Here is a 72089-nt window from a genome sequence, read left to right as displayed (position 1 = left end):
TGTGGGTGTGTTTGGATTTGGGTGTTCTAGGGTTTGCGAACTTGAATGAGGTTGTGATTTGGTGAAATTGAAATTGATGTCAATTTTGAGCTTGAACTATTGATTCTATAGATGGGTTTTCCCATACTTTCTAATACGAACTTCTGAAATACGGCCATTAGGGTCTATGAGTGTAGCAGTTCTAGAAAGTTCGCATCTAAAGTTTTTCACAAAGTTTGTTGGAATCCTCTACAATTACACAAGCAAGGTTAGACTATAAACAGCCAACAAAATGCTTTCATCGTGATATTGCATATGATAAATTCAGTGAGCATACATGAATGACATAGAAACAAGAAGATGAGTCCAAGAACCAATAGAACAATGAAACTGAATTTAATGTCATCAATATAAAATATGTTATTAATAGAAACTAGAAAACAGGGGAACCAAGGATTTTTTATGATAATATTATGCAAATTAAAAGGGGTTGGTAGGGAAGTAAAGCCAAATAAAGCCATAAAAAATTCACACATTTCACTGTTATTTATACCCACATAATGAATCCCACTTCCTCCACTTTGAAAATTGAAGAAGACAATTTTTTGCCTCATAATTCGTGAGCTAAATTAATCTGAAAAGTCTAGCTATTACAATCAATCGTGTAGCAGTTCAAATAAAAAATATTTAAAAGAACGTGCATGGTGCAAGACTCTGTTCAACATATGAAACTTATGAATGAACCCACAAACAATGGAAGAAACATATGAAAACTGATTAAATTAACTAAAAATCTCTGCAGAGAAATTATAAGAATTAATTACCAGCTTCTTTTCTTCAATGGAATAGGGAAGTATAATCTTGAAGAAATGAGATGCATTGGGTTGAGGTCTCTTGTTAAAAGCCATTGATGTTATCAGTTTCAATAAGAAATGAATGCAAATGGTTTAGCTTTATTATTTCTTCCGAACTTTTAGTGTACCCCAATTTTTATCTATCATTGGGTGCATGATCACTCTGCTGCCCTCCTTGTCCAATCAAGTTTTTGTTTTAATATATAAATTTTTGTTCTAATTTTTTAAACAAGCATGTACAACTATCATTACAGCACTTTATTTGTTTTAATCTTTTGTTTTTCTAAATTGTCCGTCTTAAAAAGTTTCTGGCTGTAGCTCCAGGAAATTTTGGTAGTTCCAAGGAATGATAATGATACTTAAAGGTCCAAAGCATAATATTGGGCACCTCTCTGTTTCATTAAGTACTTGCACTTTGACAGATTGGGCAAGATGACCATGAATGTGGGATTTTTCAGCTTCAATAATCTGGCAATTCTTATTGCTCTCTTCTTTCCTTCGGCTGAAATTCGACATCTTTTAGAAACATATATTCCCATTTCTCCAAGTGAATCACACAAATCAAATTCATCTGATTCATTTTTCTCTGCCAACTATTCCTATAATTTTTCAGCTTATTGAATAATTATTTCTTAGTCTTGACTTCCTTTCCCTATTTTTTGTTCCTTTTTATTCTCAAGAAAATATACACATTATCGTAGATTCCTCTGCCATGTACAGACTAAGACAGCCCAACACGAGGTTAAAGAGTTAACTTGTGATTTTTATTTATGAATATAGTGATATTTTTGGTAAAAAGGTATTAAGATTAATGATATAAGACCTTTGTTTGTAAAGTCTAGGTTTGTGAATTCAAAGGGGGTGGAACTATATGAATTAAAGATTGCCTTAGAAAGATAGAGAATATGCAGAGCTTTAAGAGGTACAACTCTTAATTGCCTTGAACTCTATATTTATTGTGAATATTCTGGATTAGTAGCTCCATCAATATAATGGCTGAAATGTTTTATTATTCTAGTAGAATAATTTGGAATGAGTTGACACTAATTGCATTATACAGAAAGTGTGTAATTATCAAGAGTTAAATGCTTTACTCTCACACTTAGGCTTGATGGCTAAAAGACATAATTGCAAGCCTTTTTTTGAAAAAATATACTATGTTGTATTAGATATTAAATTTTATTATGAATTTTTTTAGTTGGAAATTCATTGTTTTTTATATAATGAGAAATAAACACACTTTCTTGAAACTAGATGTTATACTGAAAACTTGAATGCTATAATTTGCTCTCTCACTCTCTCTTATTCATATATATAAGAGAATGAATTCATCATCACCTTTTTTTTTTTTTAATTTATATCTATAGTTAAATATATTCTACCTTATTTCTAATCAAATGAGCTACAACATTCTTGTTCTCTAATTTTCGTTTAAGATAATTGAGTTGATCTATTCATAACTTATGAATATTTTTACTTTCGAGCAAAATATGTTTATTTCTATTAACTTTTGTCTATGTATTGCTTGTTAATTTATTTTGCAACTGTTGGAATTTGGCAACCAATTTCTTTTCCTTTTTCTTTTATTTGTTTGCAGATTTGATTAATATGTTTAAAGTGTTTCTTCTTCAACTTATATCCCTAACCCATCAAATTCATCGAATGAAGAAGCTGTCCGTGAATGAAGAAGTTGTCTGTGATAATGCATGATCGCAGTACTTATGTTCATGGAGTGAAAAATAATAATCCTTCTAAATTTAGCTTTTAGATTTGGTAAATTTAGCCCTTAAATTTAGCTACGAGTAGAAGGAATTTGATTGGATAATAGCAGTTAAGATTATTCAATTATAAGAATAAGATGTCTTGTAATAAGACGTCTTTGTGTATTGAAGTATTTGGATTGTGTAATATATATTGATAATATTTAAATGTTATGAAAGGTTTTGATATATAAATTGATTTTTGTTCTTATTTCTCACAGCCTTTTAATTCTATCAACAAATCAATGGGCAACATGTCATTTTATATAATTATTTAAAAAAATAAAAATAAAGCAGTGATACTATAGTAACAGTAATCACAAATACTAATATAGTATTGTAATATTTTGATACCATAGTGTTATTATTTTAGTGATACTATAGTAATAGTAATCACTGACACCACTTACAAGTGTCACTATTTTTCTGACTCCCAGATTACTGACACAATTAACAAGTGTCAGTAAAAGTAATTTCTGACACTATTCTAAAGTCAGTAAAGACCATTTTTCTAGTAGTGCACAAAAGATATTATTTACATTAATAGAAATCGTTTTCCTAACAAATTGCCTCCAAAAGTGTATCTTGCATTGAACAAACCTAAAGGGTTGGTGCCATTGAGAATGCTTCCTTTTGTCTTCTTAAGCTTATTTTTAAATTTTTGGCTTTTGGTTTCAGAATTTATGTATGGAATCAATATAATCATCTAATGACAGTTACATCTACTCAGTTGGCGAAAAGGAGGTTGGGTTAGTGATGAGTCTATTTGATTATTATTTGAAGAGTTGGGTATACGCAATTTACAGCTTTTGATTCTACTTTTAAGTTACCATCCATTTATGATAAATAGAGGGAAAGAAATAGAACTTTTGTTTAGATGAAAGTGAGTTTAAATCACTGGTGATCTCATATTTATATTGTACTCCATTGTTATATTTTTAACTTTCATTTCATATATTGTGTGTTTATAGGATAAAAGAAATCTAGGCTGCCCAGACCGCGATTATTTACTGTTGGTTGCCTTGATGTTGCCACAACTGGGCTAATTATAGCAACCAACAAATGTATACATTTTACCATCCATCAATGCTGCATATTTGGTGTGTGAAATCATCTTAAATTGGATGGATTTACCTTATCTAAAGAAATGATTTTTCTTTCCGGGAGATTTTGCTTAGATAATATCACATCCTTCATCTAAGTTGCACAAAGAGTAAGCTTTCACATATTTTATTCTTTATTAGTAAAGATGGGCTATTATGTTTTGGTTCAAAGGAAAAGTGTATTTCATGTATATTTCCTTTTTTTTCTTTTATTATTTATAAACTCCCAAGAAGTTAGTGGAAAATAGGTTTTGGTTGTATATCCTTGGAAGTTGGAACTTAATTGGTTTTATGTTCCTAGAAGTGAATTATGAATGCTAGTGGGAGATATTTTGGGTCATGACTGTGAACTTTTGATGTTATTTTCATATAACACCAATGGTTTGATTGTGTAGTTAAGCCTTTCGCTATTACAATGAAAGAGATCATAGTTACACGTCCCTGGGGCTACCTAATCAAGATAGTATATCTTGCAAGTTTCTTTAATATCAAGGTGTAGCCTTGTAGGCTCTTATAGTTTTCCTAAGTATAAGTTTAGAACTTGGTGAACTCGTGAGAGAGATTGGGGAACTTATGCAATTCATAAATTATTTAACTTGTTCTTTCATTGATGGTTTCGGTACCATTAATTTCTTTTTGGTAATTAATTAATTAACTCTGACATAACATTTACAAAATAATTAATTAAATTAGTCTTATTTCTAATTTTTAATTACCCAATAAACTAAAGTGTAAATTAATCTAGTTTCTCTATAATTTTCCTTTGAAATAACTAAGTTTATTTGTAAATAGCTTATGAATATTTTTTCTTTGGAACAAAATAGGTTTATTTCTGTTAACCGTTGTCTTTCTATTGTTTGTTAGTTAGTGTTACAATGGATTTGGCAGCCAATTTGTTTTTCAATTTTGCATGTATTCATATGCAGATTTGGTCATTGTATTTGCAATGTTTGAAGTGTTTCTTCCTCAACTTCATTTGTATCCTAACCTATCCAGAGGAGCTACTAGTGAGATCACGCAATTGTAATACTTATGTTCAAAGAGTGAAAGACAATCATTGTTTTTAATTTAACTTCTAGATTTGTTAAATTTAGTTGCAATTATTAGGCATTTGATTGGATGGTAGAAATTTTGTTATATTTAATTGAGATTATTCAGTTATGAGAGTGGGATCTCATATATTGTTTATTGAAGTATTTGGAATTTGTAATATATACTAATAATATTTAAATATGAAATGAAAGATTTTGTAATACAAATCGAATTTTTTTGGGTTATTTTGTGATGCCTTTTAATTTTACCAATAAATCAATAGGTAATGAGCCAATTCAAATTTTTATTTTTTTCAAATAAATTAAACAATGATACCATGGTAACAATAATCATAGACACTAATACAATATCAACAAATACTAATACTATGGTATTATAATATTGGTGATACTATAGTAATAGTAATAATTGATACTATATCCGTGACACCACAAATAAGTGTCACTGTTTTTCTGACTGCCAGATTACTGACACAATTAACAAGTGTCACTAAAAGTAATTATTGACATTATTTTAATGTCAGTAAAGACCATTTTTCTAGTAGTGTGTTGTTCTTGTTGACATTTAATAATAATAATAATGATCACAACTATTATAATAACTAATAACAATAATCAACTTAGGTTAGTTAGTAACTTGCAATAATCCATTCCAATTTCAAGACATAGCAAACACATCAATGACAGTAAATCTCATTTCTATTCTGATTCCTACAGTTAAAGTAAATACTTTATTATGATTCTCATTTCCTATTCTAATTCCAGCCCATTCTAATTAGTAGTGGGTAAATACACCATTATATTGTGGTGAATGCTTGTTTAGTCTTTATATTTCGATTTAAATGTTCGTTTGATCTTTATGTTTTGAAAAAAAAAAAGTGAGGCTATTTGAACCTACAAATTTACTCTCTAAACCCATCATTCAATAAAATTTTAATTATTGATTTATCCTTAAAGAAAATTACATCTAAGGACAAGAGAATTTATACAAAAAAATAAGAATTATAATTTTACACCCATTTTATGATGAAACATATAAAATGTTTATTTCTTTCATATATTCATTACTTAATCTCGTCTCTCTTATAATCCTACAATTTTCCAATTGTCAATATTTAAATGTCCTAAGAAAAGAACTTCAAAGATTGAAAATGAAATTTGAAAAAAAAAAAAAAGAATGTAACGTGAGTTTGTTTAGGTCCCTAAACAAAGAAAAGTAATTAGTACTAATGTTGCTTTTTTTGCTTCTTCTTCTTCTTTACAATAATTTACATAAACTTCAAATCTCTGTAATCAATAAATAGGACAAAAAAGAAAGGCCTAACTATCTTCGAGTTGTTTTAAGGTAGAACACGAATCATAATCGCATACGTGAAGTGATAAATACTAGTTAAAAAAACACGTTATAACTTTGATTGTATGATTATGAAAGAGTACTCTATCGTAAAGTGATTTCAACATAGCTGACTTAAGAAGAAATATTACACCAATGGGTTCTCATACGTCATGTAATTCAATCAATCCAATATGATACATTCCGGCCGGTGAAATATTAGTATCCATGCTGTTTATATTTAAAAACCTTGTCTAACGTTATAGTATTTTGAAGCAAAAGAACAAGAGGCAGATCCCGGCTTGGGTTTTAATATAACTCTTTTATTTCTGTTGAAAACAAATTGGGATATGTATGAAGCTAGAGAAAGGATTACTTTTTCTTTTTTAAAATACATAACACTATTTTTGTTGAGGTTATTTTTTGAGATTTTAAAGAATGTACAGAGTAAAAATTCAGTATTTGAATTTAAGTTGTGGGTTTATTAAGAAAATGAATTTAATGAGTAAATTTATGAGTTCAAATAACCTCACTCTTTAAAAATTTATAGTAAGATATCATACTGTTAATTATATTACAAGCATGCACCTTACTTTCTCCTGATTTAAAAATAAAAATTCATAACATAGATTACAAAACTTGTGATAAATAAACTGTAAATTAAAAAAAAAAAGAATATTCATACCAGAGAACAAACTGTAAATTTCTTAAAGCCTTTTTTACGTACTAGATAATTATAAGCCCCTTTATAGATGATTCTTGAACAACTAGTCATGCACTTATATTTACAATGTTCTATCCCCCTTACATTCTACCCATACTTTTATTTGCATTTCATTTTTGCATAGAAAATCCTAGTAGGAGGGAGCAAAGTAAAAGACATACATAATTTTTTTTTTTATAGATATGGTGTTGGATGTGCTTAAGGGTTTGTTTCATAGTGAGGTAGTGCTATAGCTTTAATGTTATAGTTGCTACGGAATAAAATGTTGTAGCTGTAAAGGAAAAGTTCAAGAGTGTTATAAACCGTTACGTGAGGCTTAGTTTTTAAATTTTTGTTTAGAAACGTATATAGATGAGATTAGAAATAAACAAGTTAAATAATAAAAATTAGCCACGTACCACTATCCAGCTATTCATATTTGCCAAACAACCGCACAATATCAAACTGTGGCAGCATCAGAAACAAATGCAACCAAATATGACTAGTAAAAGACAATGGGATAAAAATTTGCACGAACAATAGTAAAATACACAATTACAAGGAAAAACAAGTACATGCTTGCATTTTCTTTTTATTTTTTCCTATTACAATAATTATACATCCATCATTCCTAGCAAAAACAAGACAAACTGACAGGCACTCAGAAAATAAAAACTAATTGACAAGCCAGAAAGTAAAAGCTGAAAGGCAGCCCAAAGGCAGAGGCAGGTATTAAAACCACCTATGTACAGACGCTGCCTAACAAAACAAAACTTCCGAACCCACTGACTAAAAACATAACAAGCAAAGGTTAGATCCTCTCTCTGTCTCTTATCATTGATTCATAGTACTCTAAATTTAGTGAAAAAAAAAAAGAAATATTGATTTGACTATGAATAGTGTGAAATAAGTTGATTTAATTATTATCATCAAAATCCGTAACTGCTTGTTTCTTTAGAAGAAACTTAAACAAAAAAAAAAAAAGGAAAAAATATCCTTCTCCAACAAGCAAACTCCATGAAAACCTGCAATAATTACAACCCATCTAAATCTGGAGTTCTCTACACACCCTTATCCATTATCCATTTATGGAATTAATTTTTCTCCCTTAAACACAACTGACAGTGATACAGACCATATTATTAAAACCCTAAAACCCAAAACACACGTACAAGGACAAGGCCCCAGAAGCTCACAAGCTCCGTGGAGCTTGAAGCCCATCCCAGTCCAAGTCATTTCCACCCATCATCAAATCACTCAATGAAACCCCAGAATCATTCACATCCAAGAAATCATTTGCCTCCAAAGACTCTGGCCAATACAGATTGTCTTCTCCACTAATCCAACTTGTAAAATGTCCAGGCACTGAGCTTTCTCCAAAACGAGATGAATTGCCGACAGACTCATTACTCGACTCTATCTGTTGTTGTTGTTGGATTGGAACAATATGATCTGTCGTGAATACTTGGCTAGCGGTGATATGATTATTATTATTAATATTATTACTACTAGGTCTGTTATGTTGTTGCACTTGTGGCAAGTTAAGCTTTGCGTAATCACCGTAGAGTTTGCGTGCGGCTTCATCATAAGCAAGAGCTGCATCAAGAGAAGTGTTGAAACTGCCAAGCCAAAGCCTTGCACCACGATTTGGTTCTCGAATCTCAGCCACCCATTTGCCCCACGTTCTTTGCCTTACTCCTTTGTAGGTGCACAAGACATTTTCAGGGCCTCCTTTACCTTTCATGCATCCTTTTCTTGATCTCCCCATGTTTGGTTTCTTTGTTCCTTTCTGTGATAGACTAGCTGCTTCTGATACTTTCTCCATATTGTTATAACTTAAGTTTCTCCACCAAATATGGAGCTTCTGCTTATCTTGTTGTACTACTAAACGGATATGTACAAGTTTGTAAAGTGACACAAGTATTGCCTCTTAAATGCATGCCAAATATGGTAATTTTGACTAACAATTTTCTCCTGGAGTATGTTGGCGATGGACATGTGTTTGTGTCATGTCACAGCTTGGGTGAATACTTGGATACTTGTCGATTGCATAAAATGGCTAATGACAGGTGGCGATAGAAAACCAGAAACACCTGCCTTGAATGTTGTGAAATTGCTTCAGCCAGAAGGAATTGATGACGATCTAACTTTTATTTGTTTTTCATGCCTCTTTTTTTATTTTTCTTCTCAATAGTCGTGTGATTCGAAATTGGCTTTCGAAGCTAGATTTGGGTTGGACATTTCTATGCGCGTAAGGTGCGTTCTTGAATCGGATAAGGAACAATTAATAGAGGAAATTCTACAGGATTTCTATGTAGCACAGCATTCAATATACTTATTTTAACTGACTAATTTTCTTACTTATACATTTATTTTTAAATTTGTCAACTATGTGTAGATATGGCTGAAACTAGTGTTATGTTTACACGTAACCCATTTGTATTATATTAATTCGATGTATTTTAAAAAACTATAGTATAATTATATTGTGAAAATAGATGTATATATGTCTATGTACTTGTGTGTAAAAGCAAATTCATTTTTATCACCTTACTTTTGAGGAATTGAATTCAGGTGTTACCTAAAAAAGTTATTTGAAAATCGGTTGACCAATAGGGATTATATTAAGTATCTGTAAATGTATTATTGAATGTGATAAGTATTTATTGAGTGAATAATGTTTTTATAAATTTTTTAATTCATATAACTTTATCCTTATAATACTCTAAACTAAAATATGTTAGGGAATTTAGGACATCTCGTAGCAGTTACAGTCAATTTGCTTGTTTTGCATTAAGCATATCTCTTAAACTTTCAATTTGACATCATATTCGTTAGATAAGCTCACATTTGATCGTCATAATATTGCTATTACAGTACATCCCATATAAATTTAGGATTATTTGAAAATTTCAAACTACTTATATATGCGGTTTAATAGAGTCAGATTCTAATGTTATTAGACTACACAATTTTATAGTGTATTGAAAAATAATTCTACTAAACTATACAACTTGACAAAATATCCACATTAAAAAAAAAAAATTGATCAAGTCTAAGGTATAAGAACTTTCTCGAATTTTTATTTGGTCCTCACCTTACATTTGATAATTATATCTATATCTATATACAAGATCCAGCTATGTTGCAACAGTTACAACATACCACACTTTTTGTCCTTATCCAATGTAACCATTGAATGATTTAGTGCTTAATCTAATGGCTTAAACTATTTTCTGAATATTTAAAGTAACAACTTACAACCGTTGGAGCCGGTTGCATATTAATTTAATATCATTTGGGGGAGCGTACAGTTGGGAAGTTTCTTAGTATGCCAACAATGGAATTGATTTCATCTCAAATCGATCTGCAGGCAGCAATTGGGAAATTACACTCATGGTCTTCCTCTTCTTCACTTCCTCTCTACTCTTCACTTTTTACTCTCACTCTCGCGATGTTTACAGCTCGATAAGTACAATTACAAACCAGGAAATGCCATTAACAATTTTCATTTGTCTTATTCGTTTTGTTTTTTAGTAGAAAGCCAAAAAAAAGGTGGGAGGTTGGGGCGCCGTGATGAAATGGTTTTGAGTTTTTGACGGAATGTTTGTTTTTGTGATTCATTTAGGGTTTGAATTCAGGCTCGTACAGACTCTGGATCTATTCGAGATCCGTATTGGCGCTGAAATCAGATCCTTTGAAGCCTTGGTTTGAATTCAACCTTGAGAACTCGAAGCTTGTTAGAATTTTCATTGATCTCTCCAGAAATTACACGGATCTTATCACTAAACCCTACATATCGGGCATCAATTGAGTCTGATTCTCTCACAATTGATGAATCAATATTGAGACAGTTCGAAAAAGAAGTAAAAAAGAGAATCAACTTGACTCGCTACATAATTGCGGAGGCCAAAGAGTCTTTTGATAATAAATGGAAGATTCAGACGTTAAAAGACACTATTGTTATTATGAACGAACAATTGACTAAGGCGAAAAAGCAAGGAGCTTTTTTGAGTTTGATTGCTGTGAAATCGTTGCCTTAGAGTTTGCATTGTTTGGTTATGAGGTTGATGAAAGAGCGAATTGTTCATTCGGAGAACTATAATGAAGAAGGGAAGCCCACACCTGCAGAATTCGAGGATCCCAAACTTTATCATAATGCTTTTTTTTCTGGGTAATATGCTTGCAGCTTCGGTGGTGGTGAATTTAGCTGTTAAGAACTCGAAGGAGCCTTGGAAACATGTGTTTCATGTTGTGATGGATCAAATGAATCTCGGGGCAATACAAGTTATGTTTAAATTGAGGATCTCTCTATCTTACATGCATGTAAGATACATCTCCCTCACATGAAGAGTGTGTGGGTCCCACACATGCACTGTTCATGTGAGGGGAATGTATTTTACATGCATGTAAGATAGAGATTGCCTTAAATTGAAGGATTATAATGGAGCACATATAGACACGAAGGCTGTTGAGGATTATAAATTTTTGAATTCTCGCATGTCCCTGTGTTGAGGCAGCTGGAGTTTGCTAATTTGCAGAGGTTTTACTTCAGGAAGTAGCTTGAGAATGCTACGAAAGATGCTACTGACATGAAGTTTAGGAATCCCAATTACTTGTTGATACTGTATCGTTTGAGGTTTTGGATAAAATTTCAATGATGGCCGCTTAAAACAAATAAAAAAAAGAATTTGAATTGTATTTCGATCTTTATTTATTTGATATAGTTTTCTTCAATCTCTCTATGCAACCGGTTACTTTAATTATCCACAAACTTATCTCAACCGTTGGATGGACTCACTTTATATCCAATGGCAGTTTTAAATAAAGATAAAAAGTGTGGTATGTTATAACTGTTGCAACATAGGCGAGTCCATATATACATATATCTTTGGCAGTAGAGGTGGCAAAAATACATGCCCAGTCTGGACCCAGACCGTACCCGAGCGTTGTGGGCCAGGTATTACCCGGCCCGGATATGAAGTCGGGTCGGTCTTGGGCATCACTTGATAAACCCGGAACTCGGATTTTATTAAAAAAATATTATAAACATATATTATTTTAAATATTTATATTTTTTGACTCATTTATTATACATATATAAAGTTTTAAACACTTAAAGTTTATATTTTTATGTCAAATTTTATTGAAATAAATTTAAAACTTATAAAATTACCAAAAAAAATATATACACATATAATATTAAAAAATATAAAATTTGGGTACCTGAATTAAAACCCGGCCCGAACCCAAACCTAAACCGGTTGCATCCGGACAAGATCCGGTCATTGTAATACCCGGACCCGACCCCAACCCCAACCCAGGGTTTTGCCATCCCTATTTGGCAGCAGAGAGAAGTTTGCTTTTAGATTATTTGCTCAAGAGAGCCATGTGTTGTCTTATTTGCATGATACCGGGAGCAGCAACATCACATGAAAGATAGCCCCTTCTTTTTAGGAGACAACCGGCGGCTGTTTAATGACCCCGGTTCGTTTTGTGTATATTATATTATTCATCACAGACTTTGTTTCCGGTCATTCTCGGTTAGCCCGACCATCATATGCTCAAAGTTCAAAAAGTGGCTCAGACAGTAAGTGACCGACTAGACATTATTTCCAGCAACAGCATAGTGTACAAAATATAAGGATTTTTGTGGTAAATTTTAAATTAAATTTTGTTAATAAAGTTTAAAAAATTACTTAAAAACCAATCGATTAGATCTTAGTAAAATATAAAGATTTAATAGATTATATAAATTTAACATTAATTCATATAGTGTATATTTGACATATCTTATAACACTATGTCAAAGTCCTGTATTGTACTAAAATATTACAATCCTATGCTTGTCTTTTAAAATGCATTGCATAAGCAAAATATTCAACGCGGAAAACCCTGCATGAACTAAACCCTTGGGGCAGTTGAGTTTGTGCAGGTATACATTACAACCAAAAAAAAAAATATTCTGAAAAAAACTCTTCTTTCTTTTATTTGCAACAAATTTATATAATTGTTTATTGATTATAATTTATTTAGGGTTCTTTTGTTCGTAGCTATAAATCTTTATTCTTTAGGGAAGGTTTAAAATTTAATTCTGTAATTATCCAATATATATATGAAATCAGCCACTAACAGCATATGGATTTATGTTTATCAGAGCTTTGGATGTATTTATCAAGGCTTTCAACATTATATATATATACATAGAGTTGAACATAGTAAAATAAGAAATTGAAAGATTTCGTTGAAATTGTTCGTTTGGAAATTTCTCCGAAAAGTTAATCATAGTTTCTTCTCTCCAGCGGAACAATAAGGTCGTTATACTCATTACTAAACTTGTTGAAGAGATTAAATATAACCAAGGTATATCTTTTTTATTAGAGGTTGAATTGATCATCAAAAGAAGCACCACAAGAAAATAGAGTATTGGCTACAAATTCTATTGCAACAAAACTTACTTTATTGCTAAAATTCATATCTTGCAACAAAAATTAGTCTTTATCGCTATAGCTAAACATATTTTATTCTTCTTAATGATGTGGAATAGGCAAGAAAATTAGAATATATGGCAACAAAATATTTTCTTGCCCTACGCTATGTTTGGCAACAAAAGTGTTCTTGTTGCCTAACAAGCTTAATGAAGGAAAAATATGTTTCGTTGCTCAAGTTTTTCCACAACAAACACTTGAATCAGTTGCAACAAATGAAATATTGCAAAAGGTTGTGATTAGCGAGAAAATTTGTTTTGTACTCTCAGAGTTTTTTACAACGAGATTAATTTTGTTGCGCAAAGGTTAACAAAAATATTAAATTAATAAATGAAAATATAAAGATAATATAAAAGCAAACATGACTTTGTGGGAGGTTTTTAATTTTTTATTTCCGCGCCCTTTATTTAATAAACCGCGTGCTAACCGAAGTAAAGTTTCCATCTCCAATTTTTTCTTAATTAAAATATTGCTTCTAGAATATTTCCACTTTACTCTTTGCTTGTTTCTTTTGCCCTGCCTTGGAGTCATTCTCTCTGCCCAAGCTTTAAGCCATTGAAGAGTTGTACTTGGAAGGCACCACTCAAGACAACGATTTCTTCAAGTAAATTTAGTTTTATTTTATATATTGGCCTGTTGAGTTTGATTTTGTTTAGTGGGTTTTGCTTTAATTATTTATTAAGTGGGTCTTTGTTTCAATTTTTAATTTGTTAAATTAAAGTTAATGGATTTTTCATGGGTTTTTCATGGTGAAGAACCTGAGTTTGTGGACAATAGTCAAATGAATGTAGGATCTATGCCCAGTAATAGGATCTTTCATGTTATAATTTCTTTGACAAAATTATAGTTATCTTGATTTATTTTTATGTTGATTATTAATAAACTCTAATGTATATTTTTAATAATTACTAGATGGGTCCTGGACATAGAGTTACCAAACGTGTAAGAGCAGAAATTGTTGTCGCATCTACAATTCCCCAATCTCAGCCTGTTATGCCCAGCCAAGAGTTTGTGCAAGGTGTTGTTACAACTCTAGAATTTGGTATTTAAAGAGTTTAATTGGTAGGTTTTGTTTGATCGACTATTAGTAAGTACTTATGATTATTAATATTCTTCATCTGTCATTTTTTTTAATTATAAACTGAGATATCTTTTTTTTCCTAAATTCAGTCAAAGTTTGAGATTGATTTGAACGTACCACATGTTCGTCGATGTGTGAATAACATTATGGGTGGGAGATATCATGATATGAGACATTGGATGTATGATCATTACTTGGATTATCCATCCTTTGAAGAGGCACTTAAGCATTCATATCCAGGCATATGTCCAGATGATTGGGCTTGGCTTTGTCATAACATTTACAATTCCGCAAGTTTCTAGGTCCAATGATATTCATATTATGAACTTTAAATTGTCCAACTAGTTGTCAATATGCTTGTATATGTATCTTATTTTCCACTGTTATATTTTTTTAATGTAGACTCAATCTACCAAAAACAAAGCTATCATATGTCCATTGTGGGGGATCAAGACCTTCTGTTAATTATCTTGAGGATGACATGGTTGATGGTGAAATAGAATTATTTCGCGTCAATCATTTCAGCAAGACAAAAGGTTGGGTGAATGAGGTGGCACACTTAAACCATGTAAGATGCTTTGTTGGAAACAAAATTTTTAATTTTATTACCTACATACTATTGATGAAAGTTTACTCATTGAGTTTTTTTTTTCTTAATTTTTCTTTCATGCTCTAATTAACTTTATTATTTGAAATATCAAATAATTAGATTTATAAGTATAACAGCAAGTTTCTTTTTTTTTTCTTCAATTTATGCCTTAATACAAATTAATTCCATGACCAATGGATTAAATTTCAACTATTTAATTAATAAAATTCTTTTTTTTCTTCCTTCATTTACTAACAAAGCTTTATGTATAGGACCAAATGGTAGAGATACAACAACAGTAACAAATAGATCCTCAAGAAGCAAAACCACTAACTCAAAAGGAAATATGCATTGAAGTACTTGGAAAGAAAACATGCTATTTTCGAGGACTTGGCAACGGACCACGCCCAACTTCAAACCATGGTGTTGATACTTCTGAGGCTGACAGATTGCATGGTATTATATCTTCACAACAAAGTAGATTGGATTCACAAGATGTTGAGCTTCAAGAACAAAAGAAGACTATTGATCAATTGGAGTCCAGATTGTCCCAATTTGAGGGTATGATGCAACAATTTTTTTCTTCTCAAGGATCCGCTTTTCGCTTTACAGATTTAGCTACTCAATGATTACTCATTTCAATGATGTCCTTAGAGTATCTCGAACTTGTTAGTATTTTGAATTGGTCATCACTTGATCTTTTTGGTTACTGCTGGTGCATGTCATATCTTTAAGTATTTGGAGTTTGGAGTAGTTGTAATTAGAGATCGTTTATAATTTTTGCTCATTACATTTTTGGGATAGATGACAATCCACTTTTGTATTTGACTATCATATGTGATTCTTAAAGTCAGTTTTGTATATATATATATATAGCTTGGATACTGAATGAGCCTTTAACTTTTAAATTAGTTCAATGACATTAATGATTTTTTTGTTAGATTTCTCAACATATATTTCTAGTTTATTATTGTCATGGTGGGGGAAAAAATTGGTATCTTTCCCAACGAACTTGGTTTGCTTCCTTTTATACCATGATATTATTAAAAAAAATAGTACCAACGAACTTGGTTTGCTTCCTTTTATACCATGATATTATTAAAAAAAATAGTACTATTTTTTAATGACAAAATTGATTTGTTTCTAAAAATATTTAAATATTTATTACAAATTTGTAAAATTTTCAACATAAAAAAACAAAGTAGTTTTGTTGCCTAAAATGATCTTAGCTAACAAACACCTTTGTTGGTACACGTTTTTTTTTATAAAATGTACTTTATTTCTTAGCAACAAATTAGTTTTGTAGTAAATAACTATATAGAAACAAAATTATTTTGTTGTGTAAAACTGTTTAGAGCAACAAAAATGTTTGTTGCCAAATTATTCTCTAAACAAGTTGAAGACTCCTTCACAACGAATCTGTTTTGTTGCGAAAGGAAGTTTGAGGCGAGAAATGTTTTGATATGTTGTTAAACATAGAGGGCGACAGTGCTAGGCCGACGACCGGGCCGACAAGCTTGTTTTTGTAGCAATAACCTATGGCAACAAAATTGGCACTTTAGGCAACAAAATCTTTTTGTTGCAAAAAGCCATTTCTGTTGTGGTGAAGAATTAGGCCAAAAATTATGTATCAACGTTCAAACAAAAATACTTATATGCATCAAAAACCCTAGGTTGGGCGGGGTAAATGCATTAAAAAGGGCCAAGTATATTTCTTTTTTTTAACATTTTAATCGGGATTTATTTTGTTTATTGTAGGCTACCTATTATATATCTTGATTTTTGTAAACAGGTTTTCTTGAAGGATCAAAATTTCTGTTAGCAAAAGTGCACGGTATGAAAGTATGTTAGTATAAAAGTTCAGAATATTGATGGAGAATATTAACTAACTTTGAGTTCTGAAAATTTATCAGGGTTGAAGGTAATAAAAGGAATCGTTGCCCGTCTTGGTTGAACGAAGTAAATTTCAATTGGCAAAGACAATTATTCCAAAGGTAAGTTTATAATTTTGAATGGTTTGATTTACAAGTTGATTAATGTTATGTGTACATAAGAAAAATACTGATACTTAGGAATTCAATCTCACAGTAGAAAACTTATAATGAAACTTCAAGATTTTCATATGAATGATAGAAGCAATCTATGTAACTGTTCTTGTTAAATTCAACCATGTTTTATAAATATTATATGTTAATTACATAAGTAATGGGCAAATGAATTACATGATATGTATTTGTTTTTTTAGAATCATTAAATTATATGTTTCATGTGAAGAATGATTTAGAAGACCGTATATGCTGTTTTATTAAGATTACAAGCCTGTAAAATTTAGAATAAGATTGAACTTTTGCAAGTTTGTCAATAGATTGTCTATTTTATTCTAGGTTGTTTATCATAAGAAGCTTTCAATTTTTTTTCTCTCTAGAATTTATACTTTTTTTTTCTTTAGGGATTTATTAGAGCTACGAAGAAAAATAATTGCTGGAGGCAAAGGAATATATAACATCTTGGAGTGAAAATAAATACTTTAATTTACTTTTTGTACAGGAAAGCTTTTTTCTACTTTCATGTGATATGTCACTTTAATTGAACTTAACAGATTTGCTGAATGTGTACCAATAATTTTTTCTAATATAATTCTTGTTTTTAATATGTGTACTTATTAACTCAGTGGATGTGACAGCAAGTCATATGTATAAAGGCAACAATACATTAAATTTATTTAAATAAAATAAAGAATACATTGAGATTCTTTTAAAAAATTAAATTGAGTGTAGCAATGCTATTTCTCTTACGTTATCACGACAAGTTTATGTATATCGTTATAAAATAATCACAATTTATCATTTTAGTTATAACAGCAAAGTAAGTTTAGTCATTAAAGTCACCATTCATGACTTATACCTATGCCATAAAAACTAGATGACTTTTCACGGCTCGTGGATTCATACCATGTCAAACGATACTATTATAACCTTTTGATAGCATTTTTTTTTTTAATGGAAAGTAAGCCTTTCATTCCACAAGAACAACACGATTAATTACATTCTGCACTTCTGCTGGAATTGTTTCAAACCAGATAGTAGCTGAAGAATTCCTTAAAGCAAATTTTGCTAAGGCATGGGCATGCACATTACAGATTCTAGGAACAAAAGAAAATTGGATGTGTTGAAACTCTCTTTTTTCACTTTGGATATATGATAATATACAATGAATCTCTGTTCTGCTACCCTTGATGTTGTTTAAAAGATCAACCACTTCTTTACAATCAGTTTCTACCATTAAACTAGAAATGGCTGCTTGTTTGGCCACTTGCAGGCCCCATTGGATTGCTTCTACTTCTGCAAAGCTAACACTCTCCCTTAATTGAGCTTGCTTGATTCCTACAACTAGAACCTTTCCATCTGCACCTCTGGTAATTGCTCCCACACCTATCTTCTAGTCTTTACTGTTCATAGCTGCATCTACATTAAGTTTCAGCAAGTTTTCAGGGGGAGGCTTCCATCTCTGTTGAAATTCTCCTTTGATCTTGCTTGCAAGAATTGTTCCAGGATTCCTCACCCTTTGATAGGCCTTTAAAACTGATTCTACTTTTGTTGCTGAGATCCTTGGATCAAATTTCTTCCCTTCGAAAATGAACTTATTTCTTGCAGACCATATCATCCAACAGTAAACAACCATCGGTTCTACTTCTGCTTTCGAAAATCTGGAATGCATTTCTTGGATGGCATTGAAGAAATCTTGATTGTGCTCATTTGAGAGCTGTAGTGTTAATGGAGCTAGGTCCCAAATCTTTCTTGCTGTTTTGCATTTCATCAGGGCATGGCTTACTATTTCTACTTTCTGCTTACATCTCTAACAGATCGGATCTTGCAAGCTCTTCCTCTTGTAAAGGTTTTCTGCAGTCGGAAGGATGTTTTTTAGAGCTTTCTACATGAATATTTTAACCTTCTCGGGTAATTTTAGCATCCAGGGGATTTTCCATTGCCTAGAGCTATTGGCTGAGCTACCAGGCTCGTTGGGGAAGTTTAAGTGAAAAGCTAGCTGATAACCACTTTTTACCGAGTATTCACCTTTCTTATCAAAATGCCATAGCACTTCATCTTCTTCTTGGCTTCTTGGAAGAGGGATTTTAATAATAGCTTCAATATCTTCTTTCATAAAATGTTGCTCCAACTTTTTTTTTTTTTTTTTGTCTTATCCACGAGGTATCCTGGGGAGGGCCCCAACTGTGGGAAACACCTTTAAGCCCGTACCACAACCCAGACTAGAAGTCCCCGCTCAAACCGGGAGGCACAGGTTCTCCCAACAAAGACGACTTCCCTGCGACTCGAACTGGGGAGCAAACCCAGTCAAGCCACTTAAGGGGACTCCATTGCCAGTAGAGCCAACACTTTGTTGGTGTTGCTCCAACTTATTAACTCTCCACTTATTATCAGAATCAATCAATTCAGCCGCAGCAGTCTCAGGAGGAAGGTTTTTTTGGAGATATTGACTTGAACGTGACTGGTCTTGGGATCCAATTGTCTTTGTAAATTTGAACCTTCTTTCCATCCCTTATCCTCCATCTCGCCCCTTTCTTAACCACTTGACTTCCCCATAAGATGCTTCTCCAAATGAAAGAGAGGTTAGAGCCTGCCTTTGCATTTCAAAATGTAGAGTTCATGTAGTATCTGGCCTATTACCCTTGCCATTAAAGAATTAGGAAACCGAATTAATCGCCATCATTGCTTAGCCACCAAAGCTTGGTTGAAGCTAGTGAGGTCCCGGAAACCCAATCCTCCTCTGCTTTTTGCTTTGCTCAGGCTGTCCTATCGCGACCAGTGAATCCCGTGCTTGTTCTTTTTGGATCCCCACCAGAACCTTGCAATTTCTTTTTGGATGTCTTCACATAAACTTTTGGGGAGCTTGAACACACTCATGGCGTAAGCTAGAACTGCTTGAGCTACTGCTTTGATGAGGATTTCTTTCCTGCCACTTGAAAATAGCTTGTGATGCCAACTTGAGATCTTGCTGGACACCTTAAGCTTAACCTCGTTGAAAAAATTCATTTTTTTCCTGCCTAGCATAGATGGTAAACCTAAATGCTTCTCATATTTGGACACCACCTTCAGCTGGAAGATACTTATTATTGTTGAAATTTGCTCGCTTATAGTCTTGCCGCTAAAGAACATGGAGGATTTTTCGAAGTTGAAAATCTGCCCGAATGCCTTCGTATAGCAGTAAAAAATCCTCTTCAAATGCTTGCAATTTGCTACAGAGGCCCTGTTGAAGACTAGATTGTCATCAGCAAATAGAAGGTAGGATATGTTAAGTGTTAGAAAATGCATATTTATAAAGGAGAAAACCGTCATTTTACATTTCAAGTCTTACTAACAACCCTTACTTTTATGTATTTAACCTTCTTGTGATGTAATTACGTGTGTGTTATTTTAATTAAGTATTTTAAGTATTTTAGGGGCAGTATAGTCATTTCACAATAAAGGAGAGATCAGACGGCAAAACGGACATCACTTTTGAACTCAGGATGGTCGAAAACCTTAGGAGGAGCATAAAAGGAAAAATGGCACTATTCACATATACGGTACTATTCACGTATACGGTACTGTCTACGTTACTGTTCATGACACTGTTCACATAGACGGATCGATGACGTGGCATTGACCGATGATGTGGCATTGACTGATGAGGTGTCACGATCCTGTTGGACTAAAATTCTTATGTACTGTTGATGGTGACGTGGCAGCATATCAGTGGACGAAAAATCTCGCGTACGGTGCATGCATCACACAGGATTATTTTCAACCAAACCGCATTACTGTTCATCCGGGTCAAACCATGTTACTGTTCATCCACGTGGTCAAACCGTGGACTGTTGACTGATGACGTGGCGCAATCCTGAGCGTCCAAACTGTTTTTAATCCGATGGCCATGATTTACTCCATGTATCTATAAAAAGGGGGCCTCCCCCCCCTAATTGGATATCTCTGAATCCATTTTTGGGATCCATTTTCTGTAATTTCTTCTCCATCTTGTATTTTCTTTATATTTTAATAAATTCCCATTTTGCCCTTAGTTCAATTATGAGTGGCTAATTTTCTTTCAAGCTTGGGTTGAAGGTGAAGTCTCAACATGTGTCATGGGCTTTATTTGGTAAATTTATTTTCTTTTCCCCTCTAGTTTTTGTGGATGATTTGACTTATCGTCGACAAATAATACTGATCTTGTCTAGATACCGCCTCGGTTACACCGGCTCTCTAGTACAAGGTTATTATTATTTGGCACGATAAGCCCTTAGCACCATATTGATTAGAGCGTGGTTCATGAGGTGTGAATTCCCCCCTCATGATTTAATTGGCATTAATACGGATTATTTAGCCCATGATGCATGTTGATACGGATCCAGATACCCAAGTACGTCATTTCAATAGAATTCTCTTCAATTTATTCTCGCCATTGCAATTCCAATTTTAGAATTTATTATCGCAATTTCAATTACAATTTTAGGATAATTTAAATCACTTCCACCACAATTCCAACCACCCATTTTGCAAAATTAATTCTATACACAATTAAAATCCTCCTCCTCGTGGGATCGACACTCGTCACCATTGATCTACACTACAATAGATTCGTGCGCTTGCGAGTACATTAAAATTTGCACAACAGGATATCGTGATGTCTTTTACGAACCTCAGCCCTATGATTTTCTGCTCCCTTTCAGCTTGATGCAGCAAGTTTGAGAATGCTTCTGCACACAAGATAAAAAGATATGGGGATAGGGGGCATCCTTGTCTAAGACCCATTTCCGGTTTAATTAGACCCACTAGATCTCCATTGATAATAATTGAGAAAGAAGCCGTGGTAATGCAGCTCATAATTAATCTTATCCATTTTACTGAGAAGCCCAAGATAAACATGGTTTGTTCAAGAAAATTTCATTCAACTCTATCATAAGCTTTGCTTATGTCAAGTTTTAAAGCCACCAAGCCATTCATATGACCCTTACTGTGCCTTATCTTATGGAGGCATTCATAGCCAATAATAATATTGTCCGCAATGAGCCTATTGAGTATGAATGCGCTCTGGTTTGGGGAAATAATGTGATTCAAAATCGACTTTAGCCTATTCGCTATTGCTTTAGCTACAATTCGATACACCACATTATAAAGACTAATGGGTCTAAATTCCATTACTTTCCTAGGCTTCTCAACTTTGGGAATAAATGCAATGAAAGTATGATTTAGGGAGTCTAGGGTACCTTGCTCATTCAAGATATACATACAGGTTTTTGTCACTCATTCACCAACTATTTGCCAATGCTTCTGAAAGAAAGCAGCAGGTAGTCCATCTGGCCCCGGCGCTTTTGTCAGACTTATTTCGGATAGAGCTCTTGTGATATCTTCCGGGGTGAAAGGCTCCTCTAACTAAGCATTCATCTCTTGGGTGACTTTTGGCCGCAACCCTTTGAGAGCTTATGATATATGATTTTGACTTGGGCTGGATGACGTGAAGAGTTGTTGAAAATACTCATAGAATTCCCCTTCAATACCTTCTGGATCATCAACCCAATTCCCTCGATAATCTTCAACTCCCTAGATTTTGTTCTTCCTTCTCCTGGCGGATGCTTTAAAGTGAAAATACTTTATATTTTTGTCCCCTTCTCTTAGCCAATCTACTCATGATCTCTGCTTTCAGTACACTTTTTTGTCAATCAGCATGTTGCTTATTTGGTTCTCAAGCTTTTTGATTTCTTCCTCATCTATTGCTTGAGTTTGTCTTTGCTTTGTCGTTTTCAATTTCTCCATCAACTCATTCTGCTTCCTTTTTCTGCCTCTGAATTCCTCTTTGCTCCAGATCTTGATATGAGCTAAGGATCTTTTTGCGACCCTCTGAAACTGATGCACTGGACTCCTCCCCTTCTTCCACTAAAATTTTCCCATTTACCCTTCACAATGTTGCTACAAGCTTCGTACGAACTCCACATGTCTTTGTAGTAGTCTCGGGGGCAGAATTTTTCTTGTAATTTAGCTTCTTACAACTTTCTTTTACTTCCAAAATGATTGGGCAGTGGTTCGATACCCAGTTCACTAGGTTTGTTGCCGGGAGGTTTTGGAAAAAGCTACTTCAATCTTTGCTACAAAAGAACCTATCAAGACGTTCCTCTATATAGTTAACTCCATATCTCCTATTTGACCATGTGTACTTGTACCCTTTGTAGCCCATATCTATCAAGTTGCAAGCTCGGATAGCCTCTCTAAAATCATACGTCATGTTAATGCTATGGTCATTTCCCCCCAATTTCTCATGAGAGTATAGAATTTCATTATAATCGCCAAAGCAACACTATGGGTATGAGTAGAGCTCTGTTAACTTTTTCAGCAATACCCATGTGTGATGTTTTTTACTTGCTTCAGCATAACTGAAAATCCCAGTACATCTCCATATCTTGCCATTTTGGTTTTGCACAATAGCATTAATGTGGTGAGAGCTATAGGATTTTATAGTGACTTCAACATCCGTACTCCAAAATAAAACTAGCCCGCCTCCTAACCCATTTATATAAACTACAAATCGATTCTCAAAATTAAACTTACCATACGTTTTAGCAACCTGCTGAGCCGTCATCTTTGTTTCACAGCAAAAGAAAAGTTGGGGCCGATGCAGGTGAAAGACTTTCTTTATTGCTATGCGCGTTCGAGGCGTCCCTATACCTCAAACGTTCTAGCTTAGGACCCTCATGGCTGTTGGCGGGGCTGGCTACCAGCTCCCGCCAATGTGTCTTCCACCATTACTGCTGCATATTCTCCTTCAACTTGCTCTGCATCAACTAACTTCAGCTGGCATTTTGTTAAGGAGAGACATAATTGATTTTGGTCGTTGTTTGTCTAAAAGAGCTCAACAATCTTTTTTTCTTGTTATCAGGACTGCGCCTTAAAGTTTCGCTGCTAGGCCTTTTAGCATTTATTGGCTCACTACTGCCCCCTTTCTCCATGTTTTTTACTCTAGCTTGCAGCTTCCATTTCTTTATTTTGGGCTTTGTCTAAAGTTTTTTTGGCCCATTGTCCACATCCTCCTCATTCGTTTTTGCATAGCCTTCGTTTGGTATTTTTTCGTTTGCCTCCTCAATTTCAGTTTCCCGCCACATTTTACTTCTCGCCCTTGTATTTTCATTTCTAGTGAAGCCGTCATTGTCAGCTGGCCTACTCTATTGCTGATTGATTTCTTTGCCCCTACTCTTACCACCAGATTGCAAGTTTTCCATCATCTCCGTACACTGCATTGATGGATTATCCCCAATTGCTGGCTTACGGTTATTACTCATTGGTCCAACTTTATCCCCCTTCTCAATGCCTGTTTTGTTTGGGGGTGACCCGGTTAATCCTATTGGATCTAGTTGAGCATGGGAGGACTTTGGCGTGTTGGCTTCTTCATCTCATGTTTTTGTCTAAAAATGTTCTCAGGTTCACCTCTCTCTACTTCGGTTTAGCTTCACCCTTTCTGCATGTGTAATGGCTCTCATCCAAGCACCGTATGGCAGCCCCTCTTTGGGATGTCCTTTGTATTTTAGGCACTCTTTAAATTGGTGACCAATATGAGCACAACAGAAGCAGAAATCTGGTAGCTTTTCATATAAAACTGGTATTGGTATTTTTTCCCCCTCTTGTTGCAAAAACACTACATTTTTCAGCGGGTAAATTGACCTATGCATTCTCCTGCTTCGTCTGCTTCAATGTCTTCCATAATGCCTATTATTTCCCCCAAAGTTTGGATGGTCTCTCTTGCCATGCACATTATTGGGATATTGTGAATTTGGACCAAAAAGGATGTGTGTGTGAAGGACTGTTTTTTTATGTCTCCTATGCCGCTTGGTTCAGCTAGTACCAAAAGGGCCCTATCAAAATGCCATGGATCCCTTATAAATATTATTCTCCTTTCTTCTTTAGTGGCGAATTTGAATAAGAAAACATTGTCCCCTATGCTCTCAATCTTTTCTTCTTTAATTGTCCTACATGCTTGTTGCATTGCAGCCCTCTAATGACATTTCCCACTAAACAATTTGCAATAATTTTTTCACCCGTAACCTTCATTCTTTCCCCCAGCATTACTGTATCCCCCTCCTATTCTTTTAAAACAATTGCTTGACATTTTTTAATTAATTCATCTGTATCCATATCTTTCTAAAGGAAGCAACTTTTGCAGTGAAGATCCACATACTCAACAGACTTGTAATTAAAGTGGCCTTTGAAAATCTATTATTGACCTCTTTTATGGCAGCAACTTAGAACTTAGAAAAAAGGTGAAAAAAGTGACGAAAGTTGAAAACAGAAAAAAGAATTAGACAAATAGACAAACACCCAACTCGTGGGTGGCTGAAATCAAGCCAAAATGGCTTCAAAATACTTTCATTCTTGTACTTCTTTCAGAGAAAAAAGTAATGTAGAAGAAAGAGATCCCTGTATCTTTTGATAGCATATTTACTCTAGTGTCAAAAGCACTTTTTATTATAGCGCTAAGTAATTATTGTTGAAAACATGAGCCAATAGTGCTTCTTTGAAATCCAAACTTTGAAATAGTAACTTCAACATGAGAATAGAAATCCATGAATAGAAGCGGTTGGTATTGTTTACGTCACTATTCATAGGCACTGTTCACTGGTATTATTTGTGGATTGTTCACTTGGCACTATTCACGACATTGTTTATCCAGCAGAAATCATAAGTTCGTCAAGACATGCACAATATATTATCCTTAACACTTATTTTTGCTCCTCTAGAAACTTTTTTCGATGCAATAAGAACATATATAATGTAGAACAATCTTTAGGATTTAATGATGCTATTGTTGCGAGGTTGCACTCTAAATAATAATATAGAACAATAAAAAAAATTAAGGAGGAAACATGCGAGAAAAGGAGAGGTAATAGATGTTATTGTGCCTTGAAGTCGTTTTATGTCTCCTTAATATAAAGAAACCGTTTTATAATCCTTTTCCTAGTTCAATTTGAATTAATGACCCACTTTCTTTATTTAATTTGAATTGGTTATCCATATGTCTCATAATTTAATTCAATTTTGAATAATCCCAATTACATCTAGATTTGACTTATTCAATTGTAATTTATAATTAGATTGAACATATAACTAATTTCTAATCAAATATAAAAGTGATTGATCTCACTTCCCTCCAATGTGGGAAAGTAGTATTTTATACCAATGAAATTCCAACAATTGTAAATTGTTGTCCTTCCTACTCTCTTCCAAACTCACGACCAACTTCGCTCTACCACCACCAAGCCATCTTACTTTGCCACGTGACACCCCGGCGCTACGTGATACCCCGGCTCCACCACCATTGTGTTATGCGGACCACATCTCCAACAATATTGCGCCATGCGACAACATAAATCAACAACCATTGCACTGCACGACACTACATCTCTACCACCAACACGCTTGTTCTTCATCACCTGAATAATCAAGCCATAAGTTTTGATTTCTAAATTAGGATTTGACTTTTGGATGTTAGGTTTGATTTTGAATTTTAGTAGAATCAGGGTTAGTAATGATTGAATTGCGCCGTGCCACACCATAGATCGTCAACCATTGCATTGCATGGCACTACATCTTTGCCGCTGATGTGCTAATAATTTCCATATTATTTTAATGCTTCTATAACTTAATTTTATGTTAAATTATCTTTTATTATATTAAATTTTATCTTAATTTCCATATTTTGTTATTGTAGGAATATTGGGAATATTCAAGTGAAAGGAAGTTTAAAGAGGAAACAAATTAGAATATAATAGAAAGAATCACCAGCTGTGGAAGAAAAAAAGGGAAAGAAATAAAAAATAAATCAAAGAAGATTTAATTAACCATTAAGCATGCATGCACGTGGGGAGCATTAAAGAATTAATTGACAATTTAAATGGAAAGCATGTGATGGGCGTAACATTGGCGACTTGGCTTGATTTGTTTTAAATCCTTTTGATTTAAGGATTAGGGGACTGAGCAATAATATAAAAAGGAGGAGAAGCAAAACCGAGAGGGACGAGCCGCACAAATTGAGAAGCCAAAGCAGCCGTACAAGATTCAGAGGGAGGTCATGATTAATTCTTGAGTTTTTCTTTTTCTCTTCTCTATTGTCTTCCTTAAATGTTTCCTACAATATTTATGGATTCTCTTTATATTCCCATGAACTAATTTATTTTACTAGGGCTATGATGTAACCTAACTATGAAAATTTAATTCCATAAATCTGTATTATTTTTAGTTTATTATTTCATGGTTGAGTGTTCATTATTGTGCTTAATGCTTTTAAATATCTTGACAATGTTTGAATGATTTGAGGATACATAATGAGACCGAGGGGAGATTTATGTATTTTTTCTTTGTGTAATGGATGTCATGAATTGAACGAAAGATGGAGATGTGCCAACGTGATTCGTGCAGTTTACCTAAGAATTTTCATAGAGCTTAATGAATATTTGCATATTTAAATTCACATAGAGATATAGTAGGTTGATATGTGAAGATATTTTTTTATATTACTCGAGAAAGGATATTGAATATATTAGGAAAATTCACCGTCAACATGGGTAATAAACTTTAATAGTATACATGGACGATTAAATGGATTGGTTATGGTGAAGTTGGATGCTCTGGTGTGTTAATTTCTTGGTGATTTTTATTTTTGCCTGCATATTTCTTTAATTTTTAGTTATTTTATTTTATTTTAATTTTTAATCTAAATCCGCCGATTCGATTGTTCAAATAAATTAAGGTTAGAATAATTCCAGTAGCTAATAGGATATACAATCTCTGTGGGACGATATTCTACTCTTCATTATATTACTTGTGCCGCCTAATACACTTACTAATTTACGCATCAGCCGCCAGCACGCTTGTTCTTCCTCACCTGAATAATCAAACCACAAGTTTTGATTTCTAAATTAGGATTTGATTTTTGCATGTTAGGTTTGATTTTGAATGTTTAGTAGAATTAGTGTTAGTAATAATTAAATTGGTTACTGAGTGAGGTTTTTGATCAAGAATTTTTGTGAAAACAATTAATGTTTGTTTTGGTCTATATCCTAGGATTTTTTCTATTGTAGTGAGTCAGTTGTTTTTTAAATTTGCATGTTTTCCACCATTAATTTTCTTGAATATGCTAATTCATGATCCAGTTGGTTTTTCTTATCTAGGAGACACTTTGTTTTATATTGTACATGCCCACTTGTAATATTAAAAAATGGAAAGTTGATTTAAGATAGGTAAATAAAAGTAACGAAACATAGCTTTAACCATGTGGTTATACCAAGCACAGCTTAATTTGCTGTTATTTTGGCTTTAATCCCTCGACAAATATGATATCAGTAGTTTAGTTATGTAATTTCACTTGTACTAAAATAATTGCTAATGCAATTATCATGGAAAGTCAAGTTCACTAAAAACCATAGAGGACAATCAAGTGCATTTATTTTGTAAGTCTTTTTGTTTAAATAATAATTTCATTTGCCTACAACTTTAACTTGCAAATCAAATATATTGATGTATTTTTTAGGTGTTCGACTTTCTTTTCTCTTTTTTTTTAATTAATTGTATGTCCAAATTCAGTCAATGCTCCAAATTCTGAAATCATGTATCCTCGGCTGATTTTCAATAAAATGATAAAATTGAACTTTGTTTTCCCTAATTGAACTTTGTTTTTGTTAAGGATTCAACAATTGTCTCTAATTCAATACTATTCCTATTTAGTGGAAGCATATTGCAAAGAAAAAATTGTAAGTTCTTCTCTTTTGTCTAGTTGGTCAATCTCTTATTTTGTCATATATTTGCCACTTGTCTCTGCTTATTATACTTTAGTTTCAACGAATATGAGATTGCTTGCCGCATTCTGATAGGATGGCCAATTGAAAATTATAGAAGGATATCTAGAAATCTTTATGAACCCCTCAATTGCTGACATGTATCAATGCATAAGGAGGGAACTTGATGAGTTGATATACAACAAAGTGAATGAAGAATGGAAACTACTTGCTTAACAAGTCTCAAACAATTGAACCGCAGAATGTCATAGTTGGAATAGACTATCAGGAAGTGGTGGATCTTTCTGGAAACAGGGAGGGCAGCAAAACAAAAACCTATTTGATTATCTCAGGAATTGAAGATAAATTGCAAAGTTTGAATCAAGTCAGAATTCAACATGCCTAAGGGTATGTAATGCCACTACCTACTCCTTAGTTAAGTTAGCTTTGGATGATTTTGAACTTGTTCTATGGATAGATACATTTCTAGCACGAATTATGTAAGTAGTCATTAAGTTGAATGAAAAAAAGTGGCTCTTTCCTTTAAAAAAATGTTATTTATTTATTTTATGATATTTTTCTGGTTGTTTGATTAATTTTTGGTTGGATATTTATTTCATAGGATATATATTTAGAAAATGTAAAAAATAAAAATAAAAGTTATGTTGTCACAAGTTTTAGAATACATCACTTTTACGTATGTTATATGAATAATTATAATTTTTTTCACATTTATACTTAAAAATTTAATGTAAAAATTAAATTATAAAAGTTAAGACTTCTATTTGGTACAACTTATTAAATAGAGCTTATAGGAGTAGAGCTTATACCAATAGAGTTTTTGGACAAAAAGCCATTGGGTGTTTGGTTATCAATAAAAAAAGTACTTTTGAACCATTAAATTGTTTGGTTGTGTAAAACTAAAAGTGCTTTTATGTAATTAAATTACCAAAAAAGATATCTATTCATAATTATATAACATGTAACAAAATGCATCCAAGTTATCAATTAATAAGAAAAAATCAGTTCAATCATTTCTTTAATTTTCAAAATTAAAAATTGCATCATTGATATATTCTCCCAAACAAATAATTATGTCCAAATTAAAAATATAATCAATAATATAACTAAAATGTTAACGGAACATGAGAAGTGTCGCAATTTGATCACGTTCTTGGTCCATTTCACGTACGTTGAATGAACTTGTACTTTGTTCTTCATTGTTCTCTTCCCTTTGATTCTCATTTTCACTTGTTGGAAGCAATTCGTCATCATTATCAAAATGTTGAAACTCTTGGTCATTATCTGCATATTTTCTTATAAAATTGTAAAGAACCATTGAAGCAATCACAATTTTCACTTGCTTACTAAAAGGGAAACTAGGCATTTGTCGCAAAATTTTCCATCTATTTTTCCAAACACCAAAAGTCCTCTTAATTGTGCATCTCAAAAAAGAGTGGGCATGATTAAATATTTCTTTTGTTCCTCTTGGTTGACTTCCACGTCGAAAATCTGGAAGATAATATCGTTCATCTTTATAAAGACCTAAATAACCTATCATGTGAGGATATCCAGCATATACTAGGTAATACTTACCTGCAAAATAGGAATTCTATAATAGAAAAAGAATTAAACAAACTTATATAGAAATGTATCATAAATAATATATTATAACTAACCTATAGGTGGATGAGGAAAGTGCAAATTCTCTCTACGTAAGGCCTCTAAAAATATACGAGTATCATGGGCAGTGTTTTCCTATCTAGCCCATGCAAATGTAAAACACATATTAAAATCACATGCGGCTATCACATTTTGGGTAGGAATCCCTTTTCTTCTAATATACGGTATTTGCTTCGATGTAGGCACTATGACTGGTATATGTGTCTTATCAATTGCCCTAATACAATCTTTAAAATATGGCCAATATCGATCATCATTCCTAATTTTTTTGGGAATTTCTTTAAATTGTGGGTCAGATGGTTTCAAAAAATCAATTGTCATACGACAAACAGCATCTAACACTATTCCAAACCACCTCGATATAGTTTCACCTGAATGTTGAAATCTTTCTTGAGTCATTCTATTCCCAAATGCATGACCTAATGTAATAAAAAACATAGCTACTGACTCAATTATAGATATATTCTTGCCGCTTTTAAGATCATATGATTCACTCAAAAGTTGGCATAATTTTATAAATACATGTTTTTCCATTCTAAATTGTTGGTGACATCTATCTTTATGTCCATTTAGCACCTCTAGTACAAAAGAATGACATGAATGATGGGATGTTCTGCACGGTTCCTTTAAACTATGCTTAATAAAATGATTAACATACAATGCAACTCTAGTTTGTACCATTTGTAATAATTTGTACTCAGCATCACTTTCATCAATGTAATTATGCTCACTATCATCGTCATTTTCTGAGAATTCCATATCTGTAAACACATATATAATAAAAATCATCATTATTTGAAAAGAAAAGAAAAAATAAAAATAAATCTAACGTAGCTCAAAATCAAATAAAATAAAAATATCCCAATTGGTTCAAAACAATATTCTTAATATAAGAGCATAAATAAAATAAGATAAAGTAAACAATAGTCTTGAATATAAGAACAAGCCATAAAATAGAATTACAAAGAGTCTTTCATGAACTTCAACCACTCAATTTGAACATTGTGATTCTTGATTGCAACAAACATCTCCATATTCTCCTTCTTAAGAAAAATTTTAGTGGCATTCAAATATAGCTCACTTTTTATCTCAATCTCAGGCATACTATGTAGCACTTCCATTACTTCTGCAATGCTACATCCATTTTCACCATTTCTTATAGCTATAGATGGTCTACTCTCTATTGCCTGACATAAGCGATCCAATTGTTTAGACAATCTAACTGCAGCTCCATCTCGCTTTCGAATTGGTAATTTTCTTTTCCTTCCATTATCATGTGTAGATGCTATGGGAGTACCATTATCAATGTTAGTCTCAATATTCTCTAGTCCACCAAAATTATTTGGTTCAATATTGACATTCTCCTCTTGAAAATACATATTATCATCCTCACCAATATATTCATTAGATGGTCCACCCTCACCATCATTTGGTATAAAACCCATAGATGGCGCTCATGATCCTTCTCCTGTAGCAGCAACATCTTTGAATAAATTTCTAGTTGGTCAACATTTCTCAAGCCTTTAGAACGAAATTTAATTGCTTCAGGTATCTCCTACAATATGCAAAAGGATTATATGTTAATCTAAGTTGCTCCCAAAATCATTTCCTATTACACTATAAAATAAAAAAAGGTTAGAAATTTAAATTTTCTCTCCCACCATTCATCGCTACTAGTAATTGTCTGTTTTACAGGATCCCATCCTAAACCAGTTTCATTTCTCAGTAAGTTTGTCCAAAGTTGCCAATCTTTTTTTAGGATGTCCCACTTGTTTTTGTTCATAATCTCTACCTGTCATTGAATGAAACTTAGCAATAAGATTTTATCACCCAACTTATTAAAGTGACCATGTGGTCGATTCCCAGCCAATGTTTCATTCACGCAGATCTTAACAAAAGTATCAGTGGTAACATCATCCCAATCTGCCTTTGATTTTTTTTCTCTTTTCTTCTGTAGTAGTTGTCATTCTAGACAAAGGATATCTAATATTATTATATAAAAAATAACGCACAAATAAAACAAAGATTAAATGAATTTCAAATATAAAATAATAATTGGCATGCATTATTGAATAATACAATAAAAAGAAAGATGAAACAATAGCAAATGGTGCCAATAATTTAATTTATAATTAATAATATAATATAAAGAAAGATAAAAGAGTAGCAAGTATGGGCAGGCGTGTTTCCAGAACAAAGAAGATACGGGTTGAAAAGGGGGAGTTAGCAAAGTTAGTGAATTTATATTGAATAATATAATTAAAAAAGATAAACAGCGGCAATAAACCTATTGAATATTATAATAAATTGGTCATGGGTCAAATACATATCAAGTGCATGATAAAGACAAAGAAGAAAAAGGTTTGAATAATATGATAAAGACAAAGAAGAAAAAGTAGCAGGAAACATTACCTGACATGCTCCTCAAGGCTTTGACTATGATTGCTTTCTCAAGTGTTGGGTTAGGGATTGCAAAATTAAAGTGCTGGTTATTAAAAAAAAAAGAGAGAAAGATTAAGTGAAGTGGCAACAGCAGTATGTTTATGTGGCGGCAACAATTTTTGTTGGGTAGGTTTTATACAAGGATATTATGTAATTAATAAAATATGTCAAAGATATTTTTGATATTATATATTTTTTAGAAAAGCTCTCTATCCTCTACTCCTAAAAGCTCAAATTTTAGGTTTTTACTAGTAGAGGTAAATTAGCTTATTTAAGCTAGAAAAACTCTACTAAAAAAATAATCAAACACCATAAAAATTTTAAAAAGTGCTTATGGAATTAAATAAACACTTATAACTCTTAAATAAGCCATACCAAACAGGCTCTTAGTATTTCCCCAAAAGTTAATAAATATTATTTTCCAAACATATAATTTTAACCATAAAAAAAAGTTAATATAGTACAATGCAGTATAGTACCAAACATAGTTTAGTTAAAAATTAATATAGTACAATATAACACCAAATAATGTACAACATTAACATTATACAGTACCAATGCAATACAATATAATACAATACATGTAGATTATTATGAACTACAATAGAGTACGTATAGGATATAGTGTACCAAACACACCCTAGGTTTTCACAGATATTTAGCATTTGTATGGTTAAAAGTTGATGTTGTATTTTACTTTTGATTTAGCTACCTTTAACCTAATTTTTTCCTTAAAGTTTTACACGACTCATGGCCTACGCCGACATACTATAAATATTTCACAAAGATAAAATATAAGTGGTTTGGGTTTTTTTTGTTCCTTAAAAGATCCTGCAAGTAAAAATAATTAGTTTAAAGAATAAAACCAATCATCCAATACTATTTTAAATGAAAACTCCTAAACTAGTAGGCTAGGAATTAGGAATTAGAATAAAAAAAAAGAAACACAGAAGAAAGAAAGCCAAGAGAAGCAAGAAAGCCAAGAGAAGCAAGAAAAACCCTTCAAATATAACCTGATGAAGATGAGAGTGAAGGCCAACTGCTGCCATGCTGCGAGAGAGTGACAATTGACAAGACACAAACGACAGCTGAGAGTGACGATTGGTGGCGACATGGCGTGGCTGAGCGGTTGACGGCAGTTGAGACTGGAGAGTAGAGAGATATAACATGTAGTTTAGGGTTTTTATTTTTGACTTGGGGATCGAGTTTGACATCACCTTAGTTTTTTTTTTTAATTTTTTTTATAAAACTTGATTGGGTTTATTGTTTGGTTTGGTTTTAATCCAAATCAAATTTAAACCCAATTAGTTTTTTATTTTCAAGCCAATCGATTTTTAGGATTGAATTAAATCAAACTAAAAATTGAAATAATTTTTGGGTTCAACTCAATTTAACTCGAACCAAGCACCCAATTCTACTTAAACCCCTAATAACACTCAATTCTTAACTGACCTTCCATTTCATTCTCATTATAAAGTGTTTACTTGCAAAGAAAACCAATGTACATGTGAACCCGATCACCATGTACACGTTTATATATATAGTGATTAGCAACCTACTTTTTACAAGAGAAATTTGAGCCTATTCACCAATAAGTAGAGGATAATGATCTATCATGAAAAAATTTGATTGTTGATAGTCGATGAAAAAAATACAATTGCAAGAAACAAAGAGTGATTTGCTAATCAGTATTAAGTTGGTAGAAAGAAATAGAAAAAAAAGTTTTTGGCATTTTAGATATAGCACGATCACTTATAATTAACTTCATTTGATATATGACATAGCAGAAGTCTATAAAATACGTGTGACAGACCGTCAATATATATTTTGAGAAAATAGATGACAAGTGCTAATTTTTAAACGAGTTCAATTTTTGTGATATGTCATTCATAAATAATAAATTCATCATATAGATGACGTATGAAATTGGTTACAAAATTCATAAGCTATGGCGTTTATATTTTAATATAGTAGATGACATGTTTTCTTATTAATTTATTTAATTATTTCAATAAAATATATTTAAGTTTTAATTATTTTGTGTTGGCAAGAATTAATAAATTAAATATATAATGTTATATATAAATTAAATAATCTATTACAAAAATCTTGTATGTGTTCATGTATAGCAATAAATTAGCATCTATTATAGCATGGATTAAATGTTTAAATTATTTAATTTTTGAAATCATTTTTATAACAACCCAAACCAACAAACTAAGTAGATATTTGCTTTGGTTACGCAGCCTATTATGAATTTGTTTTTTAGTTTTGTAGCCCCATAACAATATAACATGTCTATTTAATTACAAGAATTCAATACTTATAAACTAGCTTATTTAAAAAAGTCCTTACTCCCACCCCTATCTTATAAAATAAGTAAAAGAAGTCTTGGGTTGGCAAACTTGAGATATATATTAAAATTTTCATTAAATTAAATATTAAAATTTAATAAATTCATATTTCTATATTGTTAATTGAATACAAATATTAGCTAAATATTTAAAAATATAATTTACTCTTAATGTTTTTGTGGAGGTCTTCTTAAAACTAGAGATGGTAATGGGGCAGATATGGGTTGGATCTACTCTGCTCCAGATTCAAATCCATAATAAAAATCAAGATCCGTATCTGCTCTAGATCTGTTCTGAATCCATATTTTTCGCTTCATATCCAGATCCAAAAAAGAAATAAATATCTATATCTGCTCCAAATCTGAAAAAAAATTAAAATCCAAATCTGCTCTAGATCCGTCATGAATTCTAAAATTCCGTAATAAAAAAGTATTAATTTTTTAGATTGAAAATTGAAGGCTAAAATGTATTGATAACAAATAAATTATATAATTTTTCTCAAAAATATAATAAATATTGTAGCTTATACTTCTACACCAAAACAACAAATAAAAAAGATAATAAAATATCATTCAGAAGTAATTGCAGGAGTAAGATCAATCTAATATTTTATTGTCTCCTTCATCATTCTAATATCCACGATACACCTACCCTCATTCCTACAACATTAGATAATGACATATAAATTAAATATGATTTATATTCAATCCTTTATTATTTTTATTATGACCATATTTGACTAAATATATGAATAACTATATTCCTTAAAAATTATTTGGCCAATATGATAAAATAAATTACCAGGTTATATTACTTGGATTGTAATTTGAATATTGCATGTGCATGTTTTGAAGCTGGCTGACCTTTAAATTTACAAAATTAACCTTTAAGTTTTAAGAATTTAAATACATGGTAAATACTACTAATATGCTATGAATAAAATTTATTATCATTATCATTCCATAATTATTAAGAAACTTTTAAAATAAAATAAAATTAAAAGATGAGTGGATATGGATATGGATTTAGATATTAAGATAGATCCATATCTGCTCCAGATCCGTCTTAGATCCGTACATCGATATCCAAATCTGATTCAAATCCATTTTAAACCGATCCAAATCCGATCCGATTAGATTTGGATCACATGGATCTTGGATCAAATCCAATCCATTGCCATCTCTACTTAAAACTAATAGGCAACTAATATTTGGATGAATATAAAGAGAAATTATATAAATGTAATAATGTATGTAGTTTTTTTATTTTTTATAAAGTAAAAGAAAAAAATGGAAAATCATTTATACGCCACCATATAAATTAATCATCCAGGAAAAACTAGCACTGTATGTTAGTGTTTTTTCATACGCATTTTGAGGGTCTATCTGAGTTTCCGGCAAAGCCTATTTTAAACCCTAATCACTGATAAACTAAAACGACGGACTTCTTCACTGTATATGCATCATCGTACTAACGTAATTTTAGTTTTTACTTTACTTTATTCATCAACTCGGATCCATCCACTTTTTGAAAATGGTGGAAGCGGATTCTTCCGACACTCTCATTTCCATCGCGGCCTCCGTCTCCACTTCCTCCACCAAGCGACGACAACGCATCTTCCGCCACGATGTTACTTCGCTTATCCGTAACACAGGTCGCTCTTTCTGCAACACTGAGACTACGTCGTATTTTGCTTAATTTTACTTCATATATGTACGCATTGAGTAGAAATGCATTGTTGTTTGTTACTGATAGAATGGATTGATAATAGACGTATGATGTGTTTGAAGAAAGTACTTATATAACTTTAAAGCAATAAGGATTGTTCAGTGATGCATTCAGTGGATGAGAATGCCGACTTTAAGCTGATGATATGAATTTCTGTTTGCATGACGTGCCTATTTAGTTTCTATTTTACTTGCATTCCTGATTCAGTCAAATTGTGTTTTTATATCCAATTCACATCTTGATAGTTGATTCTTCTATTAGTTTCTGTGTAAATTTTTATGGGCTTGTTGCTTCAATGTAGCTAGACAAAGAAAAGAGAAAATTGGTTCAACTTATCTGTTTACATGTGTACTGAAATGCTGGAAATTTGATCACTGCAGAAATGTCTCCTGAGATTGCTTCATTTTTGGTTGATATAATTTTTAAAACATTTTCGGTATATGATGATCGAGGCTCGAGGAAAGCTGTGGATGATGTGATTGAAAAAGGTTTGGGTGAGGTCACGTTTATGAAAACATTTGCAGCAGCCCTTGTTCAGGCCATGGAAAAGCAGTCAAAGTTCCAATCTCATGTTGGCTGCTATAGACTGCTCAAGTGGTCATGTCTCCTCTTAAGCAAGAGCCAATTTGCAACAGTTTCAAAGAATGCATTGTGTAGAGTGGCTGCTGCACAGGCATCTTTGCTTCATATTGTCATGCAAAGATCTTTTCGGGAATGCAGGGCTTGCAAGCAAACTTTTTTTCATTTGTTTTCTCAGGTTACAGCCCTGTAACTCTTGCTGGTTTTTATGATAAACCTTACTGGCCTGCTCAGAGTTTTTGATTATAACGTTGAGCATTTTGTGTTTGTTGTTTTTCCAGTCCCCAGATATATACAAGACCTACACAGATGAACTTAAGGATGCACGGATTCCATATAAACATAGTCCTGAGCTAATATGCTTGTTGCTTGAGTTTTTGTCCAAATCACCTTCGTTGTTTGAAAAATGCAGGGTGGGAATATTTTTATTATTACATTGTTAATGGTGGAGATATTCTGCATTACATACTACTTCAATTCTTAAGTTCGAATTGGTTAAGCTTTAATTTCTGCTGAATATTTTTACTTCTTTTCTCTGGACAGCCGATATTTCTTGACATATATGTGAAAGCAGTTTTGAACGCCAAAGAAAAACCAATGAAGGGTCTTAGTGAATCTTTTCTTCCACTCTTTACGCATATGTCTCGTGAAGATTTCCAGAGTATCGTGCTTCCAGCTTCCATAAAAATGTTAAAACGCAACCCTGAGATTATATTGGAATCAATCGGCATTCTTTTGAAGTCTGTCAACCTTGATTTGAGTAAATATGCAACCGAAATTCTGTCAGTGGTATTGTCCCAGGTTCGACATGCAGATGAAGGTAGAAAGACTGGGGCCTTGACTATAATAGGGTGTTTGAGCGAAAAGTCTAGCAATCCAGATGCATTAGAAGCTATGTTCTATGCTATTAAAGCTGTAATTGGAGGTCAGTCTTTATTCTCTGTTCATGTTTTTCTATTATATTTTTGAAGCATTTTAATTAATATATAGCTTTCATGTTATTATTGGTGTTATTATTACTATTATGGTTACTACTATTCTTATGAAAATGAATGTGTAATCATTTTCTGGGTTTTGGAAGCTAAAAGCTTTAATGTGGACAGGCTCAGAAGGAAGGCTTGCATTTCCTTACCAGAGAATTGGCATGGTCAATGCACTTCAAGAATTGTCGAATGCTACCGAAGGGAAATATCTCAACAGTCTTTCACTTACTATTTGCAAGTTTCTTTTATCATGTTATAAGGATGAAGGTTGCTTATTATGCTCTGATCTTCTCGCTGCCTTAATTTTTTCTGAAAATTTGTTTCTATACGCTTGTAGGCATTGTAATTCTTCAATAGATCCTTCATTCTGAAATTGCATCTGCCTTTTGCATCCTTCTTTCTTGTACTTGTATCATTTTAATCTTATAGCTATTTGCCTCCATTTTTTTTTTGTTTTTAAGGAAATGAGGAGGTAAAGCTTGCAATATTATCAGCCGTTGCTTCTTGGGCAAAACGTTCTGCTGATATTATTCAATCAGACCTACTTTCTTTTTTTGCATCTGGCCTCAAAGAGAAGGAAGCTCTAAGAAGGGGGCATCTTCGATGTCTAAGAGTCATATGCACAAACACTGATGCTGTTTTGCAGGTAAGTCAATTTTTTGGTTCTCTGCTTTATTGTCTAGGGTGTTATCTGGATGGTTTAAACAAAATTACTTATATGCACACTTCAGGTATCATCCTTGCTTGGGCCTCTCATTCAGCTTGTCAAAACTGGTTTTACTAAAGCAGTGCAGCGTTTGGATGGCATATATGCTTTTCTGATAGTGGGGAAGATTGCAGCAGCTGATATCAAAGCAGGTGTTTATTGATAAGGAATAGTAGAGTTATTGACTTCAAATTAGAATCTTCATTATTTCTTAATGCACCATTGTTATCAGCTTTAATAATTTTCTTCAAGTTAATCTTTTTGCTCTTTTGCCTTTTCTCAGAGGAGACTGTAACTAAGGAAAAACTCTGGTCTTTGGTATCTCAAAATGAACCCTCACTTGTACCAACTGCAATGGTAATGAGCACTGTTATTGATGCTAAAGGATGTGTTCAATTGAATTTCTTGTTCTTAAGTTTTTACATTTCATGGTTTCAGATCTCAAAATTATCAGTTGATGATTGCATGGCATGCATTGAGCTTCTTGTGGTGTTACTGGTGGAACATTCACACAGGTATATTCATTTTCTAAGCATAATAACACCATAGGCTATTTTGATTTACAAATAAATTCTATGGTTTCATTTTGCAGGGTGTTGGAGACTTTCTCAGTCAAATTACTATTACAGGTAAACCAGTGTGGAGCACTACTTTGATATCTTTTCTTTGCTTAAACGTGTAACCTAGTGATTGTTGACTTATTGCAGTTAGTACTTCTTTTCACTTGCCATCCAAGTTGGGATATTCGGAAAATGGCTCATGATGCTACCAGAAAAATAATTACTTCTGTTCCACACTTATCTGAAGCTCTTTTATTAGAGTTTTCAAATTTTCTTTCATTAGTTGGAGAGAAAACTATTATTTCAAAAACAAGGTAAAATTTATGGATCATGAGTGTATTTGATTTTGGTTGATTTTTTGTCTTAACATTTAAAGAAAATAGAAATCTGATATGTAGAGAAATAGCTGTTCGTTGGTTTTGGAAGATTCTGCTTGATCTTGTAATTGCCCAGTTGCTTTGGGAAATCAATTACCTTTTTGTTGTCAAGGAAAAAATCAAGTCGTACTACACATTTATCTGTGTCTTATTTCTATAGTTCTTGTTACCCTTGATTTGGATTATGGTACAGAACTTGTCTCTAAGGATTTTCGTGCTGGTCTTGGGTTTTTCCTTTCTTTTTCTGTCTCATGTTTAGGAGGTACACTTCATTCAGATATTACCTGTATAGGTTTTGGTTTTCTTCACAAATTCTAAGATTTTAGTCTGTGGACCTCTGATTCACTTTTGTAATCCTTCCCTTTCCTTTTATTCAATAAAACTTTATTTGTTTCCTATAAAAAAAGTATTGTTGGATAACTTTTCTTTTCTTCATATGTTCTTTTCATCATCATTATTTTTAATCTTTTACCATTCTGGTTGAGGGGTTCTGAAACTATGTTTCAATAGTGACACAGATGACTTCATGGATTCGCAAGTCCCATTCCTTCCATCTGTTGAGGTTCAAGTGAAGACCTTACTTGTGATAGCATCCGTGGCTCTAGCTAGAGGTCCTAGTGCATCTGCACGAGTTATATTCTGCTCACATCATCCTTCTATTGTTGGCACTGGAAAGAGAGATGCAGTTTGGCAGGTATTATTTTTCTCTACTCTTTAATTTTAGTGATTTTTCTATTTGACAGCCAACCTAAATCCGATTCAGGTTAGAGGTGTGAGAGAGAGATAGAGAGAGCTGAGCTGTAAATTTCAGTGTGTTTAAGCTAGAAAATATGGAAAGCATTGGCCATTATTCTTCGTGCTCAGCCACCTTATGTTTCTGGTTCAAATTATTGATGAAGCTCGAATTTCTTAGGCTATTTTGAATTCTCGTGCTTCTTTATTTGCTGAGAAGCATTTTGCTTTTTGTGGGGTTGAAAATTCTGCTATGGTTTTATGGAGATTTTGTTTATTGGCTGTTCTACAGTTTATATGGATGGATAGAAATAAAACAATTTTGATCAGGTTCTTGGGCTGGGGTCGAATTATTTGTTGAAACAAAGTGCTGATTTTGTTTATTTGTGGGTTTTGGATTGATTTGAGGGTACTTCTTTTTTTCTTTATTCATAGAGATGGGAATGCTGTTCAGGTTTGAAACTTTTTATCTTCGTTTGGTATTTTTATTTGTACAATTTGGGATGTTTTGAGGTGGGCTAATTATTCACTCTCTTTGCAACTAATCTTATTATTAGTAAAACTGCTTTTGTGTATCTTATGAAGATAACGAGGGTAAGGTTGGAGAGAAAGAGTTATTGGTTGTGGGTACAAAGACATTAGATGTGTTTGTAAATGTTAACTTTCTACTTTTGTGGACTCCTTGTTCATTTTCTAATATAAGTTTTTTTTTCTTTAAAAAAGAAAAGATTAAACTTTCTCCCCTTTTGTTTGCCAAATTTAATTTGCACTTTTTCCTCATTTTGCTATGTTTCCAGAGGCTCCATAAATGTTTGCGAGCAGTTGGATTCAATGTCATCGAAATTGTTTCTGCTGATGTCGGAAATCTCTGTAAGGTAATTCTTATCATTGGCTAGTAAATTCTTCGTGACTTGATTGTTTGTTTTTGCTCTTTTTGGTTATGTGTTCCCTATAGGTTGCACTGTGTATCTCCTTTTCTGTTCTCTTTCCTAGTTTATAACTTCTCTTAATACTCAAATAGTATTCTTTGGCCTTTGTCTTATCTTTTCTGGATTGTATTACGCAGGTTCTGCTTGGATCGTTAGGTTTAATGAGTGCCAATCTCCTTGAACAACAAGCGGCAATAAATTCTTTATCCACTTTGATGTCTATAACACCTAAAGATACCTATGTGGCGTTTGGAAAGGTTTCTTCCTGGTTAATTGTTGTTTTAGAGTAGTTTTAAACTAAATATACATGATGCATTAATTAATGTAATACTTAAAAAGAGGAAAAAGTTTCTTTATAGAAATGTAGTTATTGGTATTACTTGTTTGATTCTGAGTGCTGATTTGAATGTCTCTATCCCCCTGCCAGCACCTGAAGGATCTCCCAGATTGTTATGTACATGATTCTCTTTCAGAGAATGACATTCAGGTCATCTTTCTTCTGCTCATCTACTCTATACTGGATCTTTCAATTGTTAAAATGTATATCTTTTTGCCTAGTTGCTTTCTTATCAGTTTTCGTGCTTGTAAATTACTTACACAGGAAGGTGATATGTGATATTTGTAATCTTTTGCTTAGCATTGAAATCAGGGCCTCCGAAATTCCCTCTTTCTTTTCGTGTGGATAAGAAACTGTATAAAACTTATACATGGAAGAATGGACGACTTTCATTGGTATAGATCAGCTGTCTTTGAGAAAAATTAAAAAAATATAGAGCAAAATGCTGAAAGCTCCATCCGAAAAGAACCCTCACACTTGCAAATTAAGACCTATGTAACCTCATCTATCCTTAATCTCACTGAACCAGGGCCGTGAGGCTCTAAATTGGAGAGCTGACTCCTGATGCCCTTCAGTTAGAACAATTATTTCTTAAGCTTTTGTGTTTTTGGTAAGATAACAATGGACATCTTGATTTTTATTGTGAGAGTTTATTTTTCTTTGTTGCAGATGTCTTCCTGTGATTGCTTCTGCTGTCCTCAATTGAGGAGAGTGGACCTATTATTCCCTTTTTTTCCCAATTATGCAAAGCAATTTTCTAAACATTATAACATTTTCTTATATCCCTATTCCCTTTATCAGCAGATCCCATCCTCATTTGTATTCCAAATTTCTTTATTCGTGGAAAGGAAATAAAAGTTGTATCCTGCAATGCTATGAGGAACCAGCTTCTATTTGATTTGCTGAAATTTGTTCTCTTGCTTTCCCATTTTCTTTTTGTCAGGTGTTTTATACCCCAGAAGGAATGCTTTCCAGTGAGCAAGGTGTTTATATTGCAGAGATTGTTGCTGCTAAGAACACAAAACAATCAAAGGGCCGTTTCCGAATGTATGAAGAACAGGATGGCGTGGTACTACTATATAAATATCTTGTCTTCCGTTTTCTTTTATTCACCTTTTCACTTTCTTCTTTTTCTTTTTGACATGATTGTGAAGAAATCCATTGTATTGATTTATTTACGATATTTGACTCTGTTTTCAGGATCATGTCGGCTCTAATCATTCTGCAAAGAGAGAATCAGCTAATAGAGAAGTGTCTGGTGCTGGGAAAAAGGATATTGGGAAGTCGACGAAGAAAGCTGGCACGTTATCGTTTTATTTGTTGCTTTATTACTTTTGTTGCACAGAAATAATATTATATATATTTATATTTACTTTGTTCCACATAGATAAGGGAAAGACAGCAAAAGAAGAGGCACGTGAACTGCTGCTTAACGAGGAGGCATCCATACGTGAGAAGGTCCAAGGAGTACAGAGGAATCTATCTTTAATGCTGAGTGCCCTTGGGGAGATGGCCATTGCCAATCCTGTATTTGCACACAGTCAATTACCTTCTCTGGTTTGTGTTTGACAACAAATCTTGTATATGTGTACATGTTCATCCGTTTCTGATTTCTAGGCTCATTTGATATTCTCTTTTGCACACATACTTCTTGCTGTTAGCTAATTTCAAGATGAGAAATCCTTTTTCTTTTCCTATTTCATAATGCACCATAACATTCAAAAGAAATGTTGTCTTGTGTTCGTGGTGTTATTAAAATGCTACTGTAATGATCTTTCTATTCAGGATTAAAAACTTTGCCTTAGTTCTGAAGCTAATAAGGATTAAAAACTTGCCTTAGTTCTGAAGCTAATATGCCTCGTCATATTTTTTGCAACATGCTAAAATAAATTATTTTACATTACTTTTCTTGGATTATGATGGAATAGCAAACCTTTGCCAGTCCAGTCTTTTCTTGGTAAAAAAAATTATTTATAAATTAGTTTCTGCTTGAAGTATTGTTGGTTTCCTGCCTATAGTTGGTTGTGGTCCGAACTGCCCTTGTTTGTTTCAATGTGGATTAGTCAAATAATTTTAGAGTGAAATCTTTGTTCTCATCTCTAGTTTCTCTACTTGTAAAGTTCTCTCTTCTTCTAATTATTGTTATTTTCTCATTTTTGGTGTTCATAAATCTTTTTTTATTCTTGAATTATTCCAGGTTAAATTTGTTGATCCTTTACTTCAGTCACCTATAGTAGGTGATGTAGCCTATGAAGCCCTAGTGAAGCTCTCTAGATGCACGGCTATGCCTCTATGTAATTGGGCACTAGACATTGCTACTGCTTTACGTCTCATTGTGACTGAGGAAGTTCATGTAGATTCAGATCTTATTCCTTCAGTTGGTGAAGCAGCAAAAAATAAAGAATCTTTGTGTCTCTTTGAGAGAATAGTAAATGGTTTAACCGTATCATGCAAATCTGGGCCCCTTCCTGTCGATTCCTTTACTTTTGTATTTCCAGTAAGTTTTCCCACTTTACTATATTTTAAAATGCCACAATGCTTTTGTTCTACGGACTTATCTTTTTTGAATTTTTTGCCAGATAATTGAGCGAATTTTGTTATCACCCAAGAGGACAGGACTGCATGATGATGTGCTTCAAATGCTTTATAAGCACATGGATCCTCTTTTACCCCTTCCTAGGCTTCGAATGATATCAGTTACTTACCAGACCCTTATTCTCGTACAAAGTGATATCTCTCTGAAAAATAATATATCTATCAGTTTACTCTCCTTGCGTTTTCTTTTGTTTCTGTTTCCTGTATCTTTTACACACTCTTCTGCAGGTGCTTTATCATGTTTTAGGTGTTGTTCCTTCTTATCAAGCAGCTATTGGATCAGCATTGAATGAATTATGTCTCGGTCTTCAACCAAATGAAGTGGCATCTGTACGTGCTTCACTTGTTTTGCTTGAATTACTTCTGCTGTGTTCTTCATTGCTTACTTTTAAGCATGTTACATTTTTTTTCCCTGTTACAGGCTTTACATGGAGTGTACACAAAAGATGTTCATGTGAGAATGGCCTGTTTAAATGCTGTGAAATGCATTCCTGCTGTCTCTACCCGTTCTCTTCCTGAGAATATTGAGGTTTCAACAAGCCTATGGATTGCTGTTCATGATCCAGAAAAGGTTTGGCTCCCAAGTGTCAGATTAAAATCTAAACTAAGTCTGAATTTCTGGAGTAGCTGTCTTGCATTAGGTTTGCATTGATCTAGTAACTTTATAAAAATTAATAATTGAATCTGCGATTTATGAATGTCTTGCCAGAAACATTTTATTGAATTATATTTGTTGAATAAGTCAAACTTAAAGCTTGCTGTTACCTTTATAGTTTGAATTTTAAATAATTGTTCCTATTTGTTAGGACGTTATCTGTTTAGATTGTCGGTCCCTTTTTCGTAGCTAGAGTTATAGTGTTTTAGGAGTATATAAATGTATCTTTGCATTACCATACTTCTTAAGATAGAATACAAGAATTCTATTTCTCCTAAACTGTGTTCAACATTCGTTATTGTCATCATTTTCTTTTCACTAGTTTTTGTATTTTGCCTTGATTTCCATTTATACTCATAATATTTACTTTTTAAGTTGCACTCAAATTTCAAGGTATGATTTTCCTATTAAGTAGTTTGTTTTTCTGTTATAGGCGTACCTGAGAGGTTAGTAGTTTTTATTTTTACATTTGATGACTGATCAGTAAATGACAGAATACCAAAATATAGTATTCCCCTTGCAGCTGGTTAATTTGCCAGAGGTCTGAATGTTACTTGAGAAGTATATCCTTTTTTTCTTTTGGTGTTTGGGGGGGGTAGGTGGGATCTTATAAAGATTCCAAATGGTAAAATTGGTATTGCAATTTAGCCAAGTAACGATTTCGTACTTGTAGTGAGAACACAAGTTGCTAATCGAATGTGATAAAAGCATTTTTTAAATTTATATGAGTTTATTAGTAGTGCCAAACATCACAAAGTTAAGATTCATAGTTTAAGCTGTCTTACTGATTTTAAGGCAATTCCATCTTCTGTGGAGTTTGTGATGAATTTACGTGTATACCAAATATCAAGGATATGGAATACTTTGATGTGCAGTAGATAGTTTATTTGCAGTTAGTATGGGTCATACAATGATTCCAAATGTTGACGTTAGGGCTTTTTCTGCCTTGCATAATTTATGCTTCTGCTTATAAATGACTCATGTTCTCACCGATCTTTAATGCTTTCAGTCAGTTGCTGAAGCAGCAGAGGACATATGGGATCGCTATGGGTACGACTTTGGAACTGATTATTCAGGGCTGTTCAAAGCACTTTCTCATTCTAATTATAATGTCCGTTTGGCTGCTGCCGAGGCATTAGCTACTGCTTTGGATGAATACCCAGATTCTATACAGGTTAGTCTTCTAGCTTCACTTCCACCTTGATTTAGCTGTGATGTTTCTAATGGTTTTACCATAATTTCAGGGATCTCTTTCGACATTATTTTCTTTGTATATCCGTGACGTTGGCTTAGGTGCGGATAATGTTGATGCTGGATGGCTAGGCAGACAAGGAATAGCTTTGGCATTACATTCTGCTGCTGATGTTCTGAGAACAAAAGATCTTCCTGTCATCATGACATTCCTGATATCACGGGCACTTGTAAGATTCTTTTTGCTGTTTCTACTCTGAACTTCCAGTTATTATTTTCGAAAGAAAACAGGCATTATTTTAGTAAAAGTGTGAAATATATTTTACTTTCTTTTGGATCATTAGTTGTAGGTTTAATTCAGTTTGTTTTAAAATCTACTGAAAAGGAAAATCATGGAAGTTTTGAGTATCATTGAGTACCAATCTCTTATGAGTTGGAAGCTTAACAAAATTGATTCTTTACTGGAGACAAAAGAAACATTTATTCTTTAGATGCTGTTTGGCAAGATAAGCATCTCAGAACATTGTGGTACTTGTATTATAATAATTTGGAAATACTTTGCAATTGCTGTCTGAAGTGAAGAATTGATGCATGCTCCAGAATAAACTTTTCCTTCAACTGAAGGAGAAGGAAAAAGGTGGTACTGCAGTTTCGGCTGTGTAGTGGTTTGAAGCTTGATTTGTCTGTTGTAGTGGTTTTCACCTTGTCTTGTATTATTTAATTACAATTTAGAAAGAAATTAACTATAGATTCTTCCCATATGGTATTAGGTTCTTCAACCGTTATTGATGTAGTTATAAGAAAGGTTGAACTATAGAACTATCCGTAACCATCAATGCTTTCATTTTGCAGGCTGATACTAATGCAGATGTTCGAGGAAGAATGCTTAATGCTGGTATCATGATTATTGATAAGCATGGGAGGGATAATGTTTCTTTGTTATTTCCAATCTTTGAAAACTACTTAAACAAGAAGGTCAGTCTCTTTTTGTTATGAATCTTATTACAAGACACTGATTAGATCTTTTTTTTTTGTTTGAATCATTGGAATTGACAATGGGATTCATATTTGCAAGTTGTGGAACCTGCTGTATCTTATATAATTCTTGTTCTTGCTTAGGCATCTGATGAAGAAAAATATGACTTGGTTCGAGAGGGAGTGGTAATTTTTACTGGAGCGCTGGCGAAACACCTGGCAAAGGTATTGTGTTTTTTTTCTTTTTTATATTCTTTTATTTCTTTCCCTGGAAAAAAAAAAAAAGATTCATTCTGAACATTTTGTTTTATTGTCTTTTGGGTTACAGGATGATCCAAAAGTTCATGCTGTTGTAGACAAATTGTTGGATGTGTTAAACACGCCGTCAGAAGCTGTTCAGCGTGCAGTCTCATCCTGCCTATCTCCTTTGATGCAATCGATGCAAGTATGTTGCAAGTTTTGTGAAGAATGAGATTCTAATTTTTTGTACTTGCTTCTGTTTTGGAATTGTTCTTGATATGGTAGATGTTTCGGAAGATTTGACATTTCTATAGCAATTTGTTTGTTTTTATTGGTGATTGAGAGTAGTCTAACAGTGTAATTGCTTGCATTAGGATGAAGCACCAACTCTTGTTTCAAGGCTGCTGGATCAGCTAATGAAGAGTGACAAATATGGAGAACGTCGTGGAGCAGCTTTTGGACTGGCCGGAGTGGTCAAGGGATTTGGAATTTCTAGCCTGAAGAAGTATGGCATTGCGGCGACATTAAGAGAAGGTTTGGCAGATAGGTAATTTTTTTCTCTCCAGTGTTTATTCAATGATAAGTACTCTAGTGATTTCAGGTGGATTTGTAGCTATTCAGTAAATAAATGAGTGGAAGGGGAAAAAGAATCTTTACATGCATAAGCCACCCAAAAGGGAAAAATTTTCTGCTCGTTTTGAGGGATAGAGATCATCCAATAAAAGTCATTTGTCAGAAATATTGCAATATATGGTTGGCATGCTTACATATAGGCTTTGGAAGTATATACAATTTCTGTTTTATAACATTGGTGGAAAATTTCTGAGAAACCTCGGTTGAGCTTTTTGGGACCTCTGGTTGAGAGATATCTAGTTTAAATTATTGAAAGTTCTCCTTAATGTGGTCATCTTCCTTATGAAAATGTGGCGTTTTGGGCACTTTATGGATTATTTGGCTAGAAAGGAACAACGGAATTTATGGGGATTCTAGTGAGGAAGATGTCAATTCTCTGTGGAATAGAGCTCGGTTTCTAGCATCTCTTTGGGCCTCAAAGGAATTTCAAGATACTTCGGTTTTTTTTTTTTGGTACATTTAAATTGGGAAGGAGTTTTAGGTCAGCTAGCTTTTGTCTTTTGGGAAGGTTTCAGATGCTGATTCTGTTTTAGTCCTTCCAAGCAAGAAACTTTCTTTTTGGGGGATACTCTTATTTGTAGATTCTTAAGCTTTTTTTGGAGCTAGTGGACATCTTTTTCGCCTTAATTAAGCTTTTATATATTCAATCTATTCAACTTTTCTCCCAAAAAAAAATGTGGTCATTTTTCCTGAACTTGAAATACTTGCTCTTTATCCTTGAGCCTTCTGTGTTAGTTACATTATCTGTATCCTGTGTTATCACCTCAGAAAGCTAACTACAATTAGTTCCAAATGTATTTCTTGGAAGCTCTGGTTTGCATCAATGCATTATATATTTAGATTTCAGCTAGATGTTCAGTAGGCTTTTATACCTCTAGAAATTGGTCTTGGTTCAAACTATCCAGTCTGTTGGTTTACTAGCCTGCTGGTTTAGTAATTGGAGGGGATGGTGATTTAGCTACCAGCTATTCAGTTAAAAAGAGAAATATCTCATGAAATTGAAAATATCATTCTGAAATCTTGTTAGAGTTTTATTTTTGTCAGCCCCATTGTCCTCGTGATAGCTTGTGCATACATTTGTTTCATTGGAGTCTGAAGCTATTGTGCTGCTCCGGTTGGTTGATATTTGTTGCCCTTGTATTTCTTTTAAACTGCAGGAATTCTGCAAAACGTCGTGAAGGAGCTTTACTGGCTTTTGAATGCCTTTGTGAAAAGCTTGGAAGATTGTTTGAACCGTAAGTGAATGCTTGTTTAGCCCAGTTTTTCCACTGCACAAGTTTATGAGACTGACTTATGTATTCTTTTCCCACTTTTGGTCCAGGTATGTGATCCAAATGCTACCATTACTTCTAGTTGCTTTCTCTGATCAAGTTGTTGCAGTTCGTGAAGCTGCTGAATGTGCCGCTCGTGCAATGATGTCTCAACTTAGTGCTCAGGGGGTGAAGCTTGTCCTTCCATCCCTATTGAAGGTTTATATTTTAGTCTAAATGCTTTATCTAGTTTGCTTTAAATATTTGCACCCATGATTTCTGGTTTACGGCATTTTTTTCCCTGAAAATAATTATTTGGATGCAATATTCTTTCCAGTTGTAGATAAGCGGAGTTCCTTACTGTGTACATGGCAGTTAGCTTTGAAACGGTTTTTGTAGCTTTTATTGGCCTCTGGTTCACTTTTGTATCTTTCCCCACTTTCTGGAGAAAATAATCATATTTCTATCTGGAAGTTTGGTAAAGATCATAATGTTCTGTCTAATTTATTTTGTGACACTGTGGATATCTTTGTAATGTCATGATGAAGCGGTTTAGTACTTAAAATTTTTACTCCCTTGAATGATTTTGAAGTTTGCAATGCTATCATCATTTCACTTTTAATCAATGTTTAGTGACAAACTGGGGTACTATACTAATTAATTGATGCCTAATCCATTAAGATTCCCTGTTGCTCCCTAATTGAGGCTGACAAGCGCTAACAGGTTGTCTTCTGTATGATATTCTTTTTAATCTTTTTCCAGTTTACCGTGGGACAAACATATGTTGGAATCCTGCTGGATACACCGATGGAGGAAACAGAGCCGCACTTATAATTCCATTTAGAAATTCAAAAACTAAAAAAAATTAAGTATATGTTTCATTTTAACTAGTAGTTTGTTTCACATCAATATCGCAGGTGAAGTGTATGATTAAATATTTATGTTTCAAACTATTGTATAATGAAATCTGTCTGCACCTTTTACTTATTCCATTTATAAGATCAGATGGCCTTCTATTACAAAAATTTATTGCCTTGTTAACCATCATTAAAATTTTTCATGCAGGGTCTAGAAGATAAAGCTTGGCGAACAAAGCAAAGCAGTGTGCAACTACTTGGTGCCATGGCTTACTGTGCTCCTCAGCAGCTTTCTCAGTGTCTTCCTAAGATTGTGCCAAAACTGACTGAGGTTTGTCTAAATACAATATATAATTTTTCATTCTTATTAGCCAGTTTTGGTTGTTTTTACATTTTTTATGAGAGACTTGAATGATAGAATTTAAATTGTCTGATGGAGATATTTGTTTTCTGATTCCAGGTATTAACTGATACACATCCCAAAGTCCAGTCAGCCGGGCAGACAGCCCTTCAGCAGGTATAATCTGTTCTTTTGATAATTCATGCTTTTATTATTGGTTAATATTGTTGCTGATTTTGTTTATCCTTAGGTTGGGAGTGTGATAAAGAATCCTGAGATCGCTTCTCTTGTCCCTACTCTTCTGATGGGTCTTACAGACCCCAATGACCACACAAAATATTCCCTTGATATTCTCCTTCAAGTAGGTTTATGGACTGAAATGTGGTTTCAATTGTTACAATCTATCATCTCTTTTGTTGCTATAATTGCTTGTTCATGTTGTGCAGACGACTTTTGTTAACACAGTTGATGCCCCTTCACTTGCTCTATTGGTGCCAATAGTACATAGAGGGCTAAGGGAGAGGAGTGCTGAAACAAAAAAGAAAGCTGCACAAATAGTTGGAAATATGTGTTCATTAGTTACAGAACCAAAGGATATGATTCCTTACATAGGATTGCTTCTTCCTGAAGTGAAAAAGGTACATTGTATAGATGGAGAGATTTACACCTTTTTTTGCAATGGTTTTTACATTTTTGCTTTGCATGTAAGTGTGTACTCATGCTTTTTTCATTCAAAATGAAAACAGGTACTTGTGGATCCAATTCCAGAAGTCCGATCTGTTGCAGCGAGGGCCATAGGATCACTGATAAGGGGAATGGGAGAGGAAAACTTCCCAGATCTTGTTTCATGGTTGTTAGATGCTCTCAAGTCTGATAATAGTAATGTTGAGCGTTCTGGAGCTGCTCAAGGGCTGAGTGAGGTTAGAATGTGCTGTTTATATTTTACTTCTTCCATCATTATAGTAACAAAACTTTAAGTTTATGATCCCATAATTGATAATTCCACCTAGTTCACTCAATGGCTTCTGGTTTTAAGTCACCTCCATTCTTTATATACAGATTTGGCATTTGAGTTAAAATAAAAGGAAATTATCACTGCACCACCTCTATTTTGCTTTATGTTCATCCAACCACTATAAAGTTCTAACATGTTCTCTGCACTACCTTTCTTTTTAAATTTGTATCAATTAGTTACTTTTGCACTAACACCGTTAAATAATTTAAACGAAATGACAATTTTACTCCCAAATAAATTAAAAGACCATTTTATTTTATAAAAACTTTGAAAAATTATAATTATAAAAATACCCCTAAATTTAATTAAAAAATAAATCCCAAAATTAGAATTTTTATTTTTAATAAAAAATTATAATTATAAAAATAATTGCAAACTTTTGGGATTTAATAAAAATCTCCTAAATTATTAAAATTAGACTTTTGGGATTTATTTTTAATTAAATTTAGGCGTATTTTTATAATTATAATTTTTTTATTTTTCAAAGCTTTTATAAGATAAAATGGTCTTTTAATTTATTTAGGGTAAAATTGTCATTTCATTTAAATTATTTAACGGTATTAGTGCAAAAGTGGCTAATTGATACAAATTTAAAAAGAAAGGTGGTGCAGAGAACATGTTAGAATTTTGTGGTGGTTGGATGAATATAAGGCAAAACAGAGGTGGTGCAGTGATAATTTCCCTAAAATAAATGAAAATTTACTCACATTTGTTATATTACATAGATAGTAAATCTCATTGGCGATGTTCACTTTTGCTCATCTCTTTTTGTGCTAAAAGTGCTTGGATAGTAGTTTTTACACACACACGCTGATAGATTGTAGCATTATGTGGAAACAATTTCTTAGCTTCTTGTTATTGATTGAGAAGAAATTATACCTTGATCAGGAAGCACGTTAAGTTTTCCATTTATTTGGACTGCCCCTACAATTAATTATTCACTTTCACAATACTCATTATTATTGCCTTTTATTTAGTAATATCTATCGAAGGTTGACATTTATGCAATAATAACTTACCATTTGAGGGTATATTTTCATATGCTCTTTCTGCCCCATGTAGTTTTCCCCATTCTTTAATTATTTTTTCCTGTGACTTTTATATTTAATTTTTTTGTTATTATTCCTGTTTAAGAGCAACGGGCTATATTAGTTTCGTCGTTGCATTAACAAATGGGGATGTCAACAAATTTGCAAGCTGTAATCTATTATTATTTATTCATTTGTGGTAGAAAACAAAGTATGACTATATGTATAAAGAATAGAAATTTAGAGAAGTGACAAGCTGTCAACAGAAATAAAGACAAGCTATCAAAAAAGTAAGAGGACTCTGAAAAGTCCTTACAAATCATTGTGACTCAGATTAAAAATTTATAGCAGTAACAGTCCCTTGGTCCCAAATTACTGCAAACCAACCTCTCTCCAGCACCCCACTTCCTTTGCTCTTTTTAATGCCATTGATGCTTCCCGACTGCCATCAACAAAGAAAAATGAAACACTGTGAAACTCTAGTTGGTACTGATCATGAGTAGTACAACTCTTCTGTAGTAATATCCCAAAAGATTTCATCCCAAGTGATGTGACATTCATCCATTCATATTAGGATGGTAATAAGTAATTTAATCAGTTATGAAAATCTTTTACCATTCTATTGATGATTGTCGCACCCTTTGGGATGGAATCTATTGGTTATTACTTCAGAAGTGTAGTATTGTGGTACTAACTATACTTCAGAAGTGCAGTATTATGGTACTACGTTCATGGCGGTGACATAATTGTATTTTATTATGAAAATTATATGGCTATATTTCAATGTTTTTCTTTTTTGTTGTTAACATGTGTATGTCTTAACATTATTTTTATGCAATATCTAGCACACTGCAGAAGAAAAAGATTTGGTAATATTGCATATAATTTTCAGAATACATTCTTATGGGAGAGGGTTTCGGGGCTAAAGGTTTTAAGGGCTGGTCCAGCCTTGTACAAGGGTGGATGGATATACTTTTTACAGTGTAGTCTTAACCTGATTTTGATATACTTTTGTGTAGCTTTTTGTTTTGCTTCTTTTTGCGTTTTTGCTTTCTTAGTGGACACAGGCTTCATATTACAGATGTACTGATAGCTCTTATTAATTGCATTTTTCAGTTCTTATTAATAAAATTTAAATATGTATTAGTAGGTGTTTGGCAGTCAACATGTCAACTGAAATAACAATAGTACTTGTAATTGTGATTTTGTAAGTTATCAATTTGGTGCTTTATGTGGGATTGGTTTTGGCAACTGATCACAAGTTCATTTGTTTTGACTTAAATGTTTTCCTAGTAAGGTGTTTCATTCTCTTTGATAACAAAGATGACTACAAAAATTTTAAGAATGACTCTTTTTGTAAATTATTAAATTTGGCATGGTTGACTGAAGGAGATCCATGTATTGCCAGGTTTTAGCTGCACTTGGGACTGTGTACTTTGAGCATATTCTTCCTGATATTATTCGAAATTGCTCCCACCAGAGAGCATCTGTACGTGATGGATATCTAACACTTTTCAAGGTGAATCTGGTCGTCTTTTCTTGAATTGTTTATTATGGTGTGCGCACTGTTATTTTTCCTTAAATGTGTTTTTGTTTTGTAGTATCTACCAAGGTCATTAGGCGTTCAATTTCAGAACTACCTGCAGCAGGTGCTGCCTGCAATCTTAGATGGTGAATACTATTCTTCTCTTTGTGGAGATTTATTATCACATGCTGCTTGCAGTTTCCTGTTGGAGGATTCTTATTGCATTTTTTGATATGTTGCTGTTGCTACTCATACAGGTCTTGCTGATGAGAATGAATCTGTGCGCGATGCAGCACTTGGTGCTGGACATGTCCTGGTGGAGCACTATGCAACAACGTATGACTCAGATAATTCTGACCATACTAATTTATTATTGGCGCATGTTTAGCAAATTCCTGTGCGGTTCATAATGTTTATGTTTATTTTTCAAAAATTTATTAAAGAAGGACGAAATAAATCGTATTATAATGAATATTCATGAAGAATTTAATTGTTTTTAATTTAATTAGATTGTTCGTGTTTATGTATATAATCTACCACTTTGATTTGTTCTAAAAGAGGGTTCAACGTTCATCTGATGCTTTATCTTTGAATGGTCTTACCTATTCTTTCTTTGTGTCTCAGGTCATTGCCCTTGCTCCTTCCAGCTGTAGAGGATGGTATTTTCAATGATAATTGGCGCATTCGACAAAGCTCTGTGGAACTTTTGGGAGATCTCTTGTTTAAGGTCGATTATTCTCAAATTTCTTCGCTCTGTTTAGTGCTTTAGTTGAGCTATGTTTTACAGAATTCATATGATCCAGGTTGCTGGGACTTCTGGAAAAGCTTTACTTGAGGGTGGCAGTGATGACGAAGGTGCTAGTACTGAAGCACATGGGCGTGCTATCATTGAGGTTTTAGGAAGGGATAAGCGTAATGAGGTTCTTGCTGCTTTATATATGGTTCGATCTGATGTCAGTCTTTCAGTACGTCAGGTAATGGTTATAGTTAGTTTCTTGTTTGACATTGATGAATTCAATTTACACAATTATGTAGTTTGTGAATTGAGTGGAACTGAAGTGCCCTCTCCCCTTTGGTCAGGCTGCATTACATGTGTGGAAAACTATAGTTGCAAACACTCCAAAGACTCTGAAGGAAATAATGCCTGTTTTGATGAATACTCTAATTTCTTCTCTTGCATCCTCATCATCGGAAAGGCGGCAGGTTGGTATTTGTATCTTTATTAGTCATTTTTTAAGTTTCAGATTGTAGACATTTTGAATCCTATGACATGGTTATTTTGCAGGTTGCTGGACGAGCTTTGGGGGAGCTTGTCAGGAAGCTTGGAGAAAGAGTACTGCCGTCAATCATACCAATTCTGTCTCGTGGGCTGAAGGATCCTAGTGCTAGCAGAAGACAAGTAATCCCCCCCCCCCCCCCCCCCCTCCTCTATTGGAGTGAAATGATTTTCATTTTATCTTATTTTTTACATCAACCAGCTTGCAAAAGCAATGCAATTTTAAATTTATCATATTGTCATAAGTTAATTATTCAAATTCTTATATGTATATAGGGGACTATTTTTTATGCATGCTTTGAGTTCTCCATGTGATCTCACATCGCTTCGTGGTTTATATATTTTCTTTGATAATTTGGATCTAGTCTCTCTCTTTCTTTGAAAATTTTGTAAGTCACCAAAAGGGCGACCTACGTCAGAAACCTTCCTGCAGTAGTGAACTTATTTTGTTAGTCCATTTATAAAATTATTCAGCTTGTCAGCTTGCATGAACTGACTATTAGATTCATGAAGAACAGATGGTTCTGCTCCCAGCTATCTTGATTCATTTATACTCCAGTTCTATTGATCTTTCGTTTATTATTGTGGCCTTTTGAATTTTCATTATGAAGGTAATTGTGCATGAGAACTTGGTAGTGTTGATGTAGGTTATAATTATGTTCACTGGAATTTCAAGTTGGCGTTTGTAGTTAGTAAACACATGTACAGTGTAAGTCGAAGTTTTGTAATTAGAGATGGGTAGTGCGCTTAGTGTCATGCTTAGCTTAAGATATGGATTGTTTTGCTGGTTCTATATTATGAATGCTTCTTACTAAAGGCATATATATCGGGTGATTGGAACACCTGGCTGGTCAATCCATTGGGTCAAGTATCTGTATTTTAGGAATTTTTGTCTTTGACTTGCTAAGGATTGTAACCTAGTTTTTTTCTTTTTTTTTTGTTTCTGAAACATCCATGTGGCTGACAGGGTGTATGCATTGGTCTGAGTGAAGTGATGGCAAGTGCTGGTAAGAGTCAGTTGTTGAGTTTCATGGATGAGCTCATCCCTACTATCCGGACTGCCCTATGTGATAGGTTTGTTCTATTTCTTTGTTTTTTGGAGTTCTCTAGTGGTGATTTTTTTTTCTAAGAAAAAAAAAATTTGCTGCTGTTAATGATAAATGTTCAAAAATCTCATTTTTTATTTTCCTCTTAATATCTTATTGATAGTATTCTTGAGGTTCGTGAATCTGCAGGCCTAGCTTTTAGCACTCTTTTCAAGGTGCTCTCTTCTACTCAGGTTTCTTTTGAATTTTATGTTGATAAGTTGTGATAGAATATAACTCTAATAAAATTTGACATAGAGTGCTGGAATGCAAGCAATTGATGAAATAGTACCAACACTTCTTCATGCCTTGGAGGATGATCAAACCTCTGATACTGCTCTAGATGGCCTCAAACAAATCTTAAGGTAAAAATTGTGCCTTCTTTTTATTGTTGTTCATTCTTCTTCTTAAACTCTTTTCATGCATTTTATGGTGTTAAATAGCAATTTTTCTTAATTTCAGTGTCAGGACTACAGCTGTTTTACCTCATATTTTGCCAAAGCTCGTTCATCTTCCACTTTCGTATGTATCTCTTTATTTGCTGTTATAAGTTCAGTTTCATTTTTAAGTTGCTTTTTATTTAATTGTTTGAATTTGTATCTAGTGCCTTCAATGCACATGCTTTGGGAGCATTAGCTGAGGTTGCTGGTCCCGGTCTTAACTTTCACCTTGGCACTATTCTTCCTGCTTTACTTTCTGCTATGGGTGATGATGATATGGTATCGTACTTGTTTCTGTAGTCTCCTCTACTTTTTTACTTATTTATTTTTCTTATCACATTTGCTTTTCCTGACTATGACTTTGAATTGTTTGCCATATTGGCAACGACTGCTTTGTTTCTTCTTATCTTTTACTGAGTTACAAGTTATGCAGTTACCTTAAAGCGAGGCATCATACTGCTGGTACATTCTGTTAAATTATTTACTGCCCGTGTGTTTTAGGATGTTCAAAGTTTGGCCAAAGAAGCTGCTGAAACAGTGACGTTAGTCATAGATGAAGAAGGCATTGAATCTTTAGTATCAGAGCTTCTTAAAGGTGTTGGAGACAATCAGGTATGCTTGATAAGTGATCACTGTCTTTAGGGCTGGTCACATCTTCTCTCTTGCTTACTTAAAGTTTGTAACTTTGTTTGGTTTCAGGCTTCAATTAGAAGAAGTTCTGCTTATCTTATAGGATACTTCTACAAAAACAGCAAATTATATTTGGTTGATGAAGCTCCAAACATGATTTCTACTTTGATTGTTTTGCTTAGTGATTCAGACTCGACCACTGTTGCGGTATAATAACATAAATTATTCATGGTCTATTGTTGATCCTTCATGCTTTAGATCAAATCTTATGCTTTCTCCAACAGGCTGCTTGGGAGGCTTTGTCAAGGGTTGTTGCTTCTGTACCTAAAGAGGTACAGCCGTCATATATAAAAGTAGTACGTGATGCCATATCAACGTCAAGAGATAAAGAGCGCAGAAAAAAGAAGGTGAATGATTCTGTTTAGGGAACAAATGTCGATTACAGATCATTCGATATAATTCTTACTGCTTTAACTACAGATGTTTTCTTGTGGATGCCAACTAATCTTAACACAACTTATTGTTTGAACTTGCAGGGAGGACCAATACTCATTCCTGGCTTCTGTTTGCCGAAAGCACTTCAGCCATTGCTTCCAATCTTCCTTCAAGTATTTGTTCTTTATACTTTTTCTCCTAGCTCTTTACCGAAGCATTGTGTATGCCTTATATAGCACTGTCTTTTCTTCTGCAGTGATTGTCCTCATCAGGAGTCTTTTTGGTTCTGTCCGCCATTACATTTATAAGTTCTCTCTTTCTATCAATAGATGAACTTCTGATAGTGTTATTGAATTTTTTTTATTTTTGGTTAAATAATAAGATAAATCAGCAAAAATACTTGGCCATCAGTTATTAGTTTGTTACTATTGAAGAGTTGAAGAGGATCCCAATCTGTTTTATAAGATCTGTATCTGTTTTGTTGAACTCATGATTTTGGTGATCTTGGTGTGAAAGTAAGTGGTGGAATAAATAGTCATCTCATTGAATTATCGGACAATGAAACCTGTATTTACTTTTTGTGCTCTTTGACAATCTGGCATTTAGAACTCTATCCGGTATTCCAAAAATTAATTGATATATGAAATAGAACATTGAAACTTTAGCAGTATATCATTCGTTATCTGCCAATAGAATTCTAACAGATTGTTGCATATTAATATCAATTTTATCTGCCCTAGAAACTTGTATTGCTGTATGGTTGGACTTTTTTTTTAATTTGCTAGATTATTGCAAAATTCTTGGATATTGTATTAACAGACTATAACACTTCCCTTCACATAAGTTTCTTGTTTTCTTTTCTCTTTCTTTCTTCTTCTCCCTTCTCTTCCTGTTGATGTTTTCACATTAATTTAGGCACTTTCAGCCATGACAAGGTTGTAACTTTTGCCACCATACTCTTGATATATTTCATTTTTTCGGTGTCCATTTCATGTAATTGCCAACTGAAATTGATTGTTTGCCTTTACTTGCGAGACGAAGAAAATATGAATGAAATGGATGATTGTGCAGTTTATTTTCCTTTTCTATCAATTCAGTGTCTGATGTTGTAATGAAAGAAAGAGAGTTTAATACGTGGGACTGCTGAACTAAGAAGAGTTATAGCATGTGGGTCCTGGAGAGCTTATCCCTTCCACCAACCAACAATCTTTAAAGGAGTTTGTTATTCCAATTACAGGGTATGTACCATGATTATTTGGTTAATATTGGCTGTACTTTAAATTTTATTAAAGTTTTTAGATGTTTATGTGGATTCAGACTGGATAAATCAGTAACGCAGTAGAAAATTTGTTTGTTTAAAAGTTGGAGTTTTGCCACTTCATTTCATCAATGGGTTGGCAGTCCAGATCTCACCTTTAATATTGAAAAGGAAATGGTGTCTTGAAACATACATTAGACATTGATGATTTTCATCTTTCTTTTTCCCTTTTACTTCTTTGTCTATATTTTGCAGTCTACATTTTGCAACTTCACTACCACTTGTTTTGCCCAACTGAAGTTCATGCTTCTTACTGTTGTATTTTGATAAACTGACTGTTGGAAATACATAAATGGATCTTTCTTGTGCTATATTCTATGTAAAACTAGTAACGAGTAGATGCTGTGATTACTGAAGTGTTATATCTTTGTCATCATCTCTTTTTTTTTGGGGGGGGGGGGGACTAATGGGGATATTTATTGCCTATTAGAGCTTTTCATGGTTATTGTTACTAGGTTTTGTTTTGTATTTTGTCCTTGAAATGTTACACACCAGCTGTTTATGATGGTAATATTCTGATGCAAGTGCTGACAATAATTTTCTTTTTCATAAAATCTTGACTTCTTCTCATTTATGTCACTGCAGGCCCCTTATTCGAATTATAGGTGATCGGTTTCCTTGGCAGGTGAAGAGTGCCATATTGTCTACTTTAAGCATCATAATAAGAAAGGGTGGGATAGCACTGAAACCTTTTCTTCCTCAGCTTCAAACAACATTTATCAAGTGTCTACAGGATAGTACAAGGTTAGTTTGGACATTTTATTCTTTAGTGTTCTGAAGGAACATTTATGTACTTTGGAGAAAAAATATATGCTTGAGGGACCTAACTATTTTATTCTCTTAAATTAATTGGTGCTATTTATTTTTCTGAAAAGAAGATAATGTCTGATGTTGACAACTGTTTGCTTGCGGTGTTTGAGTGAATCTGGTCGTACATTATTCTGTATCACTTCTTGCATGATTCTTGTTGTTTGTTGCACGCAGGACTGTTCGTTCAAGTGCTGCTCTTGCACTCGGTAAGCTCAGTGCACTCAGTACCAGGGTTGACCCTCTAGTTGGTGATCTTCTGTCGAGTTTGCAGGTAATGGTTGTGATTTTCCATCGTTGATGCACTTTGGTCTTGAAGCCAGATTATATAACAGCCTGAATGTCCAATTTTGTAGGTATCTGATGCGGGGATCAGGGAGGCAATATTGACTGCTTTAAAAGGTGTACTGAAGCATGCTGGGAAGAGTGTGAGCAGTGCTGTTAAAATTCGTGTCTACTCTGTCCTGAAGGATTTAGTTTATCATGATGATGACCATGTTCGAGTATCTGCTGCGAGCATATTGGGCATCATGTCGCAGGTTTGATGTAGATTTTTAAGGTTCAACAGTGTTTATTTTGTTGATGTTCATTTGGCTTATTTGGAGGGAGTGATTGTAGCCGTGACTTGTTTTGAAGTTTTGCCTAAATATGAAATTTAGGATAATGTTTTGTTGCTGCATTCTGTCAACATTTTTGGTTTGTTCATGCTACTGCCACTTCTATGAATTTGTCTTCTCATCCTCTTGAGTTTTTTAAAGTAGCTTGTTAAACTGTGTTTGTACCATTGAAGCAGGGTCTGAGAAGGTATTGTCATGTCAGATTATTTTGAATCCAATACTTCTGACCTTTTCTGTTATATAATTTTTTTAATCTGCATTTTTATATATGGCACCGCATATTTTGTTTAATGTTTCCTGATTCTACTATAGATTATATGGTATCTTGTTATAATTTAACTATTGATTGCTACTCATGTTCAGCTTCTTATACTATTGTATATGCTGGTTAATGATATGGCAGTACATGGAAGATGGTCAGCTGGCTGACCTGCTTCAGGAACTCCTAAATTTAGCCTCCTCTCCTGCCTGGGCTGCTAGACATGGCTCTGTACTCGTATTCGCTACCTTTCTTAGGCACAATCCCTCTGCGATCTCTATGTCTCCATTGTTCCTGTCTATCTTAGACCGTCTCAAAAGCTCCTTGAAAGATGAGAAGGTATTGTCATTTTGAGAGAATTACGCAAGTTTTGGTAATCCCTTTTTATTTTGGGTCGGCCAATTCTGACACTTCCTCGCAAATAGTTTCCTCTTCGTGAAGCTTCAACCAAGGCTTTAGGAAGGCTTCTACTTCATCAAATTCAAAGTGGTCCTGCCAACACCACAGTAGTTGTTGATATTCTTGCCTCTGTGGTGTCTGCCTTGCATGATGATTCCAGTGAAGTTAGAAGAAGGGCATTATCTGCCCTAAAATCAGTTGCAAAAGTATGTATTTGATTCTTTGTACTGCCATGCTGCTAATTTGCACTATTTTACTAACTAAATTTGTAGTATGAGAACATTTGGGAGTTAATGTGGCATGCTTTCTGTAGGCAAATCCATCCGCAATCATGGTCCATGTGGCACTATTTGGTCCTGCCCTTGCTGAATGTTTGAAAGATGGCAGTACTCCTGTACGACTGGCTGCAGAGAGATGTGCTGTGCATGCCTTCCAGTTGACAAGGGGTATGTCGTCTTCTTTGTGGCTTTGATTCTTCAGCCTAGTTTCAACTTAAGATTTCACTAAAGCTTTAGTCATCAAAGTAGAGATGTCATTGGATGACAGTCATAAGACCTTAGTCATTGGGGATCCGGTGGTTGGAAACAACTGAGAAAAGATTGAGAGGGTGGAAAAAGAAGGTTTTCTTTGTAGAGGGTGAAGATCAACTTTCATTCATTCTGTCTTGCCAAAATGCTCGCTTTCATTGTTTACAATCCCTAAAGTGATTGCAAAAGGAATTGAAAGGATGATGAGGGACTTTATATGAGTAAGTAGTGGGCGGATGTAGTAAATCAAAAGGGAAGAGTGGGATAATTAACTGAAAGCACACAACTTGAGGCAGGGAGTGGGGGTGATATATTTAGGGAAAGGAAAAAATAAGTAATGAACAATTTGCTTTTTTCTTGCCAAATCACCATTGAGCAAAATTATATTCACAAGTAATCAGTGGCAACAACTAGGAATTAGCTGGCATAATTTTAGCCTTACATTATCAATTTCACAATCTTGAAGACAAGTGATGCAGTTATTTAATGTTATGGCTTGATGATTTTCAGGGTCAGAATACATTCAAGGAGCACAAAAATTTATAACAGGCTTGGATGCGAGACGGTTATCAAAATTTCCTGAACACAGGTATTTCGTTTTTTCAATCTAACCAATTTTTCATGGGTATAGTTATTTTTAATTGTGATATTTAGCATATATTTTATTAAGTGAGGGGGATCCCCTAACCTACTTCAATTGGATCATTCCCATGTGCAACAATGTATATCGTCTGCATTCTTTACTGAATTTATTACCTTCACTTCTATGAGCCTTTCATGCGAATAATCTTATTGTATTTCTATACTGGTCTGCCCATTATTACCTTCACTTCTATGTTTACGGTTGTTACTTGAGTTATTTTCTGAACATGCAAATGCAGTGATGACAGTGAAGACAGTGAAAATGACACGGCTAGTGGCTGAAAGATGCTGGTGGTTCATCCATACTTTTTTGGAGTTCTTCAGGACCGGAAGTACCAAAATATTTTAGCGAATGGAAGTCCACATCAAGTATGTTTTTTTGGCATCTGTGTTTATTCATAGGAAACACCGAGATATACACACAAAAGGTTCCTTCCATACCCCTAGATTTTTTTCATCTGGATTTTGTCATGTATCCAGAAATTTTTGGATTTTGTTCTAATGTCATTGCAAGTGTTAATTGTTTAGTATAGAAAAATCATTTACAGGAACAAGGCGGTGTATACTTGCGTTTTTTGTATCAATTTTGACCATTATTGACGCCCATGGAAAGCTAATTTATAAAAGCTTTCTTTTTGTAATTAGTAAGTTAATACTTGTTTGTCCATCGTATTGTTAGATATATTGAAGGGTTCTATTCCAACCAATTTTCTTTGATGCATTTTTTTAATTCTTAAATAATCTTGTTAAACTGCCTTTGTTACAAATGCTATATCCTCATTCGTTGCTTAATTTTTGAAATGTATTCTGTTAATGTGACAGCTTTAGAAGGTTAAGATTTTGCTCGAGAATCTTTCTGTTGTTTACTGACAGATTTTTCATGACTCATTATTGAACCTTTCATTATTAGACTGGGATAGTTTTATTTTTGAAAATCGAAAAACAAAATTTAGCCTCGACTTTCTTGCTTCCAATTTAGCCTCGTTAATCACGGGGATGGAATTTATCTGTGCTTGAAGTTGTTAATTCTGAGACGGATACTTACATACCCATTACCTTTTATCTTTATTTTTTGAGGAGATTTTGACGTGTAGAGGGAAATTTTTTTTAGGATGGTGAGGTGAGGGTTGACACAATAAGATTTAGATGTGAGGTGCTTAAGAGTGATATTTTGTAATTGTTCTTGAATTATTGTAAATTCATATTGTTTTCATAGTGAATTACTTCATTAATTTGGGGACGCAATTACCTGTGGAGGTTTTTACCGTAGATCATGAGAATCAAAGGTTTTCTAATAAAAAATCTTGCATCTTGTGAATTTGTACTTATTTTATATGTTGTACTTATTTGGTTATTGTTGCTTATTCATTACTTAACTGTTGTTGGTGGAAGTTGTTGGCAATTTGATTATTATTGAGATATTGAGAGTGCTTATTGAATATTTTGTTGAGTGGAAGTTGTCGGGAATTGTTGTGGTGACTCTGAGTGTTTTCAGATGATTTTGTGCTGTATATTTTAATCTAATTGACTGATTTGTATTGTTGATACACTGGGAACATATCCATTTATTTTATGAGTCAATTTTAGGAAATTTAGATTCTTAGGTAAAACGCATGTAATTTTTTTTTTTTTTTTTTGTTCTAACAGAATCGTATAAAATCTTATTAAATTTACCACGCCCACTAGGACAAAATTATGGTACACCTCTGACACTTAGGGTGGTAAAACGAATAATTGAATTGAATTCGAATTGAATTCTAAACGAATTGGGTTAAAATTCTGTGGATTTGGATTTGATTCGTTTATTAAACGAATATTCGGATCGATTCGTTTAATTCGTTTAATAAGATTAATAAACGAATTGAATCTAAATTCATTTATTATTCGATTATTTTAATAATAAATGAATCCATAACAAATTGAATTGAATATGAATTTGTTTATAAAAGTTAAATAAATAATTGAAATTATAAAAATTTTTATTTCATTTATATATTGACTTATTATTATTTATAATTATTAGATTAATCTTCAAATTTTAAAATTTTTCTTAAATGTTTAAGAACAAATAAGAATTCAATTAAACAAATAATAAATGAATTTTAAATGAATAGATTGTATTTTTATAACTCATTTATTAAACGAATGAACAAATCAATGTCTTCAAACCCATATTTGATTCATTTAATTAATGAATCGAATCCATTTATTTATTAAACAAATTAATTTTTTCAAACCTAAATTCATTTAAGTCGCTTCCAATTAAATAAACAAATACTGACCTAAATTGTCACCCTTACTAACATTGTATTCCTCTTTTGTCTTTTTGTACTTGAACCTCTTTCTTTTTTCTTTGTTTGCAATTTATTTACAAGTGTAATTGTAATTTTGTTTTTCCATTCTACTTCCCCTCTCTTCCAAATTCAGCATGGGTTTCTCCATTTAATCATTCATCACAAATTTAGATTTAGTGTCTATTTAATATTACTTATTTAATGGTCATTAGTATTAATTTAATCCCGTAAGTTTATTTTTATTTTTATTATTGTTTGGTTTTTTTAATAGAGTTTTTGAAGATTAAATAAATTATTTTATTTTTATTAGTAAAAGTTCAGATTTTAAGATTTTGAGAGTAAAATAGAAATTATATTTTGTAATTTTAAAATATTTAACATATTATTATTTATTTGATTTTTTTTTCATTTATTTCATAACGTAATTTTAGAAAACTCATTAATTAAAATAATTTTATAATTTTTAATCAAAGATTTCATTGACAGTTAAATAATTAAATTCTTTTTTTTTTGTTGAAAAAATTCCACTAACAAAAAATTTAATTAAATAAATTGTATTTAAAACGGAATTTTCGAATTACAAATTCTTCTTACAGTAAGTCAATAAATCAATTTATAGTCAAACCAAACCTAAAATAAAATTATCATTTTTTTTCTATTCTCACATTCAATTAAAGTTCCTTCCTCATTTCTTCACGAAATCCAAGTGGAGGCAACCAACTGAGAAGATCTCTATATCTCTTTAAATAGAAAAAGACTTCTTAATTTATTGCACGGACTTTCCCTCGTCATCTCTCACAATCACAATAAGTAAATTAACAGTTATCAAAAATAGAAATCGATCATTAAAATGATAATTGTTGCGGTAATCAGGCCTTCATTATTGCCGTAACAGTTGCTGCAACTATTGAATTCTATTATTGCCTAACTTTTACACTTACGAAGGAAGAAAAGACAATGGTTTTAAAAATTTTATATGTCAAAATTACAGGATTTGGAAATACAAAGGTGTTTAGCATTTATGTAGATAAAATCGAACCTTAGTCGAATTAAATTATTCTCTTAAAATAATTTTTTTAATTAACCACAGCTGAATTTAGTTAATATAGAATTTTCATACATTGGATCCTATTCCTCAAATTCAGTAATGCACCGGCAAATTCATAAAAAGACAATTATTATTACTACTATTTTAATACTGAATCTCATTATGGGACCTAAACCTGGCTGGGGTGGGGATGAGCCTTTGCGGTGAGATTGGTGGGATGCCCACAACAACTGAATCTCACGGGTAAAGCCAAACGGATAAAGATCTTCTCATAATATGTGTTTTTAACAGTTTTTAAAAATCTTGTGTCATATGTCTTTAAATGATAGTATATGGATACGATTAAATTTTTTCATTTTCTTTATTTATTAACTATCAATCACTCATATGTAATTTTTACTCGGGAGGAGATAAAATCATGAGAGAATTCTAATTCAAAGTAAACATGCAAGCAATAATAATTAATCCTCTATTTCATGTTATATCTATTTGACATGTGGACGCTTAATACATTTTTAAAATATTCCTAACTTCTAACACTTTAGAGTATTATTTAATTGCTTGAAATAAAAACAATATACAATGTGTATTTCAATTATTTTTCGTAAATAATTAATTTAAAGAATTAAAATTAATCTTTTTTATGCTATTCAACTGATTCTATTTACTTTGTCAATATTTAAGTGAAAATTCTTTAAAATGTAATTAATATAAGTAAATATAACATATACTAGTCCGTCAATTAATCACAAGTATGAAATATCTTAATTTTAATTCAAGTACGTTCGGTCTTTAGGGAAAAAAAAAAAAAACAAATAAAGCCACATCAGTCCTCACCAAACATTAAAAATATCTTAATCCTAAAATCTTCTCCTCTTTATTATATTGTAAGAGGCATTTATGTGTGGATTTTGGAGTTCTAATCAATGGCGGATTCAGGAATTTAATCCAGAAAGAACTTAGTGCAAATAAAACGATTCACGGTGGCGACATTACCAATTTAAAAAAAAAAAAGTTAAAGAGTAATTTTTTTTTTCAATTTGAAAAGGAAAAAACTTTTGATTTGATTTCATAAAAATTTTCTGGGTGGGGGATTCTTAATCATCTTGGAAGCAGTAGATCTAAAGATGATATAAGAAAAAAAATTGAGAAAGAGAGTCGTAAGCACAAAATTTTGAAACTAAAAATTAGAATATAAAGTAATTGTTTTATATTAAAATTAGGAAATAGAACCGAGCTTCACGCGGCTTTGAAAAAAGAATTTAGTATTATCCTTTTTTCTTACTTTACACTTGATGAAACTGATAAAAAATATGAATTAATTTTTTTTTAAGATGAGTCAGACTTATAAAATTAATGTTATTTATGAAAGTTAATTATTAATTTTTTAATTTTAAATATATATATATATATATATATATATATATTAATGTGTATAGTTAAGTGTATGGATCTTATACCTATTGTAGTTGTTGATAAGTTCCAAATTATATTCAACTTGCTAATCTATTAAAACTTTTATATCTTTTTTTTTCTAACCAGCTCAAACGATCTCAATATCACCCACACCACATAAACTTCCGACAACATTTGTAATATTATGGAAAATAACATAAACATGTTAAAACATAAGGATCAATAATTTCTAATATACACTTAAAGATTAACAAACATTAATAATTAAAAAAATATCTCAGAGGATTGTGTTATCATTCACACGTATATCAATCAATAAAAGTTAGAAATGTTGAATGCAGTAGAAGTATCCAATGCGGTCGTCGGAAACCGGGTGGTTTAAACAAAAAAAGCTATTAGCCAGCAACACAAATAAAGAAGAAACGCAAGATAAAGAATAAAATGAGAGAATATATTATAGAGTAATTTTATTCATTCCAATTGTGTGTGTACAAAACAAAAAAATGAGCTCTCCTTTTATAGTTACATAATCATTCCATGAAATTAATGAAAAATTATGGATCATAATTCCTTGTGAGATAGTGGGAGTTATAGGGAAGTTAAATGTTGATAGTGGGGAGACTAAGAGATATGTGTTATGAACATCCACATTTATTTTAATAAATTTATAACACTCCTCCTTGGATGTTCATTGCAAAGAATATGCATCATTAAAACTTTTACATAATTGTTATTGTATAATAACAATCAAATTAATTATGAGAAGATGAAAGGACAAATATGAAAGAAAATTTCTTTATTTATTAGGTAATAGAAAATATACAAAGATGAGAAATAGTGATGCCACATCACCTCTTGTAGTCTCAGCTTTATATATATACTAAAAAATAGAACCGCGTTTCTCGCAGCTTTGAAAAAAAAATTTAGTATTATCATTTTTTCTTACTTTACACTTGATGAAACTGATAAAAAATATAAATTTTTTTTTTTAAGATGAGGCAGCCTTATAAAAAAACAAAAAAAAGCTTTTAGCCAGTAATACAAATAAAAAAGCAACGCAAAATAAAGAATAAAATGAGAGAATATATTATAAAGTGATTTTATTCATTCCAATTGTGTGTGTACAAAACAAAAAGATGAGCTCTCATTTGATAGTTACATAATCACTCCGTGAAATTAATGAAAAATTATAGATCATAATTCCTTGTGAGATAGTGGGAGTTATAGGGAAACTAAAGGTTGCTAATGGGAGATAGTAGAGAGACTAAGCGATATATGTTATGAACATCTATATTTATTTTAATAAATTCATAACACTTCCCCTTGGATGTTCATTACAAAGAATGTGACTCATTAAAATCTTTACATAATTGTTATTGTGTAATAACAATCAAATTAATTATGAGAAGATGAAAAGCCAAATCTAAAAAAAAAAATTCTCTATTTATTAGATACTAGAGAATATACAAAGATAAGAAATGGTGATGCCACATCACCTCCTCAAATCACAGCTTTATATATATATATGTTAAATTATCTTACTAAAACATATCTAAAATTGGAGGACGTTGAGGAATTTTGTGGGGTTTTAACAGTTTCCCACTTTAAAACTTCAAAGCCACACAAAGGGCTTACAATTTTTATTTAAAGCAACTTCAAGGCCCACAAGGGACTCAAGCCCCTTCGGAGCCTTGATTGGATCCAACCATAATTCTATTTTTTTTTTCCATTTAGTTTGATACCTCCATTAAGGACCGTTTGGGATTACTTTTGAAAGGTTTAAAAGTGATTTTAAAAATTTAAAAATTAATTTTAGTATTTGGTGAAAAAAATTAAAATCACTTTTTTCAAAATCAACCCCTCCTACAGCTGATTTTGAAAAACAGAGAATGAGTAACTTTTAGGTTCTGATTTTGAGAATCAATTTTATCCTTAATACAATTTCATAAATATCTTTAAAATTATTACCTAAACCCAAAATTATCCTTATTCAAATTGGAAACAAATCAATGTTTTAATAAATTTTTATTATAATTCATCAATATAAATTTATTAATATCAATTTGTTGGTCGAATTATTATTAAATTTGTTTCACTATATTATAAATTTAATTTTCAATTGTTTTAAGATAAAAAAATAAAAAATAAATCAATATATTATAAATTTTATTTTTAGTAAAGATTATTATAATACACAATTAAAAATGTTATATGTACATGTTTTTATATGTATAAGTAAATTTTATCCTACATTATGTACATTTTAGTCATTTGTTTTCTCTCAGTAGTTTAACAATAAAATTTACCAAATGCTCATAATTGCTTTCAAAACTCACAATAATTCTGAAAATAAAATTTATCAAACACTTAACTGATTTTCTTCACAACTGATTATTTCTACAACATAGTTAACAGTAATTATTTTAAAAGTTACAGTATTCCTAAACTTGCCCTAAATCGTTTTGAGATTCCTACCCTGGGGTGTTTTTATAATTAGATAAACGTTATAGTATATAGTTGTATCTATATCATATATGCATAAAATATGAGAACCCCTTAGGGATTTGAATTTACATTAAAGATCATTGATATGTTGAGGATTAATTCGTATTATAAAATATTATAACCGAGGACATAAGGTCATTCCAAGATTAATATATATGAGTCAATTCCTGAGTTCCAGGTTGGGGGAGTTAAGAGGCTGACACTATTGAATGAGCAAAAGAAGCATCCGAGATTCGAGAATAGAACCTTACTCATTTAATTCGAATTCATATTTTAATGTTTTGTGTATTATTTTTGTAGCTCCTTTCTTCATATATCATTGCTTTTTCAATTAATATAACTATTACAATGATGTAAACCCCACATGGGGAAGGGTGCATTGTAGCACACATTAAGGGATTGCTTGCAATTCAATGCTTTCATCAAATGAAAACAAAATTAGCAGCATAGAAGCCTCCCCAGTACGTTGAAATTTCAACTATACTTTGCTCTTTCTTCATTGGGTTTCATCACCTCATCAAAATTCAAAGTCTAGATAATTGTTACTACATATATATTATATTTATAACACACGATATTCATCAATAAGGTGCTTCACATTTATCTTTTGTCTTTAGGGTTGAAAATCAATTCGCCGCCTTACAAATAAATTAGAAGCAAAAAGCAGGATCAAATTCGAAATTCGACCATAATTAACTAAGTTAAATATCATAATCAAGATATAATATTCAAGACATATGTTTATCTAAATTAATGTAATTATTGATTTTTTGCTTTAATGGATGTATTTTTAGATAACTCATTAGCATATTGTTATTTTACACACACACAGAGATTAAAATTTGTTGATATTTGGAATCAAGAGAACTTGAACCCTCAACCTAAAAAATAAGACGATGAGATATCCATGGCTCAACTAATGAGTGATTTGGATTTAAGACATATAGAATTCTACTTAATAAATTAAGGATTCTAGATAATGCTTACTAGTAAATTACAAGCATTGCATATATCTACGTATTTTGAAAGATACATTGCAAGGTAACATATCATATTCCTAGTCGGATATATTGTAACTATAATGCCACGTGGCAGCAGCCGTGGGGAGTAGAAAGTAATCAAAGTATGTACCAATTGAGTGCTACTTGGAGTTCGAAAAAAGATAAAACAGAGGAATGGAGAGACTGAGAAGGAAAGAAAGCTAAAAGGCGGAAAACTGGAAGGTGCATGTGTAAAGTTTGAAGAACCAATACTTATAAAAATTAAAATAAATATTAAATATTAATGGGAAAGTTGTATGGTGGCAGATACAACATTGAAGAGGAGTGTAATAAAAGGGGGCATGTTTAGTTGGGTAGGTCTGAGTTTTTATAGTGCTTTCAAGTCTTTGCTGCTGTTGTTGTTGTCGTGATTTCTTTTGCTTTGCCTTGGTGCATGCATTTCCAAAAGGAAAAAAAAATACATAAATTTCAAAAAAAAAAAAAAAACACTTTCTCTTCTTCAATATTATGAATCCAATGCAGAGCAGGCAATGATGATCTTTTGATGTTGAAGTGGTAAGGCCAGGCCTGTGGCTTAGCTTAATCAATTAATTAGCCTTCACCAACCTTCCTCTTCTCACCATTAATGAGAAAAAAAAAAAAGAAAGATAAGAAAGAGAGAGTTAAAAGAGTTATTTTCATTCCCTTTCTTTTTCTTTCTCATTCCCTTTCTTTTTCTTTCTTTCTTTCTGGTTTCTTGTTTGTGTGGGTGTTCCTTTGCTTTGTAATATCAAGAAACAAAAGTCAGATTTGTGATTCTGCTCTTCCTCTTTGTTTTTGCTAGTAATGGTTTGCTAGCTATTTACCTTTTTTTTTCCTCTTCTTTATTATTAGTATTATTATTTCTTGGCACTGAATGAAATATGGGTTCTGCTTTAAGGAACG

The 72089-nt window shown here is 32.7% G+C and overlaps 3 protein-coding genes, 1 long non-coding RNA gene and 1 pseudogene across 4 annotated transcripts in view; 4 read left to right on the top strand and 1 right to left on the bottom strand.

The window, feature by feature from the left end:
• Nucleotides 1-7976: 7976 nt before the first annotated feature.
• On the bottom strand, nt 7977-8609 carry LOC18049646 (dehydration-responsive element-binding protein 2G). The gene has a single exon (XM_006443222.2). It carries the CDS (start codon nt 8607-8609, stop codon nt 7977-7979), a length of 633 nt encoding a protein of 210 aa, XP_006443285.1.
• Nucleotides 8610-10180: 1571 nt separating this feature from the next.
• On the top strand, nt 10181-11445 carry LOC112099977 (annotated as a pseudogene).
• Nucleotides 11446-13836: 2391 nt separating this feature from the next.
• LOC112100320 lies at nt 13837-14466 on the top strand. Its single transcript, XR_002906656.1, has 3 exons — nt 13837-13876; nt 14185-14334; nt 14443-14466. It is a non-coding gene; the product is annotated as an uncharacterized LOC112100320 (long non-coding RNA).
• Nucleotides 14467-36555: 22089 nt separating this feature from the next.
• On the top strand, nt 36556-63600 carry LOC18046586 (protein ILITYHIA). The gene is given in 61 exon segments (XM_006443219.2): nt 36556-36885; nt 37340-37716; nt 37820-37951; nt 38082-38463; nt 38642-38788; nt 38983-39167; nt 39253-39379; nt 39511-39584; nt 39666-39742; nt 39820-39856; nt 39935-40101; nt 40675-40858; nt 41694-41771; nt 41963-42082; nt 42253-42312; nt 43106-43231; nt 43363-43462; nt 43550-43719; nt 44360-44659; nt 44742-44858; nt 44986-45087; nt 45179-45328; nt 46422-46586; nt 46657-46833; nt 47456-47578; nt 47723-47803; nt 47907-48023; nt 48193-48365; nt 49609-49686; nt 49773-49920; nt 50767-50889; nt 51019-51075; nt 51149-51259; nt 51345-51536; nt 51645-51818; nt 54350-54460; nt 54543-54612; nt 54724-54802; nt 55091-55193; nt 55270-55440; nt 55547-55669; nt 55752-55865; nt 56710-56816; nt 56952-57003; nt 57086-57192; nt 57290-57349; nt 57432-57546; nt 57769-57879; nt 57967-58104; nt 58182-58304; nt 58434-58505; nt 59457-59498; nt 59500-59570; nt 60236-60394; nt 60635-60731; nt 60814-60996; nt 61478-61672; nt 61759-61938; nt 62046-62178; nt 62770-62848; nt 63141-63600. Coding segments are annotated over 61 exon segments (7890 nt in total). The 5' UTR covers nt 36556-36764; the 3' UTR covers nt 63184-63600.
• An 8272-nt stretch (nt 63601-71872) lies between these two features.
• The window catches only part of LOC18046584, a 5976-nt gene continuing 5759 nt past the window's right edge, over nt 71873-72089 (top strand). The window contains exon 1 of the mRNA XM_006443216.2: nt 71873-72089. This exon is cut by the window's right edge and continues 179 nt beyond it. Within this exon, the coding sequence (XP_006443279.2) occupies nt 72068-72089 (22 nt within the window). The 5' untranslated portion in view covers nt 71873-72067.

Source organism: Citrus clementina, unplaced genomic scaffold (genome assembly GCF_000493195.1).
Source record: "Citrus clementina cultivar Clemenules unplaced genomic scaffold, Citrus_clementina_v1.0 scaffold_3, whole genome shotgun sequence".
Lineage (NCBI taxonomy): Eukaryota > Viridiplantae > Streptophyta > Magnoliopsida > Sapindales > Rutaceae > Citrus > Citrus x clementina.
The sequence above is the reverse complement of the archived record's forward strand: the minus strand, read 5'-3'. Positions and strand labels throughout refer to the sequence as shown.

Excerpts from the sequence above, each read along its gene's own strand:
- LOC18049646 (XM_006443222.2), bottom strand. The coding sequence starts at position 8,609 with ATGGAGAAAGTATCAGAAGCAGCTAGTCTATCACAGAAAGGAACAAAG.